The sequence below is a fragment of the Leopardus geoffroyi genome, chromosome E2 (assembly GCF_018350155.1).
Source record: "Leopardus geoffroyi isolate Oge1 chromosome E2, O.geoffroyi_Oge1_pat1.0, whole genome shotgun sequence".
Taxonomy (NCBI): Eukaryota; Metazoa; Chordata; class Mammalia; order Carnivora; family Felidae; genus Leopardus; species Leopardus geoffroyi.
In genome coordinates, this window is record NC_059335.1 from 3,962,293 (window position 1) to 4,024,069 (window position 61,777).

Genomic DNA, 61,777 nt, shown 5'->3' on the forward strand with positions numbered 1-61,777 from the left:
CGTCTGCCACTCAAAACAGCCCTGGGGCCACCGGGGAGGAGCTGGGCAAGAGGGCCCACCCCCTTCCCCTCGTTGGCCCTGGCCGTTGCCATTCGCCCCCGCGTATCCTGCAACGCCGCGAGGGGGTTGGTACCCGCCCCTGAGGCGTGTGAAACGGGGCGTAGCAGGCAGCGTCGGCTCCTGGACACATCTTCCGCATCCCTTGTGTCCCAGCTGCGTCGTCTTCCTGCAAGTGTCTGTTGGGCATATCTCTGAGTCTCTGTACGGTGAACGGAGGGAAGGAAGCAGTGGCCAGTGCCCCAAGTCACTGGCACCTCGCATACCCATGGCAGGGGCATGGCGTTTCTGTCCTGCCTCGGCCTAGTTGTGCGGTTACTGTGGGGCACTGTCCTCCGCAGCCCGCTTCCTCGGTGTTGTGGGCACGCTGCAGAAGGGACAGAGGGGGCTACCCCGTCCTCTCCCGCTCTCTGCTCTGCGCTCCAGCGGCGAAGACTTGCCGACCTCGTGTGCAGGATCCACTTTTGCACTTCTACCGTCGTTTCCACGATAATTCCAGTTTGCCCTTCCGGGGTTTGCATTCACAGAAGTATAGTGACTTGTGTGCTGAATGAATACGAGGGATGAAGTGTGGTTGACGACTCGGTAGGCAGTGGTACCCGAATCACCCACGAGGTATTTGCTCCGGGTCACATAGTCAATACATAAAAAAGATACACCCAAGGAAGATGCAATTAAGAGCCGCATCTGAATTATCTGACAAGGGGAGATGACTAAAAATGCAGTGTTCTTAGGCCCACACGGACCTGAGGAGCGAAGCCTAGAGATCTGCGTTTTTACACACTTCCCTTGGTGATTCCCATGCTTACTGGGGTTTGAGAGTCATTCATCAAGAGCTTCGCTCTTCAAAGTGTGGCCCTTGGATGGAGCAGGGCCTCTCAGAGGTCTTGGGAACCATTTGAAGACTTGCTAAAATGCAGATTCTGGTTCAGGAGATCCCAGATTCTGGTTTTTGACAAGTTTCCAGGTGATGCTGATGGTCCACACTTGGCACTTTTGAGTAGCAAGGATTCAGGTCAGTGGTTCTCAAACTCGGCTGCAATTAGAATCACCTGGGTGGCTTGGAAAAAAAAAAAAAGCCAGATACTCAGGGCTTAGAGGAATGAAATCTGAATTTTCGAGGATATGAACCAGATAGTAATTTTTAAATCTGCTTAGATGATTCCAACATGCAGCTAGTCTAACAAAATTTTATGGGAGCAGTGGGTTCTCAGTGACGTACCTGGACCAGCAGCATAAACATCACCTGGGAACTTATTAGAAATGCACATTTTTTAGCTCCCCCATAGACCAACTGAATCAGAAACTCTGAGCCCTGAAACCCTGGTTTTAACAAGCCATCCAGGTAATTCTCAAGCATGTTCAGTTTTGAGCATCTCTGTTCTAAGACTATGCAGGACTGCAGCACCAGGTGACTCAGATTCTTTCTTGACTCTGGCCACGGAGGTGGAGGCTCTGAAGAGGGGCGGGCAGAGCGCCCTCCCCCGGGCAGACCCATCAGCAGAGATCAGCAAAGGCTGTCACTTCCAAACAGGGCTCATCTAAAGACTCTAGGATAGGGGCACCGGGGTGGCTCAGTCGGTTAAGCGTCCGACTTCAGCCAGGTCACGATCTCGCGGTCCGTGGGTTCGAGCCCCGCATCGGGCTCTGGGCTGATGGCTCAGAGCCTGAAGCCTGCTTCCGATTCTGTGTCTCCCTCTCTCTCTGCCCCTCCCCTGTTCATGCTCTGTCTCTGTCTCAAAAATAAATAAGAAATGTTAAAAAAAATTTTTTTTTTCTTAAAAATAAAAAAAATTTAAAGACTCCAGGATAAACGTGGGGACACAGCTAAGCGACCTAGGTAATTTGGCCGGCCACTAGAAGGATCCCCCGGGGTGATGTAGACTCTGATGTGAGAGAGGAGACTCAGAGAGCTGCTAAGGTCCACAGAGTGAGCCCTGAAATGAGACACACTTAGAACAAGTGTGATGGGGGGCGGCCCAGAGAGAGGAACAGGAAGGGAGATCTCAGCTAGGACCCAGCCGGTTAGAGCCCCAGGGAGACAGCGAGAGATGGAGGGGGGAAGGCGGGCACAGGTGCAGGGCGGGCTGTGCACCCACCTCCTGGGTAACTAAGAGGGGCACTGCCCTCACGGGTCAGTGACCAGGCTCCGGCACTCTGTGGAGCCTGGCTCCAGAGCACAGCAAACGGGCCCCGTGTGGGGCTCTTCCTGAATTAGCTCTTGCAGGGTAGCTGCTGGGACTGCCTCTGCTGCCAGCGTTGTCCCCACCTGCCTATAGGCCACGTGCCCCTCAGCCAAAGTGAAGGAGACCTTGGCTGAGCCCCGGTTCCAAGACAGCCTGGGGGCTCCACTTGCTGAGCTGGCAGGAACTCTGACAGCACTGAGTCCCTGCCAGCAGGGAGCCTGTGTGCTCGGCCCCACTGGGGCTTGGCTCACCAGTCCACACACAACGGACCCTGACGGGAAGCCCAACACCGAGCAGGTCCTGGGCGTCCTTCACGTCCTCATGAGGGACCTGTGGCATGGAGGCTTGCACACCTGAGACCCCACAGCCACCCCGGCTGGCCTGTTTTCAGGGCTGGGGCTTTGGGCAGCCATATCACTTGGGAGCATCAAAACAATGGACGTTCTCCAAGTGGTCTGGAGACGGAGAGGGCTCTGCTCTTCCTGGAATCCAGGACAGGGAAGCAAAGGGCCAGGGTGGGGTCCAGACACCACCTGGATCGGGAGCCCCAGCTTTGTCCCCCAAGCCCCACAGCGGACTCCTCCAGTCGTGCAGGTGTTTGACAAATGATCACTCCCCAGGAACAGAACCTGATAATGTGCTTTTAATTGCACTTTTTCCAAAAGTATCTCCCTTTCTAGGTAAAAAAGATGAAGCGTGATGAAGACTGGCTCTATCCCCCAAGATGGGGAGGCCGTCTTGGTGCTCAGGGGGCCGGCTCCTCCCATGCCTCCTCGGACAGTCCTGGCACGGGGCTGCTGAGGGACACTCCCAGCCCGATCCTGACCCGGGTCCCTTCAGAAGGGCAGGGCCCGTAGCTTCAGGGGCAGCCACCTGGGTACAGTCCCTCAGGTGGACATGATGCCGCTCTTCTCGCCCTTGACCTTGAGGAACTCGGCCATGCTGGAGAAATACTTCTGGTTGGCCTCAGCCACCTTCTTCTCGGCTGCTTGCGGGTTCACAATCTCCAGGCCCTGGGAAGGCGGGGGAGGTGACGATGGGGTGGGGAGCTGGGCTGGCCGCTGACAGGTTCCCCCCCCCCCCCAGCCCAGTAAGAGGATCATGAAATGTCAGGGAGCCCTTCTCAATGGTCCTGGGGCTCCAGGTGATGAGGACAGTTTGCCAGTCACCAAACTGCCCCCGCCCCAAAGGAGGACCTGGGCATCTGAATATTTAACAGGTCCTCCAGGTGATTTTAAAAACACAGTTTCAGAACAGCCAACCCGGTTTGGTTCCTGAGTAAGGAAACCGAGTCACAGAGTGAAGCGGCTCCCCTGCCGCCGTGGTGCGAATCACACCAACCCCGGTAGTGACAGTGACCCGCGCTGGGGGCCCCACAGTGGCTGGAACCTTTCCCAGTATCCTCCACACGGTAACCCTCACCTTGCGGCTGAGGCCTCCCTGGGGGCCTCCAGCCTGACCCCTCACCCCCTCTTCTCCGTGCACTTTCCACTTTCCGACAGGCTGTGTATCTTACCTACCTGACCTGCCACCCCATAAGGTCCACAAAGGCAAGGCTTACTGCCTGGTGTCTGTGGTTTTGCCCCCGGCCCTTCCAACGGTGCAGGGGACTTAGGTGCTCAGCAGACCCTTGCTGACAGAGGAAGGCTGTTCTGTTCGATGCCGTGGGACACACCAGCCCTGTTTTGTGGGCGCGTAAGCCAAGGAAGGGACGGACGCAGTGGCTCCAGCCTGTGCACTGGCCGGGCTGGGACCTCACCCTCCCAGCCAGCTATGAACCCTCTCACGAGGGCCTGTGGTTGTCCCAACCACCCAGCACCTCAGGGAGGGGCTGAGCCGGCTCGAGGTCACAGGGTCGCCCACAGCCTGAGTCTAAAGCCAGCCTGGGCTTGCTGGCAGGACCGTGTCCCTTCTGTCCCTGCTAACTTGAGCACCGGGGGGCCATGCCCTCCAGGGGCTTCACTGATGCCCCGTCCACACCAGCCCTGTGAGGAGCTCGATCGTGTGCCTGTCTCACAGGAGAAGAGGCTGAAGCCCAGGGCTGCTGGGAAAGCTGGGAGTGGAGCCTCCTGACTCCGGCGTCCAGTACCTGGAGTGGGGTGAAGGCCACACTGGAGGCTGTCCCTGAGGAACGGTCGCGGATGGTGGACTTCCCTCCGTACACCACACTCTGCTTCTGCAGTGTCCGCTGTGGGGAGGTGGGGGCAGGGGACGTCTGGGCTTGCCCCGGGCTTGCCCACCGGTGCCCCCTCACCCCTGGACCCGCCCAGGCCTGGTCTGTACCTGCAGTGTCTTGGAGATTCTGGCTTTGGTGGCCTCGTTCACCTGTGTCTGCCGTACCCGCCCGCTGCCTGATTTGCCCAGATGGCCCAGGCTGAAGCCCAGGTCCTCCTGGTAGGCGTCCTCCTCTATCTGGTGGGAGGAGGAGGCATCCCGGAGTTAGCCACCCTCCATCAGCCAGACACCCGGCCGTTCACCTGATTCAGGTGCCTGTGGGGCCAAGATGACCCCCGAGAGGGGCCGTGTGTGCATGCACACACGCGTGCACGGCGTCAACAACCGAAGCCGGGCTCGAAGACCAAAGGACACTCGAGCTAGTTCTTGCAGGACCAGCAGGGTGATGCTCAGAGAAGAGAGTGGCGGAGGTGCAGCCAGGGGAAGGACATGTACAGAAAGGCGGGGGGCGGGGGGGATAGGGCCGGCACAGAGTGCTGTGTAGGGGTGCATGGATGTGGGGGAGAGACTGGAGGCGGGCGTAGTGCCCCAGCAGAGAGGAGAAGCGTGGCAGGGGACAGAGGGACAGCGCTTGTGACAAAGACGACCCCTGAGGCCCCGCAGTGGGAAAGGGCGAAGTGTCTGGGTCGGGGTTCTGACCTCTCCAAAGCTCATGCGGTTGGCCTGCTTCCGGATCTCGGTCAGCCCCAGCCGCTCCTTCATCTTGCGGTACCTGGGGATGGGCACCGGGGGTCAGCTGGGGGGCGAGTCCCTTCCCTTTCCCTCCCCCTGACCCCGGGCCTCGGGACCCACCTGCGGCCGCCTCGCTTCTTGCGCTGCCCATCCAGGGGCGCAGGCAGCGGCTTTACCTGCTTCACAGGGGGTGGCTCCTGCCACTTGTCAAACTTCCGCTCGATCTCGTCCTTCAGCTCGTAGCCCACCTGGGGAGGGCGCGCGGGTCCCATCAGGGCCTGGGGGACCCGTCCGCTCTCGGGCCCAGACTCCTCACTGCACTGCACACACAACTGTCTCCTCGATGCGGGTGCAGGCAGCCCCTCAAATGCAACACAGCCAACCCCAGGCCCGCGCCTCCTCCCCAGCCTTTGGCCCCAGCCTCTGCAAGTGGGGTCACCCGGGAGCCTCACCTCCGTGCTCTCTCTCCCAGCAAGCTCTTCCTTCAGAGAGACCCCAAATGCCACCCCTCTCCAGCACCTCTGCTGCAGCGAGGTCTCTGCAGGACCCACCCCGCCCCACCGCCAGGCTGGGGCCTGCGCACTGGCCGCTCCCTCCTCCTGGGTCTCTTCCCCCAGGCACTCACGGGAGCTGCTTGCTAACTTGACCCAGGTGTACGTACGTTACACCTTCACCTCTTCAGAGAAGCCCCCCGCCCCCGACAACCTGGTTAAACAGCGCCCACCTCCCCCACCAGCCCGGCACCCTTTGACCCCTACTCAGCAGTGACACGGCGCCACTGGACACAGCACAGATGTCCCTGGCCCCCTCGCCCTGCCCCCAACCAGAACGTGCATGCGCACACAGGGCTTTGGTCTGAGCGGCGCACTGCGGTAGCCCCAGCATCTCGACCAGCGGTTGAGAGGGAGAGAGAAAGGAGGGAGATCACAACCCTGAACACTGTGCCAGGCTGGGTGTCTGGACGCCAGTGCACAAGACACAAAACACATCCCCTTTCACAGAGCGGGTCTGCTGAGGAACACAGAGGCGAACTGAATGACGGTCTGGATGGTGACAGGTCCCGGTGCAGCAGGCAAAACCGCCCCACCAGGGTGTCCACATCCTCGTCTCCGCTCCGGAGTGATCAGGTGAGAGATGTGAAGACGGGAGACGATCTAGATGGCCAGCGTGGGCCCCACGTCATCACCGCGTCCTTAAAGGAGTCAGAGGAGGACCCGTGGAGACAGGCCTCGAGTCAGGGAGAGACAGAAGACGCCACGCTGCCAGCAGTGCGGACGGAGGAGGGCTGCGAGCCCCGGGCAGCAGGCGCCTCCAGAAGCTGGGAAAGGCAGGGGGCGGATCCTCCCCAAGAGCCTCCAGAGGGAACGCTGTGCCAGCACCGGATCTCAGCACGGCGGGACCCTCGGCGGACTTCTGACCCACAGGGCTGGACGACGACACTCATACACGACACACCCCCCTCCACACACTTAGAACACTGCTCGTGTGTGCTGGGTCCCCTGATGGTGCCTCCCCCCAGGACACAAGACACACCACAGACGCACACAGACGCCCGCCCGTGCCTCACCTTCCCCTCTGTGCTCTCGTGGAAACTGTCCACACGGGCTGCCAGCGTGCACTTGGCCGCCACCAGCCGGGCCGCTTTCCGTCGGAGATCCTGGAGCAGCAGGAAGGGGCAGAGTCAGTGAGAGAATTCGTTTGAGAGCCCTGAGCATTTCAGAAACCACAGGCACCAGGGCTCACCCTCTGCCCACCAGCACTTCACCGTCCCTGCCACGCGTTACTGTGAAAACCTGTAATAACGTGTTACCGCAACAAACTATCATCATTGCTGTTTTCTTTCAGCCCACTTTTCAAAAACTTGAGCCCCTTTGCACAGACATCTATATTACTGCAGTGGAAGACTGTCACATACTAAAAAGAAAGTGATTAAAACAGAACACATCCATCTGTGCATCAGAAAATTGTGTCCTGTGCCACGAAAGGCAGGTGGCCCATGATCTGAGATGCACCAAGATGGTACACGTAAACCCACAGCCATGTCTCGATAAATAACGATAATAAAGTTGGCAGTGGCTTCGCGTGGCCAAAAGCAGCCTTGCCCTAAGAGTTCCAGCCTGGCCCTCAGCTCTGGGAGGTAACCTTTGTTGGCCTGGGACCTTGGACAAGGCAGAGACCAACCATGTGAGACACTCAGGGGGGTGTCTGGGTTACAGGATCTCAGTCAACCTGGAACCCAGATCAGCCACCTGGGCTACCCAGTCAGGTCTACACAACCCCAGAGAAGACTCCCAACTTGGAGGCTCAGTGGGGCTTCCCTGATGGCGATTCCCCCGCACGCTGTCACGTGTGGAGGCCGGGAGTGACGTGGGCAACGGGGAGAGGAGGTCTGGAAGTGCCGTGGCTGCTACTTCTGGCTCCGACCCCACCCACTTCCTCCCTTGGCTGCTGGGAGTCTGTCCTTTCGTGACAAACCACAATTCAAGTGCGTCAGCTCAGTGAGTCTGCACCTCCCTCTAGTGGGTTATTGAAGCTGGGGGTGGTTTGGGGACCCCTGCACCTCACAAGCTAATGCTTACGTTGCTTCTTATGTGCAAGCGTGACCTGAAGGTGTTGCATACATAAGAGTCCTAATCACAATCCTGGGAAGCAGGTTCTATCCCCCCCATTTTACAGACAGGGAGACTGAGACACAGAGCTCACATCTCTTGCCCGCTGTTAATCCCAAGCCCAGCACATCTGCTCCAGGGTCCTTGTTCTTATGCTCCATGTGACCCTGTCGTCCGAGCTCCTGACCACTGTTGTCAGCTGTGACCAGTGGGAACCGGGGAGCAGAGGGGCAAGTTGCTGAGGCTCACACTGCCCCCCGGACAAGGCTGCTTCTGCCACAGCAGAAGGTTCCACGGGGACCACGTGTCAGGGCGGCTCACCGGGGGCAGAGACTGCACGATGTCGCTGTGGTAGATGTAGCCAGTGTGGGGCAGCACAGAGGTGGACGAGAAGCCAGACAGCGTCTTGCGCTGGGCCCCAAGCAGCATGATGTTGCAGGCGGGCATCTTGGAGAGGTTGGTCAGGCCCCCAGCCACCCCTGCGGCAGGAGAGAGGGAGGGAGGAGGTCAAAGGAAACACGGCACTTGTTTGGGGGCTCACCGCACACTTCGTGCCTTAACCTGAGCGTCTGGTTGAGTTCCCGAGCTGGCCCTGCTAGGGAGGGCTGATGGGTCCCGCTTCGGAGGGAGGACTCAGAGGAGGCCCAGAGAGGTGAAACCACCCGCCTGAGGGTGCGCAGTGAGGAGGCGGCCCAACAGGAGCCCCCAGAGTCTACAGAGCTGCACAGCCCCTGCTCTGTGTTAGAACGGCGGCCACCAGGCTGGGGACGCTCTGATGACGGGGCCTGGTGTCAGTCACCCCTGGGTTCCTGTGGGCTTGTCTCCAGGCCCAGCGCAGAGAAGCTGCAGATAAAAACGTTTACCTTTCACGGGGGACTGCTGTGTGCCAGGCTCCGCACTAGGCGTCTTTAAGGATTAGGTAAGCGATCAAGGCATGGTAACTTGCAAGTGAGCAGAGCGCCCCCCGCCCAGAAGCTGACATCAGAGTCCCCAGAACCTTCGTGCTGCCTTATAGGACCGAAGGGACTTTGCAGACACAGTTAAGGACTCTGAGAGGGGCGGGAGGGAGGGGAGGGTTCTATGAAGCATAAGGGTCCTTGTAAGCTGAAGGGAGAGGCAGAGAGTCACAGGGATGCGAGACAGGAGACTTTAAGTGGGGAAAACCCGCAGCCAAGGGTGCAGGCAGCCTCTGGAGGCCAGGAAAGGCCTGGAAGCGGACTCCTTCCGCTCCTTCCTCCTAGAACCTCCATAAAGCAATGCAGGAGCCGGCCGACACCTTGATTTCAGCCCGGAAATCACAGGAAAGTAGCACACCGTCAATCACCACTGGGGAAACTGAGGCACGTGAAGATTGGGGGGTCAGTGAGGGGGAGGCAGGATCCACACTTGAGGTGATCTCGCCCCGAAACCACCGCAGCCCCACACACGCCTGCCACTCCAGGCTGCGCTAGGAGCTGAACCGTGTCTCCCCAAATTCCTGTGTCGAAGCCCCACGCCCACAACCTCAGAATGTGGCTGTGTTTGGAGACGAGGCCACGAAAGAGGGGATTCAAGGGGAATGACATCACTGGATGGGCCCTGACCCAACACGACCGGTGTCCCCACAAGAAGAGAGGACAACACAGACGCGCAGAGGAGAGGCCAGTTGGGCAGACGGCCCCCTGCAAGCCGAGAACCCAGCCTGCCGACACGCTGCTCCCGCCTTCTGGCCTCCCAGCCTCCAGGACCCCGTGACAACGAACCTTGGTTTTTAAGGCCCCCACTGCCTGCTGCCCCCGCCTGTGCTACTTTGTTACGGCAGCCGAGCAACCTAGCACACGGCTGCTCCACCCAGGTCCCCAAAGAGCCCCTCAGCTGAAGGGGCTAGGAGCCCGAAGGGGCGCCTGCTCGGAGACCGCAGGGAGTCTGAGGAGGCCCACCCTTCAGTCCCAACCCGTCATCAGGACTGCTGTCCCCATCTCATGGATGAAACCGTGGTCCTGACGGCTCACACCGCCTATGCTGGGCAGCCCAGGGGTCCGTGCGGAGCCAGGAGCTGCCGGGACGTGCTGGCCGAGCAGTGCCAGGGTCCCCAGCAGCCACACCACCTCCTCCGGGCTGGTCAGGCCAGCCCTCCTCAGGGCCACCATTCTTTCTGCGGGTCTGCAGGACAAGCAGGCTGGCCGACCTCTGTGATCTCCAGGAGGGATGACAGGGAGAGAACAGGGCACTGGGGCCCTGGGCCAGATGCCCCGTTTCATACACGAGGGGTGTGGCTTCTCCACGATCACACTGTCCAAGGTCGGCCCTCTGCCCCCACTCTGCCCCAGGACCTCACCCATGATCTTTGCAGCTGTGGATGCCCCGATGATGATGGAGAGGTTGGGCGCGATGAAGGACATCCGAGACTCCACGTACTCGTAGATGCGGTGCTTGGAGGCGTTTAGCTCCAGTGCCATGTCACAGGCCTCCTCCAGCCGCTCCAGCTCCTCCTCCGACAGCTGCTGCCTGCGGTGGTTCGGGACTTAGGGATGTGGCTGGGACAGACCCAGCCCCTCCTGGGTACCCTACCTGACGGGCACGGGAGCCCCGTCCTTCTGGCTGTGTGCTCATGCGCACACGCACGTGTGTGCACACGTGCACATGTACGCATAGCGTACATGCAGGCACGCACGTGTGCACACATACACGTGTAGCCACAGCATATATGCGTGCGTGCACATGTGTGCACATATATACATGCACGCAAGCATATATGGGTGCACGTATACATGCGTAGGTATGACGTGTATGCATGCACGCACGTGCGCGCGCATACACGTGTAGGCACAGCATATACACATGCACGCACATGTGTGCACATGTACACACAGCATATATGCATGCATGCACATTGTGCACATATACACGCGTAGGTGCAGCACATGTATGTGCACGCACGCATGTGTACGTATACGTGTGTGGGTATGGCATATGTGCACACACACACGTGTGCGTGTGTGCACATATACACATGTAGGCACAACATATATGTGTGGATGCACGTGTGCGGCCTCAGGGCTACTGAGTGCTATTAGCCTGGAAGCAAGGGTTGCTGGGAATCACAGGTTTTCAGTCAGCACCGCTTGTCAGCCCGGGCCGGGCCCTTGCCCACGTGCCCCTGCCGGCCCCTCCTCATCCTCCAGGCCTCAGGCTCGCCGAGCACCAAGGTTCCTGCCCTGCTGCTTCCCTCGGGCACCATCACCAGCTGCGATTCACTCAGCCTCCCGTCCACCTCTGGCGCTAGACAGCAGCCCCCCAAGGGGACCCCACCCCAGATTCTCAGCAGCGTGCCCAGCACACCCTGGCACCCGGAAGGTGCTGGGCTAGTACTTGCTGTAGGAAACCACAAAGGTGAGCTGTCATCACTGTCACTTTACAGAGGGGACCCGAGGGCAGGACGGCGAAGGGACCCGGCGGCCACAGAGCTGCAAGCCGGCAACCAAACCCGGCCATACCCCTCCCTCCCTCAGTTGCCCCGTCGCGCTTATGGCACACAGACAAGGGACCGTGGAGCCCGCCCTAGGCCCCTACAACTAAAGCCCAGGGGGCTGAGGCTCAAGGCTGCTCCCCCCAGTGGAAAGCTAAGAGCCCAGTATTCTCCCACTAGAGACCCTGGCCCCTGCATGAGGCTGAGTCGTCACCTCCTCCAGGAAGCCACCTGCCCCAGTCTGGAGAGGTGCCCCTCCTCTTGCGCCCCAGGCCACTCGGCACCTGTCTGCACTCTGACACTCGCCCTCCAGCCTGTGACCTGCGTGTACACCTGCCTCTCCCCAGACAGGGGCTGCTTTGCTGAGTTCTCTATGTCTGTCCTCAGAACAGTGCCTGGCGCTCGGTCAGCATTTATTCAGTCAACAGAAGTGCAGCCCGAGGGAGGTCTCCACGCCACAGGGCTGTTCTGGAGCTAAGGACACGTCCTTCTCTTAGACACGGCACAGATGCCACAGGGGCAGGCGGGCACCAAGGGCCCCAAACCAGGTCCCTGCCTTTACGGACACCTTCATCCCAGCGAGGGGGAACGTGCCCGAGACAAACGCTTGTAACCCAGGCTGGCCCTCTGCCTCACCACTCAGGACCCCCAGGCCCCACACTCACTCCACACGCGTGGGACAGAAATGAGCTGTCCTCCTGAGACAGACACCCGCCCACTGGGACCCTGAGATCCTCCTCTGCCATTAGATGGGCCTGCGGGGGCCCTGGTGACTCCTCGCCCCTGAGCACGCACCCCTGGGTGGTGGAGGCGGTGACGCTGACGACCATGATGGTGGCGTTGGTCAGGATCTGCTGCAGGTTCTCGTTGTTCTTGCACTTGTCCAGGCTGTTGCCCAGCTCCTGGGGGCAAGAGGGCAAGAGAGGGGAGGCCCGGAGACTCAGGGAGGCCCGAGAACCTCTCCTGCTCATGCAGCCACCCGGGTCTCTTCTGGGGACACTGGCAAAGCTGGGCTCTGTACACAGAGGACCTCCCACCAGTTCCAAGAACTTCCCCGCTAAGGGCATCGGCACCACACTGCTGATCCAGAACCGGCCACCCAGGGAGGCCCCGCCACCCACGTCAACTCGGAGCGCAAACACAACCATGCTGCTTCCCTGCACGGACGGCCCCCCACCATCCTCCTCCCCTGGACTCGCGAGGGAGCCTCCTCGCCCGTGTCCCTGCCTCCACCCGGGCCTGACCCTCCCAGGGCTTTCCTGTAAGGCCCAAAGCCTTGGAGGTCAGATGGCATCCGGCCTCACCAACTTTGTCTCCCCACCGCCAACCGCCTCGGGGTCTTGGTGCTCATAAGTTCCCCCAAGTCTCTGCACGGCTTCCCCTGCATCAACCTTCAGATATCCACTCAAATGCCACCTGCTCCAAGCACGGCCAGAGAAGCGCTGGCCGACACGGGGCACCCCCTCATCTCCCTCCCTGCTTCCTCGGCCTCAACCAGCTCCGGGCCCTTGTTGGGAGGCCCACCCAGGGAAGGAGTGGGCATGGAGGTGGGCAGAGCAGCCTTGAGAACATTCCTTCCAGGCTCCACCCCTTTCTTGCTGGGAAGCCTAGAGAGCTCCTGGCCTCAAGAGAACAGGGAGGGCAGATGAGCCCTCGGGAGCTGTGGCTCCAGGCCGCTCACCTGCTCTCTGTTCCCAGTGGCCGAAGGCTGACTGAGAGGAGCCTTTCCCCTTAGACCCGGTGGTCCAAGGGCAGGGCCCTGCCCTCCGTCACTCAGTTCTTCCTGAGTCCCCACTTTGGTGCACTCACCTTGACCGTGCGGATGTAATCCAGTGCGTTGGGGACCAGGGACTCCAGTTCAGGGAATCGCTTTGAGTACTTATCCCGGATGAACTTGTGGATGATGTCTGAAGTGGACAGAGAGGCGAGGTGTCTGATGAGGGGGCAGGCAGACTCTGCTGGCTGTCCCCAACATCCACTGCCCCTCTTCCCTTAGTGACTGAAGCCCTGAATTTAGCGGGGCTCACGGCCACCCAGCAAAAAACGCCGTTTCCCTGCTGCACGCAGCCATGTGAGTTAGTTCTGGTTTACGACACGTGATCTGAAGTGACATGCAATTTCCAGGTCACCCCTTAAAGAACCGTGCCCTCCTCCTCCTTCCTCTTTTGCTGGTGGGATGCGGAGGTGGGCAGTCACCTTGGACCCTGACACAGGTGGCAGATCAACAAGACAGAAAGGGCCTGACACCAGATGCCGCGACTTTAGGCCTGGGGTCCTCACCCAGACTCTCACATCACAGGAAAACACACTTCCTTCTCAAATAAGCCACTCTGCTACAGCAGCCGAACCTGGACTTGAACTAAATGAGGAGTCTGGGGGCAGGACCCTGGGGAGGCCAGTGGGGAAGGCGACCAGGATCCTGCCTCTGCCCTCCTTGGGGACTGGAGGGGGCCGTGAGGGACACCAGGCAGGGCCATCTCTGCTCGCCCTTCAGGGCACTCACTCAGTTCGTTCTCGATCTCCACGGTCAGGTTGTTAGCGTCCACGATGACCCGGTATTCAGGGGCCGCCTCGACTGGTCCCATCACTGTGAGGGGGAAAAACAGCCTAGGGGTGTGTGTGTCTAGGCTCCCGCAGCTGGGGGGAGACGGGGTGTGGCTGGAGGGGCTGGAGGAGTAAGCCTGGAGGTGGGTGTGCATGTCTGCAAACCTCCCATCTCTCCCCCTCCAGTGTGCCCTCCAGGCGTCACGACCCCATCTTGCCCTGGAACTAACCCTCTGGCAGCTCCCCACGCCACGAGGCCACGGGCCTAGCTCCCCAGACTGCCGTCTGAGGCTCCCGAAAGACAGGAAGCCCTGGGAGAACAAGAACTGCAACTGTTTCCCAGGGCTGCCCCCTCCCTGTGCCCAGAACAGCGCCTGGCACACTGGTGCCACTCCGGGGTATCCGCCGGCCTCTGCACCGTCCCAGCCCCACCCTCTCATGACGCCCCAAAGGGCTGACTGCAGTGCCTGAGCACCCAGGGCTGCTTTGCTCTCCTCTGGGCCTCTGCATATGCTGTTCCCTCCCCCTGGTACATCCCTTCCTCACATCGGTTTCCGAAACGTTCCTCTCCAGGTTTCAACAACGATCACAACAACGATGGTGAAGGTATCACCATCAGCAGCAGGAGCAGCGGCTGACACACACAGGGCTGACCGTGTGTCTCCCACCGTCCCAAGCGTCTTGCAGGCATTAACCTCTTACCCACAACCAGCCAGAGGTGTGGGCGTCAAACTAGACCAATGTTGCACAGAAAGAAACGGAGGGACGTGGCCTGACGTCCCAGAGCCAGCAGATGGCAGAGGTGAGATCCGGCCCCAGAATCCACATTCTTAACCCTGATGGCTCGGAAGGCACCCCGGAATCCTCTCTGCTCCCTCGGCACCCCCGCGTATCCATTAGACACAACTGCCACCCAGTGCTGAGACGTCCCGTGCCCGCCTCCCACTCTAGACGCCCAGTGACATCAGGTCTGACTTAACCCTGAGCATGACCTGACTCGTCACTTTCACTGCTCCCCACACCTCGTCAGATGGAGAAGCCCCCTCGCCTGGTGTTCAAAACCCTGCAGGATCTGGCACTTTCTTCTGCCGCCATGAGCACAGCAGATAAGCGAGGCTCTACACACACAGCTCCTTCCCAGGGCACGCGGCCGCTGTTCTCCGTCTGGTGTGTGGATTCACACTTCAAAGTCCATTTCAGGTACTGGCTCTTCCCTGGCCCCAGAGCTGGGGTCAGCCCGCCCCTCCAGCGGCTCCAGAGTCCGGAGCCCCCTCCATCCCAGCAGGTGCTGCCCACCAGCAGCTGCCTGGATCTGCCTGTCAGCTCCGCCAGAGCCTGAGCTCAGAGCGGAGAGCTGGGCGGATTCCCCAGGGCACCCAGTGCCTCCAGGGGCCCGCCACTGAGTGCCTCAGGAAAAGTTTAAAGGAAAGAAGCAAAGAGCGGGGAGCGGGTCTGACCACACCGCTGCTGTGCCTGACAGCGTCCCGTGGCCGCTTCAGCAGTAAGTTCCATCCCAGAGCTCCCCCTTGGCAAGAAGGCCGTGCGGCAACATGAGCAACCTGTCAGAGCTGAGCTGAGCGCTCGAGACACCCCAGCACTCCCGGAAGCTGGTGCTCCGATAACTGCCCGCTGCAGGGTCACTCACTACTTACCGAACGATACCAATTTTCCACACCCAATAGCAGTAATGCTCCTTCTCTTTCTTTTTAAAAAAATTTTTTTTTTACATTTATTTATTTTTGAAAGACAGAGAGAGACAGCACAAGTGGGGGAGGGGCAGAGAGAGAGGGAGACACAGAATCCGAGGCGGGCTCCAGGCTCTGAGCTGTCAGTACAAAGCCTGATGCAGGGCTCAAACTCACAGACCGCAAGATCATGACCTGAGCCAAAGTTGGACGCTTAACCAACTGAGCCACCCAGGCACCCCACCTTCTTAAGTAAACTGAAGGAAAAAAGCACGCTGGTTTAGAGAAAAATGTAAAGTAAATAACGAAACGAGTGGTTTACGGAGGTGGCAAAACCCTTAACCGGACACGTGAATCACTGACACTTGAGAAGCCTTGAGGGGAGTCCTTCTGCAGCAAGTAAGCGCTTGGCAAGAACTTAAGAAGTGTCAGCTTCATGATGCAATGTATTCTCAGGGCAGAAGGGAACCGGGTTGGGATGCAAAAGAAAAAGAAAGGGGCGCCTGGATGGCTTAGTCAGGTAAGCGTCCGGCTCTTGGTTTCGGCTCAGATCACGATCTCCCAGTTTTGTGAGATTCAGCCCCGTGTCAGGCTCTGTGCTGACAGTGTGGAGCCTGCTTGGGATTCTCTCTTTCTCTCTCTCTCTGTCCCTCCCCTGCTTGTGCGCTCTCTCTCAAAAGTAAATGAATAAATATTAAAAAAAAAAAAAAAGAAAAGAAAAGAAAAGAAAAGAAAAGAAAAGAAAAGAAAAGAGGGCTCTCAAAAAGTCTGAGAAGGAGGCAAGCCGAACTTTCAAAGCTACAAGCAGCAGAGGAACCAAGGGGCGGGGCAGGGGAGGGACGTGGGAGGGGGAAGTTACCTTCTGAAGCTTTGGCTTGCTTGCTGATATACTCCTCGATCTTCATCATGATCTCAGCAAACTGCTCAGGGAAGACAGGAGAGTCGGAACTCGGAACTCTTCAGGAAAAAGAGCTACTGCGCACATCACCCCTGCGGGGAGCCCCTATTTACAGCCCGCTCACCATCTTGCTGTCCCACAGCTTGGCGATGCTCTTGACCGAATCCCCGGAAAGATCCAGCTGTGTCTCCTCCTGCACATCCTCGATCGCCGGCTCCTCTTCTTCCTCCCCATAGCTTCCTCCTTCCTCCTCTTCCGCCGCTTCCTCAAGGTCAGCCAGAAGCTCATCTGCCAGAGACATGCCGAGACCTATGGGAAGGGAGAGCGAGGTCCCCCCTTCATTAACGAGAGGGGGCTTCTCCCCAAGAAGGCCCTGGTCCTTACTGGATTGACCCCACGAGCAAGCAAGCTCCATAAGGACAGGTGTTTTCGTCTGCTTTGTTCTTCAGCTTCTAACTGTGCCTGGCATGTAATAGGTGCTCAATAAATACCCAGTGAATCACTCCATGAACAAACCTCCCAGAACCAGGTGGTCTCCGGTCATAGCTCCCACCACCTACCCTTCTCACACTCACGTCACTGGGCAAGACACAGCACGCCCCTCATGCCACCACCTAAGGCTTAAAAAAATTCACATCCTCTCTTTAAGATTGGACGTCTCCTAGGATCCTTTTTTCTCCTATAACAGAGACCCCTCCCCAAAACTGTAGGGCCCCAAAAGAGTGACAGATATCCTAAAATATTGATCTCCCTAGACAACAGGGCAACCACGTGGGGCCTTAGGTGTCTAGAGCCCCCAGGCCGGTCCCCTCTGGCCATGAGCAGCCTCCTCAGGTACTCCAAGCACTGGACAAAATTAGTATTTTCTTTGAGTCCCAGAGGGTGGAAAAGAATGGGAAACACTACTCATCAAGATACAATCCCACTGTTGTTTTTTTTTTTTTTTTCAACGTTTATTTATTTTTGGGACAGAGAGAGACAGAGCATGAACGGGGGAGGGGCAGAGAGAGAGGGAGACACAGAATCGGAAACAAGCTCCAGGCTCTGAGCCATCAGCCCAGAGCCCGACGCGGGGCTCGAACTCACGGACCGCGAGATCGTGACCTGGCTGAAGTCGGACGCCCAACCGACTGCGCCACCCAGGCGCCCCTTTTTCGTTTTTTTTTTTAACGTAAAACACCTCTCCTCCTTCCCGTTCCTCCTTCCTTTCCATAAAACAACCCCCCTTCCTCATTTCCTTCCCTTCTACACTGCCGTCCCTGGAAGGAAGTATAAAAACAGAGGCTGCATGGGTAATGTGTCGAGTGAAGCACGCTGGGGCCTGGGCCCCCGGGAGCAGCGGGACTCGGACACCGGGGGCCTCACGGCCAATGTAAACGCGCAGCCGAGGCGCAGCTGCAGACACGCCTGGCCAAGCGGCCAAACATGTTGTCAGGTGCTCTTTCTTCAACAAAAGAGATTCAGAACTTTGACGCAGAATCTCTGTTTCAAAGTTTCCATGCGATCATTTAAGTGGATAATTTAAAACTATAACCCCCCGAAACCCCCGCAATACAGGCCAAACCCAACGGATCACGGGACAGATTTGGCCCCTGAGGCGGCAGTTGGGGACAAGCCTCAGAAGTCCAGTTGCGCGTATGAGACCCTCCTGCCTCCCTGCGCACGCCGGCCCCTGGCCCCAGGAATCAGGGCTCCCGCCCTCCCCGCGTCCGCAGCGCACACACCTCTTCCCAGCCGGCAAGACGGTTTCTAGGCGAGTCGCTTCCCGACAGCGGTTGACGCTCACCGATGACGTCTCAGCTTCGCGCCGTCGTCGCGGCAAAGCTGCGCTCTGATTGGCTCCCGCCCCGGGCTGCCTTTGGAACAACAACTTTATTAGCTCCTGCCGCTAGGTGGAGAAGCGGTGAGTCCGAGAGGAGACGGATCTGTCCGGTTTACGGCCTGCCGAGGACTGAGGCTGCTAAGCGGAGAATCGCCGTAGCCGGGCGAGAAGGTGCCGAGACAAGAATAAAGACGGGGGTAACTCGGACGACTAGGAGAGGAGTGCGACGAGAAAGCAAGGCCTTTAAGCCGGGACTCGGGGTGGAGGTGGAGGGGGTGGGGAGTGAAGCCGGAAATAGGAAACTACAACCCCCAGAAGGCCTAGCGGCTAAGTCCCGGATGCCGTGGCCGTAAAGCCTGATGGGACAAGTAGTTTTGCGAAAGACTTAACCTGGAGGTTTGCGAGGTTGGAAGTTCTGAGACCCGCGGCGTCCGGAGAGGGAGACAGACATGGAACTGGAACAGAGAGAGGGGTGAGTGGCTTTGCATAAAACTACGACTCCCAAGAGACATTGCGGTTGCAGCACGTGCAGCCGTCTGCGCTTTTAGCTGAGGGTGGATGGGTATTGTAGTTCATGCAACTGCTTTCGCTTAGCGCTCTTAAGGGACCAGGGTCTGTGCTGGGCCATCCGCGGGGAGAAAGCTACGGTCTGGAGTTTTGGATCCTAGGACCAGGGGTCGGGAGCCTGAGCTCCTGGATCCTGGGACGAAGGGCTGGGGGCTTGAACTCCTTCGGATCCTCGGGGAGCAAGAGTCTGGAGGTCTGGATCCTGGGACGAAGGGATGGGGCTCGGACTCCTGTGGGACTCTAGGATCTGAAGGATACGGAGGGGGCTGGGGGCCGGGAGTTCAGGGTCCCTGAGCCCCCTGACCTTGCAGGACCATGGCAGCCGTGGGCTTTGAGGAGTTCTCAGCGCCGCCAGGCTCAGAGTTGGCGCTGCCTCCGCTGTTCGGTGGTCACATCTTGGAGAGCGAGCTGGAGACAGAAGTGGAGTTCGTGTCTGGGGGTCTGGGCGGCTCTGGGCTCCGGGAGCGAGATGAAGAGGAAGAGGCCGCCCGGGGACAGCGGCGGCGCCAGCGAGAACTAAATCGAAGGAAGTACCAGGCGCTAGGTCGGCGCTGCCGGGAGATCGAGCAGGTAGGTGAGTGCGGATTCCCCGGCTTGGGGGCCCCTTGGCCTAAATCACCACCCCTTCCCCGTCTCTGCCCATGTGCCAGCTTTCCTTACCTGGCTGAATGAACCTTTCATTCATTTATTCATCCATGGTTCGTTTGCTCTGCGCCTGTTACCTGTCGGGCACATGGAAAGCACCTGGAGAGTGGTGTGCTCACTGGCGACCCTGACCACCCAGATCAGCTCACTGATGTTTCCTACGTGCCTCTGGTGCTCCCGCTGATCAGGCTTTGCAAGTCCCCCTTACCCCTCACGTCAGGCTCTCACGTCCTGTCCACCCTGCCTCTTCAATCCCACTTGGATCCTTCTCCTGTCCATCCCCATGGCTCCTGCCCCAGACACAGGTTCTATACGCAGCATCACAGCATCAGCTTCCTTGGTGAGAATGAGGAACGCACCTTTGGCAGGGACCAGATCTAGAAAGGCCAGGAACACCAGGGCACGAAGTTTGGGTTTGGTTTTGTTTTGAAGGGAGGAGGAGCTCCTGAAAGTTTTCAAACGGAGGGAGGAACAGGGTCAGATCTGGGTGTTTGAAAGACTGAGCTGGGTTGTGTTAGTGTCACAGGCCTCCTGTCACCAGGTACTAAGTAACGGCAATGCACCCTCCCGTAGTTATGGAGGCTGGAAGGGCAAGGTCAGGGCGGCGGCGGGCTTGCTTGCTGGCAGTCATGATGTTCCCTCACCGGTGGGTCTCTGCCTTCATGTGGTGTTCTCCCTGTGCATGCCTCTCTGTGCCCCAGCTTCCTCCATTTGGAAGGACACGGTCATGTTGGATTAGGGCCCACTTAGTGACCTTTGACTCCAACACCTCTGTGAAGACCCTATGTGCCAAGAAGGTCATGTTCTGCTGTACTGGGAGAGTAAGGACTCCACCCACACCATCCGACCCCTCACAGTGGTGATGGGGAGCGCTGGAAGAGGGGCGGCTGGTGTAGTGGCCCGGGCAGGATGGGACGAGGTCTGAGCTGGAGCGGGGGGGGGGGGGGGGGGGGTCAGGAGGCGGCAGATGGAGACCCCAGGTGGGCGTTCAAGCCATCTTAGGATGAGGAGTGCGTCAGGCTGCCTGGAGCAGGACCTCGGTTCACTCAGCGCTGGCTGGATGTGTGCTCTGACAGGAGGTGTTGGAGGACCACAGGACAAGTGGGAGGGAGCAGTCAGCCCCGTGTACTAAAACATCCCCCCTGAAGCTGCACTAAAGCCGAAGCTGTGTACGCCCAACGGCAGCTAGGATGTGCACAGGACGCAAAGAGCCATTTGGTTTTACGTATGTGTGTGCGCGCAGGCGTGCATTAGATGGTTTGTGGACAGATTGGGTGTAACGTACATGAACCAGACAGCATACATCTCGAACTAGACCGCGGTTGCCTCCACGCCATCCTTCAGCTCACCCCGACCTTCCTCCCTCCTCCACCCCTGCTTTCTTACTCTTCCCCCTGGGGACTCCTCTCGGGGATTCCACAACAGCAGTGACAACATTTCATCCCAGGAATCCTGCGTTCACAGGGCTTTTCGGTACCCGGGTAGTGCCATCAGAGCGACCGCTGTCATAGGGGAGCACCCACCCTGTGCCAGGCTCGCCCAAGGCTTTCCGCACAGGGCATCTCCGGGCTCCCCGCTGTCTCCACCCACTCCACGCCCCACCCACCCCTGCACTGCCCCAGCTGGCAGTGGGGACCCCAGCCCTGTTTAACACGTCATGCTGGGGTCCACAGGGACTCAATCATCTGCTCAAATGGAGCTGGCATTTGAGCTTCTGCTCTTAGCCCCACCTCCCCCGCCCCACTCCCCATTAGGAATAGGTGGTGGTGTTATTCCTGTTTTTACAAATGCAAACACCTGAGGCTCAGGGAGGTTCTAAGGAACTGGCCCAAGGTCACCCAGCAAAGTGGCAGGCTGGGGTCGGAGCCCACGTCTTCTGACCCAGGGGCGGAACCTGCTCATTTGTGTCTCTCTGATGGCACCGAGGTAGCCAGCTCCTGCCTAATCTCCAGCAAGTTGGCCTGTTTGGTGTTGCGCGACACTTGACATGACAGAAAGTCACGCATTTATTAGCAAGTATGCGTGGAGCACCGCCTCTGCCAGGCTCTGCTCAAGGCACGGGGACACAGGCACAAGTCCCTGTCCTTCGGAGCTTATGTCCCGGTGGGGGAGACGGACGGTGAGCAAGAAGAAAAGTGGGTGGGCGAGAAGGCAGTGAGGAGTGTGGGAAGGAAACGAGCGGAGGAGGGGCTGGGCGCCCAGGTTCTGGGGGGCAGGGAGAGGGTGGTGCAGTGTAGTGGGAGGTCTGGGTGGACTCCCTGACTGGGAATGTGTGAGCTCAGACTTGAGGGAGCGGTGCAGGCGTGTGGGGAAGCTCCCAGGACAGAAGGAGGCCCACGGGAGTGGAGGGGATGGAGGGAGAGGGGCAGGAGAGGCTGTGTGGCCGCTCCCGGGGTCACCGCACGGCACGGCACGTGTGGAGTAAGCGACGGGAGTCGGTGACCCGTGCGCTCTGCTGCCTCCTTGCAGGTGAACGAGCGGGTCCTGAACAGGCTCCACCAGGTGCAGAGGATAACCCGGAGGCTTCAGCAGGAGCGGAGGTAACCCCTTGCATGTCAGGCCGGGCCTCCGGCCTCCGCTCCCCGCTGCTGCTTCCGCCACCTCTCGGGCTGCGCCTGCCCCCAGCGATTGCCGCTTGCCACGGCCGGGAGTGGAGTCGGCCTGGCGGGGAGAGGTGGGGCGGGGGGCGAGGAGAGGCGGGGCGAGAACGAAGGGGCGTGGCGCGAAGCCTCGGCCTTGGCTTCGGGCCGTGTTGCTGGGGGACTCTGAGCCTGCTTCCTGTCTCAGTTGAATACCCACAGGTGGCGACTTCACCTGAAACTTCATTAAAGTCGAAATTTAACATCTGTCAGGACACACTTAGTTCGTTGAAATGAAATAGAAAATTCGCAACATCAAAAAGTCCGTTCCTGTGTCAATATCACCACATGCCAGGTGCTCCCCAACAGCGGCAGGTGGGCAGTGGTGACTACAGTGGATGGTGCAGGTGCGGGAAGTTTCTGGGTGCACTTCCGGAACACTTGTAACACCGTGGCAAGGCCACCTAAGCGCTGCCAACCCTCGATCCTGTCGGCAGCTCTGGACAGTGTCCACCCACTGGACAGTGACTTCTGGTCACCTCACAGGCATCCAGAACTAACCCTGATCTCACCCCCCACCCCCAGCCCCTTGTCTGCTCACATCGGAGAATGAACCTTCCCAGCTGCTGCTTTCTGTCCCCCCCTCATCTGCTGCAACCTCAGAACAGACCCAGGATGCCAGCACCCTGGGCCCAGGGACATGGCTCCTTGTCCAATTCCTGCCACCCTCTCCCTGGCCTCTTAACTTCTCCCAGGTCCCCTGTCCCAACACCCTGGGTGAACCACTTTTCCTATCTGCACCAGTAGCCAACATCCTCTTTACAGTAGAACCAAGAGAGCTTACAAAGCCAGCAGTGGCCTGCGTGGCTGAAACATCACAAGGTTGGGAAGGTATCTGTAGCTGGTAAACTCCCCTCAACAATACACATCAGTCAGGACGGTTCACCGTCTGAACCATCTATCTGGAGCTCAGCCCTGTGGTTCTCACAGTGTGGCCCCTGGCCCAGCAGCGTGGGAACTTGCTCTTGGCTCAGGTCATGATCCCAGGGTCAGGGGATCAACCCCCCTGCATCAGGCTCTGTGCTGACAGTGCAGAGCCTGCTTGGGATTCTCTCTCCTCCTCTCTCTCTGCCCCTCCCCTGTGTGCACTCGCTCTCTAAAAAAAAAAAAAAAAAAAGTGCCACTATGTAAAAACGGTAAGGCAGTTCCCCCAAATTTAAGAACAGAATTACCATGAGATCTAGCAATTCCGTTTCTAGACATGTCCCCAGAAGCATCGGAAGCAGGTCACTAGCAGAGGTGTGCACGCCCAGGATCCTGACAGTATCGACAAGAGCCTAAATGTGGAAGGCCCCAAGCATCCGGGTATGGGTGAGCGGAGGAACAAAACGTCTGCACGTGAGAGTATGATTCAGTCTTAAAAAGGAAGGAAATCCCACCACAGGCTACACCGTGCACGAGGACATTGTGCTTAGGGAAGCAAGCCTGTCCCAGAAGGACAAGATACCACGTATACGAGGCATTCAGTCAAGGTCACAGGGGCAGAAAGGAGAATGGTGGTGGTTTAATGGGGCAGGGTTTCTTTCTGGGAAGAGGAAGAGAGCCCCGGAGTCGGATGGTGGGACGGTGGCACAGCAGTGTGAATGTACTTAATGCCGCGACGCTGCACGCTTAAAAACGGTTCCGCTGGCAAACTGTGTGTTATGAATGTCTTAGCATAATTCTTAAAAAACACTTTTTTTAGAAGTTAAAAAAAGATAAAAAGTAAGACGGACCAAGTCACTTCCCTGCTCAAAACCCTGCAGAGGCTCCCAGCTGAGTCCCCAGCACACCCCCTGCTCCCGCCTCAGGGCTGCTGTACTCGCCGTGAGTTCAGCCAGAAAGGCTTTCCTGCCATTCCCTCGCCTCCATGAGGCGGCCCCCACCGTCCATTTGAGGTTCAAGCCCTCTTCCAAGTATCCTGGTATTCTCCTCCCTACTTTTCCAGCTTACTCTTTTTTTTTCTTATTTTAGAGCGAGCACGTGTGCGCTGGCGGGGGGGGGGGGGGGGTGGAGGGGGCAGGGGGAGAGGAGAGGAAGAGTGAGAATCCCAGGAAGGCTCTCTACACTGTCAGCACGGAGCCTGACGCAAGGCTTGATCCCATGACTCTGAGATCATGACCGGAGCCGAAATCAGAGTCGGACGCTTAGCGGCCTGAGCCGCCCAGGAGCCCCACAGCTTACTCTGCTCTGTTGATTGGCTGATGGTCCCCCTGCAAAACTGAGCTCAGTGTGCACAGGGGTTTCGTTTGGTTCCCCAATGTGTCCCTAGCACTGAGAACACGGGTGCAGAGCTGGTGTGGACACACCATGAGACTGCATGATAAACACTTCTCCGGGCGCCGGCCCACAGGTAGCATTCAGAGCTTAAACAAACAGAAGAACCCCAAAGCCCCGGAAGCCGAGACGGAAGCGGAGAAGGCGGCATCAGCAGGAGTGCCCTGCACCTTTCTCTAGCCCTTTGGTTCCTGGTAAAGAACTCAGCCGACGCCGGAATGTCCCCTGAGCCCGCACACTGAGCACTAGGAGATGCCACTGTCTAGCTGCAGGGTCACCCTCACGGCCACCCGCCCACACAGGGTTGTTGCATCCTGTCGACAGTTAACAGGTGAAGAGAGGTCACCCAGTGCGGCCCAGGGTCCCACTGGCTGGGCAGGTATCAGGCACTCAGGTCTCAGATTTGGGAGCTCCGAACCCCTTTCCCGACCCACCGGACGCTGACGCTGTGCCCCTGGGGGCCTCTCTCCGGAGCAGGTTCCTCATGAGAGTGCTGGATGCCTACGGCGATGACTACCGCGCCAGCCAGCTCACCATCGTGCTGGAGGTGAGCGCGGCCTCCTGGCGGGCCGGGCGGGCTGGGCGATGGGATGCAGCCTTCATCTGCTGCCCCTTCCCCCCACCAGGACGAGGGCAGCCAGGGCACAGATGCTCCCACCCCTGGCAACGCGGAGAACGAGCCCCCAGAGAAGGAGGGGCTGTCCCCGCCCCGAAGGACACCCGCACCCCCGGAACCCAGCAGCCCGACCCCTGGTGAGGGGCCCAGCGGGCGCAAGAGGCGGCGAGGGCCCCGGGATGGACGCCGAGCCGGAGCTGTGCTGACTCCAGAACTGGCCCCAGTGCAGGTGGGACCAGGGCTCCTGCTTTGTGACAGTGCTGTGGGAGCCGGGCCCTGCAGCCCATGCAGGCTCAGGGCTGGGGCGGCTGGAGGAAGCAGGTTGGGCTGCAGGGGCTGGGATGGGCAGGGAAGGAGAAAGCTGGAAAAAGCCAGGTGGGGACTTGGGTGGAAAAGGAAGGAGAGAGACCTGGAGAAGGGAGGGGGAGGAGGGGGGCAGGAAGGAGGAGGGAGAAGGTTGGGAGAGACCTGGAGGAGGCTGGGTAGGGGGCAGGTCGGAGGACCGGAGCAGGTGGGGACAGAGGAGGAGGAGGATCAGAGAACAGGGGTGGAAGGGAAGGCAGGGCTGTTGGGGTTCTCCCCGAGGTGCCTGAGGTTGTCTGAGGAGGCAGAATGGTGAGGCCAGCAGCCTTTCTCTAGGTCCCAGGGCTGCTCATGCCTGCCCCTCTCTCCCCCAGATTAAGGTGGAGGAAGACTTCGGCTTCGAAGCAGATGAGGCCCTGGACTCCAGCTGGGTTTCTCGGGGGCCAGACAAACTGCTGCCCTACCCCACTCTAGCCAGCCCCGCCTTTGACTGACCCCCCTGCCTCCAGTAAACTGACCCACAGACTTGCCTTGGCCACCGTCTACTGTTTCCACCTCTGATCACACACAAGCTCAGATTCTGGGGTCACTTTTCACATTTTATTGGCCACAGGGGAGGGGGCCTCCTCCGTGTCACCGGAGGTGCTCAGAGTTTCTTCAGCCACTCCAAGCTTGGACCCTCAGGGTCCTGGGGGTGGCTGGGCACGTCAGGCATGTTCCCATCATCTCGGAGGGGCACTGTGGGGCAGGAAGGTGGCCCACTGAGACCAGCAGATCTCGGGAGGCCCATAGAGAAAGGCTAGACTGGCAGTTTATACCCAGAGAGGGAAACGGGACCCCAAGGGAGAGAGGGGACACAGAGAAGCAGGCGTATAGAGACACAGAGGGATCGGAGAGCAGAGAGGGCAGAGACCCAGAATGACAAAAATCCAGAAAGCAACAGAGAAGGAAACCCAGAGAGGAATACAAATCTGCAATGACAGAAACTCAGAAGTGTAAACACCGACAGGAAGTAAGTTTTACGGCACGTGGTTTGGATCTCAAAAGAAAAAAAGTCCAGCCTGCACTGCAGAATCTGTCCCTGCTGAGGAAAGACCCACCCATTCTTACTCCTCCCCCAGCACAGGGAAGTCTACCCCCACCCCCACCCCTTCTGGGCAGCCCTCCTTCCAGCTCACCTGGATAGTTGTAGGGCGTGGCCTGGTTGATCATGGTGGCATATTTGCTGAAGGGGCTGATGGTGGGCAGAATTACAGCTGTGGAGAGACAGGAGTGAGGCCCAGGGGACAGTGGCTCTGGGGCGGGGGGGTTGGGGGTGGTCAGGGGCAGAAGCTGAATCTTGGCAAAGTAGGAGTCAAATGCATGGGAGGAGGGGAGCAGGGAGGTCCTGGCCCCTCCAGGAGGCCCCTTGGCACTCTGGGATCCCCATTTATCATCAGGAGAGGGGGTGGAGGGAAGAAATAGGGGTGGTCACCACCGAATGAGTGCAGGACCATAGAGGTGGTCATGAAGCAGCAGGGGTGGTAGAGGAGGGGAGCATTTTGGGAGTTTTCCAAAGAAATCATGAACTGTAACAAAATCAGGGAAAGGGGGGTTGTCATTGAGAAAGGATTAGTCTCTGAGAAATTACAGTTCACCTAGGGTAGGAGCCAGGAGTCCCAGAGGGAGTATAAAACAATGTTCTAGGCCAGCACTGTCCAAAACAAATGTAAGAGCCACATCTTTAATTTCCCACCTTCTAACACTCACATTAAAAATAAAGGATACAAATGAATTAAAATTTTTTTTTAACCTGGTACATCCCAAACAACTCAGCATATAGTCAACATGCAAAAAGCTTGAGATATTTTCTATACTCGTCCTGTTCCTTGCAATCTGGTGTGTACTTTCCACGAGCATAAAAGTGCTTCTTCTCAGGTGCTCAGTGGCTAGTGTGGCCGGTGGCGGCCGTATGGGACAGGGGCTCTAGAACCTTACCCAGTGTGTGGCCCACAGGTAAGCCGTGCTGACAAGGCCTGGGACCCTGATATAAACGCTGCATCCCAGACCTATGCAATGACAGCCTGCGAGTGACCCCCAGTGCACGTTGAAGTATGAGTAGCCTTGCTCTAGAACAGAGGTTATCAATCAAGGCAGCACTGAGGGATTTGCAAAGGATACAGATTCCCCTGCTCCACCTCCGCCCCACTCAACTCCACACTGAATCTGGTTGATAGCGAGTGTGGAAAGTGGGTAGGATTCGGACATTTTTACCGCTCCGGTGCTTTCAATGGACACCCAGGGCTGAGAACCTGTCCCTTAGAGGGATCACGGACCTCTTGGGTAGGTGTGTACGGGTGGGAAGGGGTCATAATATTGGCGAGGGGGGTAGGCAAGGGGTCGGCGTGGGGGCGCTGACACACGAGCGGAGCAACAGAACGTTGAGGGCGGCGACGGGGCCTCGGAGCTCCAGGATGGACGCAGGTGGGGAGCGATGGGACCTTTGGCGAGGGCGGGGAATGGGGGTAAAGCTGGGACGCCAGGTGGGGGCGATGCACGCTCACGCACCGAGGCCCGCGATGGTGAAGGACGCGACCAGCACCGGCTCCTTGGCCCAGACCTCCTTGAGGAAGGCGGCGAGTCCTGGAGCGGGGGCGAGGAGGGTCACCCCTTCAGGGGATGCCCCTGATGACCTCTAACCCTCTCGCGCCACCCCCACCCGGAAGGAGCCCTCTCGTGATCTCCGCGTCCCCCGCTAACCCCGACCCCTCCGCCTCTACCGGGACTCGGCCCTGCCCTACCCCCGACACTGCTCGGGGCTCCCGGAACCACCCGGCCCCGCGCGCCTGCGGCGCCAGCACTTACTCCCGGCCATCTTGGTCGCGTCGGCGGCGGCGGCAAGAGCGCGGAGCACTCTGGGAGTTGTGGTCCCTGCGCCGGAGGCTCCGCTGAATCTGCGCGTGCGCATTGGCAAAGAGCAGCTGTCCTGGGCCGCGGCGAGGACGCGGAGTATTCCGGAACTTGTGGTCCCCGCGCGCGTCACCGCAGTCTGAGCCCGCGCGTGCGCACTGCCGCAGAACAGCTGTCCTAAGCGGTGGCAAGAAAGGGGGCGGCGCTGCAGATGTAAGTGCAAACCTGTCTCTTTCGCCTAGGAGTCACTCCGGAGCTGTACTCCCAGTCCTCCAGCTGCGACCCATCTAAGGCGGAATGCAATAGTCCTCAGTGTAGAGTTTGCTCAGGAAAGCCCATTTTATAGATGGAGAAGCGGAGGCTGGGAGAGGACAAATGACTGAACTATCATTTGAGGTCGCAGCTCAACATCAGTTCGTCCTGGAAGCTTTAACTCTCATCCCAGAAGGGTTAAGGGCCTTCTGTGGATTCTCTCAGCGCCATATGTGTCCTCCATAGTCGCTCACCTTTTTCTTTTCTTTTCTTTTCTCTTTTCTTTCCTTCCTCTTTCTTTCTTTCTTTCTTTCTTTCTTTTCTTTCTTTCTTTCTTTCTTTCTTTCTTTCTTTCTTTCTTTCTTTCTTTCTTTCTTTCTTTCTTTCTTTCTTTCTTTCTTTCATTCTTTCTTTTCTTTTCTTTTCTTTTCACTCACATGGTCGGCCTCTCTCTTTACATCAGCCTGGGAGCTGCTCTAGGGCAGTAATAGGGTCTGACTCCTCTCTGTGCCCCCAGAATAGTGCAGCACAGGGTCTGGCACATAATAAGTGCTAGTTGTCTTTTTTTTTTTTTTTTTTTTTTTTTTAATTAGCGAACTGCCCATTCTCCCAGCTTTTTCCACAGCACCATGGGGCTGTGACTCTGTCACCCAGAGGCCCCCACTTCCCTCCTCTCTTCCTTAAACAGAGCTCTGACTTTCTGATATTGCATTTCCTGAGACGTTAGAGGGCACGGCTGAGCCCTGGCTCCTACTTCTGCTCCAGCCGAGATCTGCCCACCATGATCCTGGTGCTGATCCTGCTGCTGCTGGCCCTCTGTGAGCTGCTCCCCCCTTCTCCCTGGGTCCCAGGCTGGCTGGGGTGCAGGGAGATAGGCTGTGTGGAGCAGGTGTGGGGCAAGGAAGAGGGCTACTGAGTCTCCCTGAGGGCAGGTGCAGGATAGTCAGGCAGCACTAGCTGAGGGTCCCGAATTCTAGGCCAGAATAAGGGGACAGGGCAGGGGGCGCAGATCCTTGGGTCCTAAAGCAGGAGGACACATGGACCCTGAATTCCTGTTCCTGGAAGGGAAGAGGAGAGTGGGGACAGGATTCGCTGGGTGTGGAGGCAGGAGGATGCTAGGGTACCTGAACTCCTGGGGATAGCAAGTGTAGAATCCTAGATTCTGACGTGGGAGGGGATGAAGCCAGACCACTTGGGTCTCTGGGGAGAAGAGAGCTGGGGGCCCAGACTCCTGACCCCCAGGGAGGAGACCCTGTGGGCTCAGATTACTGTCTCCTGGAAAAGGGGAAGGGAGTCCAAGGGCCTGAACACTGGGTGTAGAGGCAAGAGGGGGCTGGGGCCAGACTTCGGGCTTCTGAAGTAGGTGAGGACTGAAGTCCACAGTTATGGCTACCGAGAGAGGTAAGATCCTGTTTCCCAGAGGAAGGAGGGCCTGGGAACTTAGGTTCCTGGGTTCACAATGAGATAGGGATGGCAGCAGCCTAGGGCTTTGAAAAGACTCAGCCCCTCCACCTTCCGCAGGGCCTCTGTGTGATGCAGACATCACGCCAACTGGTGAGTAATACCCTCCATCTGTTCACCTGTATGCTGCTGACAGCCCGTTTCCAACTACTCAGATTTTCTCTTGGTGCCCAGCTTCACCCCAGATTTCTGTATTTTCCTCCCTCCCTCCCTTCCCTTCTTTCATCTTGTCTCCCCTCTCCTTCCTTTCTTTCCTTCTAACCTCACTCCCTTTAGTGACCAGGATAGGTGAGTCAGCTAAAGAGATGTAAGCTTCACCATATTATTCATTGACAACTTTGAACAAATTACCGCTTGCTGTTTCCTTCTCTGTGAAATGGGCTTTCCTGTGGATGTAATAAAATCACCCACATGTACGGGTCGCCTGTCTGGCTCAGCGGGAAGAGCATGGGGCTCTTGATGTCGGGGTCATGAGTTTGAGCTCCTTGTTGGGTGTAAAGATTACTTTAAAAATAAAATAAGGGGCCCCTGGGTGGCTCAGTCGGTTAAGCATCTGACTTTGGCTCAGGTCATGATCTCATGGTTCATGAGTTCAAGCCATGCATCAGGCTCTCTGCTGACAGCTCAGAGCCTGGAGCGAGTATTTTAAAAATTAATTTAAAAACCCTTGGCTCAGAGCTTGGCATAATGCAGGGCAAGAAATAGGATCTCTGGGGGCGCCTGGGTGGCTCAGTCGGTGAAGCATCTGACTTCGGCTCAGGTCATGATCTCACGGTTCGTGAGTTCGAGCCCCGCATCGGGCTCTGTGCTGACAGCTCAGAGCCTGGAGCCCGTTTCAGATTCTGTGTCTCCCTCTCTCTCTGACCCTCCCCTGCTCATGCTCAGTCTCTCTCTCTCTCTCTCTCTCTCTCTCTCTCTCTCAAAAATACGTAAAGATTAAAAAAAAAAAAAAAAAAAGAAATAGGATCTCTGGCAATGCCGAGTATTGCCCCATTTGGAACCCTACATCCACGAGAGTAAGATTCTCCACCCTGAGATAGCCTTGGGTTTCTTTACAGGTTTTGTCTTTTCTTTTCTTTTTCATTCCGTTTCTTTTCCTTTTTCTTTCTTTCTTTCTTACCTTTTTTTACTTATTTATTTTCAGAGAGAGAGAGAAAGCACGAGTCAGGAGAGGGGCACAGCGAGAGAGGGAGAGAGGGAGAGGGAGAGAGAGGGAGAGAGAGGGAGAGAGAGAGGGGGAGAGAGAGAGAGAGAGAGAGAGAGAGAGAGAGAGAGAGAATATCCCAAGCAGCTCCACACTGTCAGCTTGAAGCCCAATGCGGGGCTCAAACCCACAAACCGTGAGATCATGACCTGAGCCGAAGTTGGATGTTCAGATGGCTGAGCCACCTAGGCACCCCTCTTTTCAAGTTTTCTGATTGGTGAGATCTCTTCTTTCTCTGAAACCTCCCCCACCACATGACAACTTCAAACAAGAATCACCTGGAAAACAACTGATACCTTAGCTATCAATGTATTTTAAATTATTATTTTTTAATGATAAATCTAACATATATTCATGATTTAAAAATTATTACCAAAGGACTTAGAAACTCCCTCTTTCACTTCCCCATCTTCCTTAAATAAGCTCTGAATCCTTATTTAAAAAAATCCCCATGCATTCAGACACATGTATGTATTTATATACTTCTTTGTTTTCTTGCTGAGGCAAAATTGATATTTCATGACCGACAATGTTCTGCCTCTCACATTTTTCACTTTACAATCTGTGTTGCAGATGTTTCCATATTATTATAACTAACTCTGCTTTTTAATTTTTTTTTTTCAACGTTTATTTATTTTTGGGACAGAGAGAGACAGAACATGAACGGGGGAGGGGCAGTGAGAGAGGGAGACACAGAATCGGAAACAGGCTCCAGGCTCTGAGCCATCAGCCCAGAGCCCGACGCGGGGCTCGAACTCACAGAGCGCAAGATCGTGACCTGGCTGAAGTCGGACGCTTAACCGACTGCGCCACCCAGGCGCCCCTAACTCTGCTTTTTAAAAAAATACCATTTAACATTTGCTGATTTATGGTAGGATTCTATTTTATTGGTCTTATTGATGTATATTTAGGTTATTTCCAGTATCCTCCTCCGGCCCTACCCCAATCAATAATTCAGCGAGTGCTCCAGTATGAGCTTTTTGTGCTCATATAGCTACATTTGTGTAGGGCAGAACAGGAATTATTGGGTTGTTTGTCATTTCCTCTGTGTATTTTGATAGAAATGGACAAATTGCCTTCTCAAAAGGTGCACTTAAGTGGACCTAACTATTCGTTTCACTCTGTCTTCACCCAAACAGGATATAAACCATTGTTTAAATTTTTGACAAGCTGATACACACACACACACACACAAAAATCTTAACTGTTAATTTTTTGTAATGACTCCTACTAACTAACATTAAGCAACTTCCCCTCCCCCCGCCATGTGTTTTAATCAATTGGACTTCCTCTTCTGTGTACTGCCTTATTCATATAATTTGTCCAATTTTCAACTTGGCTGGGTTTGGGATTTCTTTCTCTACTCCTTTTTAAAAAATGTTTATTTTTGAGAGAGAGAAAGAATGGGAATGCAAGCGGGAGAGGGACAGAGAGAAAGACACAAAGGATCTGAAGCGGGCTCTGCACTGATAGCAGTGAGCTTGATGTGGGACTTGAACTCACCAACTGCAAGATCGTGACCTGAGCTGAAGTCAGACACTCAGTCACCGGAGCTACCCAGATCCCCCTCTTTCCATACTCTTAATCTCTGTGATTAATGAATAAGTCATTTCTGTCAGGGCTGCTGCTTGTCTTCTAGCTTATTTCTTCTATTCTCATACACAACTTTAAAAATTTGAAGTCATCAAATTAATTAACCTTGTCTCTCCTGAGTTTTTTGTTTTATGTTTTAAGATAGCTGTCTCTGCCCCCAGGACAAATATATTTTCCTGTATTTTATTCTCATACTTTAACAGTAAAACAAAACAAAATAAAACAATGCAGGTCTTTAATTAACCTGGAGCTGGTTTGGGGGAATGGTCTCAGGTACAGATACAACTTTTTTTTTTTTTTTTTCTACCCAAATAGATAGTGAGTTCTGGCAACTATTGAAATATGTTGACTATGTTAAAAATAGTCAAGAGCAATTTAAAATTGCAGATTTCTGGGACCCAATCCCTTGACATTATGTTTAAAAACCATGGAGTAAGGGGCCCCTGGGTGGCTCAGTCGGTTAAGCATCTGACTTTGGCTCAGGTCATGATCTCATGGTTCATGAGTTCAAGCCCGCATCAGGCTCTCTGCTGACAGCTCAGAGCCTGGAGTATTTTAAAAATTAATTTAAAAACCCTTGGCTCAGAGCTTGGCATAGTGCAGGGCAAGAAATAGGATCTCTGGGGGCGCCTGGGTGGTTCAGTCAGTGAAGCATCTGACTTCAGCTCAGGTCATGATCTCATCACAGATCATGAGTTCGAGCCCCGCATCAGGCTCTGTGCTGACAGCTTGGAGCCTAGAGCCTATTTCTGATTCTGTCTCTCTCTCTCTCTCTCTTTCTCTGAGAAATGAACAGACATTCAAACAGACCATGGAGTAAAGCTTAGGAGTTGCCCTGATGCTCTGACTTGTAGCTAGTGTTGACAATCCTTGATTGGAGTCAGCGCCTCCTATTTTACAAGCAGGAAACCGAGGATGAGAAAGTAGTGATTGCCCCAGGTGATTCTCTTCCCACCCCATCTCCTCGGGCTCTCAGGAAGCCCAGGGACCCAGGCAGCCCTGTTTATTCAGTCCCCCCAGCCTCATACCCCAAGCCGTGGCTAGGGGCTCAGCCTGCCGCAATTGTAACCCCTGGGGTCAACGTGACCTTGAGTTGCCGGGCACCTCAACCTGCCTGGAGGTTTGCACTCTTCAAGTCTGGAAGGATCATCCCTGTGCTGTACCGGGGCGTGTCCATGGAGCTGGCAGAGTTCTTCCTGGAGGAGGTGACCCCAGCCCAGGGGGGCAGTTACCACTGCTGCTACCGGAGGCTAGGCTGGGGTCTGGGTGTCTGGTCCCACCCGAGTGATACGCTGGAACTGCTTGTGACAGGTGAGGTCCTGGGGCGGGGAAGAAGAAGGGACACTGGGGCAGGACGAGGGAGGGAAAAGGAGGGACGGACATACAGGGAGAGAGAACTGAAAGAGACATAAAGACAGGCTTGTACAATGACACAGAGGAAAAGAGCCACATGGGGAGAGAAAGAGAACCAGAGAAGCAGGGGTGATTCTTAACAGGGAGGACTGTGCCCCCCAGGTGATCTTTGGCAATATCCGGAGACATTTTTGGTCGCCGTGACTGGGGAGAGGTGTGCTACTGGCATCCAGTGGGTAGCGCGAGACCAGAGATGCTGCAAAGCACGGGGCAGCCCGCGCCCTCCTCCCGTAAAACAAAGAATTTTCCAGATTTATCCAAAATGTCACTAGTGCTGAGGTTAGGAAACCTTGGGAGAAACCCCGAACCACAAGGAGAAAATACTGGGGAGACACTGCCTCTGAGATTCAGGACAGTAAAACACACGGGACGGGGGGAGAGAAAAACAGAGAATTTTGGTGAGGCAACAAGCGGAGAGAGAAAAGGGGACATCGAGGCAGATGGAGATGGAGACGCGAAGAACACAGAGAAAGGCATACTTGGGGACAAAGACACAGGGGGGGACACAGGGACAAGGACGCAAAGGGCACAGAGATCCACGAGGAGGCAGAGAAACTGAGGGAGACACTGGCAGAGATTGAGAGGGACGGACAGACTGAGGGAGGGGAGGGGGGAGGGGGGATGAGGAGGGGAGGGGGAGGGGAGGGGGAGGGGAGAGGGAGGGACGGAGGGAGGAAGAGGCCGAGGGCGGAGAGGGAAGGGGGAAACGAGGAAGGGGGAAGGGACCAGGGAGAAGAAGAGGGAGCCCAGGAGGGACCGGAGGGAGGGAGGCCGAGGCGGCAGGAGGAGGGGGGAGGACGAAGAGGGGCGAAAGCCGGGGAAGGGGGGTGGGGGGCGCAGGGCCGCGCCAGCGCTCGCCCCCGTCCGTGCCCCTCGCAGACGAGCTGCCGCGCCCGTCGCTGGTGGCGCTGCCCGGCCCGGTGGTGGCGCCCGGGGCCAACGTGAGCCTGCGCTGCGCGGGCCGCCTGGGGGGCATGAAGTTCGCGCTGTACCGCGTGGGCGAGGCGGCGCCGGTGCAGTACCGCCGCTCGGCGCAGCCCTGGGCCGACTTCCCGCTGCGCGGCGCCCGCGCGCCCGGCACCTACAGCTGCTACTACCACACGCCGTCCTCCCCGTACGTGCTCTCGCAGCGCAGCGAGCCGCTGGTCATCAGCGCCGACGGTGAGGGCTGCGCGCGGCCCCAGCCCCTGCTCCCGGACCCCCAGCCCCTCCGTGCTTTCCATGCTGGGGGTCCGGGCCCCCAGCCCCTTCTCATGGGACCCGGGGGTCCGGGCCCCTAGCCCCTCCCTGCTCCCCATCCTGGGGGTCCGGGTCCCCAGCCCCTCCTGTTACCACCTGGGGGTCCGGGCCCCCAGCCCCTTCTCATGGGACCCGGGGGTCCGGGCCCCTAGCCCCTCCCTGTTCCCCATCCTGGGGGTCCGGGCCCCCAGCCCCTTCTCATGGGACCCGGGGGTCCGGGCCCCTAGCCCCTCCCTGCTCCCCATCCTGGGGGTCCGGGTCCCCAGCCCCTCCTGTTACCACCTGGGGGTCCGGGCCCCCAGCCCCTTCTCATGGGACCCGGGGGTCCGGGCCCCTAGCCCCTCCCTGTTCCCCATCCTGGGGGTCCGGGCCCCCAGCCCCTTCTCATGGGACCCGGGGGTCCGGGCCCCTAGCCCCTCCCTGCTCCCCATCCTGGGGGTCCGGGTCCCCAGCCCCTCCTGTTACCACCTGGGGGTCCGGGCCCCCAGCCCCTTCTCATGGGACCCGGGGGTCCGGGCCCCTAGCCCCTCCCTGTTCCCCATCCTGGGGGTCCGGGTCCCCAGCCCCTTCTCATCGGGCCCGGGGGTTCAGGCCCCTAGCCCCTCCCTGCTCCCCATCCTGGTGGTCCGGGTCCCCAGCCCCTCCTGTTACCACCTGGGGGTCCGGGCCCCCAGCCCCTTCTCATGGGACCCGGGGGTCCGGGCCCCTAGCCCCTCCCTGTTCCCCATCCTGGGGGTCCGGGTCCCCAGCCCCTTCTCATCGGGCCCGGGGGTTCAGGCCCCTAGCCCCTCCCTGCTCCCCATCCTGGTGGTCCGGGTCCCCAGCCCCTCCTGTTACCACCTGGGGGTCCGGGCCCCCAGCCCCTTCTCATGGGACCCGGGGGTCCGGGCCCCTAGCCCCTCCCTGTTCCCCATCCTGGGGGTCCGGGTCCCCAGCCCCTTCTCATCGGGCCCGGGGGTTCAGGCCCCTAGCCCCTCCCTGCTCCCCATCCTGGGGGTCCGGGTCCCCAGCCCCTCCTGTTACCACCTGGGGGTCCGGGCCCCCAACCCCTTCTCATCGGACCTGGGGATCTGGGCCCCAGGTTCCTCCCTGCTCCCCAACCCGGGGGTCCGGGCGCCTAGCCCCTCCCTACTCCCCATCCTAGGGGCGCGGGCCCCCAGCCCCTCCTGCTACCACCTGGGGGTCCGGGCCCTCAGCCCCTTCTCATCCGACCAGGGGGTCTGGGCCCCTAGCCCCTCCCTGCTCCCCAACCCAGGGGTCAGGTCTCCCAGCTCCTCCCTGCTCTTCAACCCAAGGGTCCCGCCCCCCAGCCCCTCCCTGCTCCCCGCATCCTGGGAGTCCGGGCCCCCAGCCCCTCCTGCTACTCACCTGGGGGTCTGCGCCCCCAGCCCCTTCTCATCTGACCCCGCGGTCGGGCCCCTGGCTCCTCCCTGCTCCCCATCCTGGGGAGCCCGACCCCGGGTTCTTCCCTGCTCTCCAGCCCAAGGGTCCAGGCCCCTAGCCCATCCCTGCTTCCCAACCAGGGAGTCTGGGCCTCCAGCCCCTCCCTGCTCCCCACCTGGGGGTCTAGGGCCCTGGCTCCTCCCTGCTCCCCAACCTGGGGGTTCAGGCCCTATCCCCTCCTCCCCAAACCCAAGGGTTCAGGACCCCTGCTCGCACTGACCCACCTCAACTTTGAGACTGGGAATTGTGTCTGCAGTCTCACCCTGGAGGTTAGAGACCAGGAGGGCAGGGCAGGCCGAAACTGGGTTCGGAAGCTGAAGACCCCTCTTCCTCGCTGCCCTGCAGGCTCAGGCTCCTTGGACTACACGCAGGGCAACCTCGTCCGCCTGGGGCTAGCTGGCCTGGTGCTCCTCTCCCTGGGCACGCTGGTCTTTTTGGACTGGCGCAGCCGGAGTCGCATCCCATGTAGTGTTCGGCCCTGAGTCCTGGAGGACTGGATATAGACGCCCTGAAGCGTGAGAAGACTTTCCAGAGGTGGCGAGAAGAAGCAGGGATTCCCGGGGTTGGACCGGCCCTTGCAAGAGCCCCACAGTTGGGCTGAGCCCAGCTGCTGAATAATAATCTGCTTCATACCGTGTGTTCTCCCTCCCTTCTGGGCCGGTACCTCCTAGATCCGTGGAAGGCTCTATCCGTGGTTAAGGCTTCCCAGTCACAAGGCCTGGGTTCGATTCCCAGTCCTGCTGCCTCCTCGCTGGGATACTAGGAAGATGACCTTTGCTAAGTCTCAGTTGCTTGGACCGTAAAATGGGCTCACTGATAATACTCACTTCCTAGGATTATTGTAGGATTAAGTGGGCAATACGCACAAAGCCCTTAAAAGCGACTGGCCCATAGCAAACGCTCAATAAATGTTAGCTACCGGATGAGTGTGGTTTCTACTCAAGGCTCAGGGCTGGAATGAAGTCAGTCTTTTTTTCCATGGTGCCAGCTCCAGCTCACCTTGTAAGCAATTCGCTGCCACTTCCTTCGTGACATCATTCCTGGTCACCAAGCAAACCTCTTTCAAACCCCTGCTCAGACCTTCCCCAAAGGTGGGCCAAGGTCAGATCAAGTGGAACTTCTCTAATTACAGCTTCATTTGCATGCACTGCAGACTGGTTTCTTGAGCCCTCATTAGGATTAAGAGGCATCCACTGCCAAGGCAACGGCAAGGGCGGTGTGCACAGTAGACCTTTGACGTGGACATTAACACGTTGCACCTGGCCTGTTTCCCCGCTGGCTCTTGGCTGCCTTCGAGGTTGTCAAAATAACGTAAACCGTTCCTCACACAGCCTGCTTGCTCTCCCCTCTTACCTCTCTGGAAGGCCTGACTACATTCAAGTTTCTTCTGTAAAATGGAATGGAAAATGGTGGAATAGAGGGGTGGCCTGAAGCTCCCCCCTAGTCATACGGGAAGTCAGTGGCGCATCAGGGAGGCTCCCCTTGACTTTGTGCTTCCACTCATTTCTGGTTCCTTTGCTTTTCAACCACCCTCTCATTTCTCGTCATCCATCCACCTGCTCGTTGATTCTCATCCTTCTTTCATTCCATCCCTCCGTCCCCTTTGCACTTGCTTTCATTGGATTTTCTATCCTTTCTTTTGCCCTTACCCATCATTCCTTCATTCTTACACCCATTCCTCCCTTTAGTAATCAGTTAATCAGCTTATTAATCCAGTCACCTATTTACTATACTTATTCAGTATCTATCAAACAACCGATGCATTTAATTCTTTTTTAAAGATTTTGGGGGGCGCCTGGGTGGCTCAGTCGGTTAAGCCTCCGACTTCGGCTGAAGTCATGATATCAGGGTTCGCTGGTTCGAGCCCTGCATCAGGCTCTGTGCTGACAGCTCAGAACCTAGAGCCTGCTTCGGATTCTGTGTCTCCCTCTCTCTCTGCCCCTGCCCAGCTCACACTCTGTTTCTGCCTCTAAAAAATGAATAAAAAAACATTTAAAAAATTAAAAAAAGATTTTGGGGCACCTGGGGGGCGCAGTTGGTTAAGTGTCCGACTTTGGCTCAGGTCATGATCTCATGGTTTGTGGGCTGGCGCCCCGCATAGGGCTCTGCGCTGACAGTTCAGAGCCTGGAGTCCCTCTCTCTCTCTGCCCCTACCCCCTTCGAGCTCTCTCTCTCTCAAAAAGAAATAAACATTAAAAAAATTTAATTCTTGGGGCGCCTGGGTGGCTCAGTCTTGGTTAAGCCTCCGACTTCGGCTCAGGTCATGATCTCATGGTTTACGGGTTCGAGCCCCACGTCGGGCTCTGTGCTGACAGCTCAGAGCCTGGAGCCTGCTTCGGATTCTGTGTCTCCCTCTCTCTCTGCCCCTTCCCCACTCGCACTCTGTCTGTCTCTCCTTCAAAAATAAATAAACATCAAAAAAAAATTTTTTTAATTTAATTCTTCTGGGGCGCCTGGGTGGCTCAGTTGGTTGGGTGTCTGACTCTTGGTTTCAGCTCAGGTTATCATCTTACAGTTCGTGGGTTCAGTCCCTGCATCAGGCTCTGTGCTGGCAATGCAGAGCCTGCTTGGGATTCTCTCTCTCCCTCTCTCTCTCTACCCCTCCCCTGCTCGCCCTCTCTGTCTCTCTCAAAATAAATGAATGAAGTTAAAAAAAATTTTTTTAAATAATTCTTCTTTAAAGATTTTATTTTTTGGGGTGCTTGGGTGGCTCAGTTAAGTGTCCGACTTCGGCTTGGATCATGATCTCACGATCAGTGAATTCAAGCCCCATGTCGGGCTCTGTGCTGACGGCTCGGAGCCTGGAGCTGCTTTGGATTCTGTGTCTCCCTCTCCCTCTCTGCCCCTCTCCCACTCATGCTCTCTCTCTCAAAAATAAACATTAAAAAAAAAAAAGATTTTATTTTTTAAGTAACCTCTACACCCAACGAGCCACCCAAACTCACTCCACCGACTGAGCCAGCCAGGTGCCCCAACTTATGCATTTACTTATCCAACAGGCCTGAAGAGTCCTTCTTCCTAAAGTGGGGAGAGGGGGAGGGGAAGGTGGAAAATGTAGTAACAACAGAGAGGGATGTGTGCCCCACCGAAATCAGGCATAAAGCAGGAAAGGCACATATGAGTGCTGAGTGGCGAGAAGGGCTTGGAGACGGAAAGTGTGCGTGTGAGGACGAGAAAGTCATCAAGGGGAGCCAGGTGAAAATAGAAGATTATTGATGGCTAATGTCATTCATAGAATATTACTGAGTGAGCAGTCGTGAGAGTACTAACTGCATTCTCTACCAGTGACGGTGCCTCTGCACCGGTCGGTCCGCCGGGCAACCCCCATCATCACCAACAGCCCCCTACGGCCTGTGTGTGTGTCTGGTCTGGGACTTCAGAGGGCCCTTGCCGTCAGGCTGTGGGGTTTGTTCCCCGTGGCTGTGCCACAGGACCAGGACAGCAACAGTGACGACAGCCGTCCCTTCCGGTCTGTGGAGTCAAGTCTTCTTTGGTCTCCTCGGTCGCTTCCACTTCTGAATGAGGAAGAGGAAGGGGAACGTGATCACATTTAACAACTGCAAAGCAATTTACCGTCCCTGAGGCGGTGGTTCCTGGTATTCATCACCCACAATTGCTCAGCACTTACAAGGCGTTCCTAAGGAGGCCGTGACAGATCTGCTCCCCTCCCTCCTCCCTAGTTCCTCTGGCCGGGTCCGCCACTCTCAGCCTTGTGGCCTCAGAGTAGATGCCGTTTCAACTGCCAACTTTTGCCCGGCCTACGTGTGTTCCGTAGTGCCTGTCGTCCCCGAATTGAGTACTTGGACCGTGTTCTGATTCTCTCTCTCCCAGACTAGACCCCAAGATCGTCCCAGGAGTGGCCAGGTCGTTTCATCACTATGTCTCCAGGGCCTGGGAGGGGTCTTAGGAAGCACGCACGGTGTGGCTGGGTGAGCTCAGCACGCTGAAGATTAATTATCTAAGCGGGCTCTGTACTTTCGCCCTTGGGCAGCGAGCAGAATGACGGGCCCCCCCAGCACGTGATGTCCCAATTCCTGTAGCCTGTGAAAATGTTACACATGGCGAAAGGGACTTCCTGGGTGTGATTACGTTAAGGGTCACGAGGGGAGGTTATCCTGGACTATTCAGGTGGGTTCCATGCAGTCACGGGGTCCTTATTAAAAGAGGGAGATAGAGGGGTGCCTGGGTGGTTAAGCGGCTGACTTCGGCTCAGGTCATGATCTCACAGCTCGTGGGTTCAAGACCCGCGTCGGGCTCTGTGCTGACAGTTCAGAGCCTGGAATCTGTTTTGGATTCTGGGTCTCCCTCTCTCTCTGCTCCTCCCTCACTCATGCTCTGTCTCTCTCTCTCCTTCAAAAATAAATAAACATTAAAATTTTTTTTTTTTTAATTTAATTATTTGGGGCACCTGGGTGGCTCAGTCGGTTAAGCATCCGACTTTGGCTCAGGTCATGATCTCATGATCCGTGAGTTCGAGCGCCGCGTCAGGCTCTGTGCTAACAGCTCGGAGCCTGGAGCTGCTTCAGATTCTGTGTCTCCCTCTCTCTCTCTCTGCCCCTTCCCTGCTCACGCTCTGTCTCTCTCTCTCAAAAATAAATAAATATCAAAAAAAATTTTTTTTTAATTTAATTCTTCTGGGGCACTTGGGTGGCTCAGTTGGTTAGATGTCCAAATCTTGGTTTCAGCTGAGGTCATCATCTTGCAGTTCATGGGTTCAAGTCCTGCATCAGGCTCTGTGCTGGCAGTACAGAGCCTGCTTGAGATTCTCTCTCTCCCTCTCTCTCTCCCCCTCCCCTGCTTGCTCTGTCTGTCTCAAAATAAATGAGTAGTTAAAAAAATAAAAATAAAGAAAAAGAATTCTTCTTTAAGGATTTTATTTTTGGGGGCGCTTGGGTGGCCCAGTTGGTTAAGCGGCTGACTTCAGCTCAGGTCATGATCTCATGGTTCGTGAGTTCAAGCCCTGTGTCAGGATCTGGGCTGACAGCTCGGAGCCTGGAGCTGCTTTGGATTCTGTGTCTCCCTCTCTGCCTGTCCCCTGCTCGTGCTCTCTCTCTCTCAAAAAATAAACATAAAAAAAATTTTCTTGGGGCGCCTGGGTGGCTCAGTCGGTTAAGTGTCCGACTTCAGCTCAGGTCATGATCTCACGGTCCGTGAGTTCAAGCCCCGCATCGGGCTCTGTGCTGACTGCTCAGAGCCTGGAGCCTGTTTCGGATTCTGTGTCTCCCTCTCTCTCTGACCCTCCCCTGTTCATGCTCTGTCTCTCTCTGTCTCAAAAATAAATAAATGTTAAAAAAAAATTAAAAAAAATTTTTCTTTCAAAAAGAAGAGAGAGGCAGCAAGGTCAGAGTCAGAGAAGGGAACCTAGAGACAGAAGCAGAGGTCAGCATGAGGCAGGGTCACAAGGCCAGGAATGCAGGCTCCTCTAGAAGCTGGAAAAGTCAGGGACCTGGGTCTCCTCTACAGCCTCCAGAAGGAAGGCAGCCTCTCAACCCATTTTGGACCTCTGACTTCCAGAACAGAAAGATAAAAATTTTATGTCATTTCAGGCCACGAGTTGGTGGCAATCTGTTAACAATAGCAAAAGCAAAGCTAATACTATTAGCTTCAGCGGAAACCTGGGCCTGTTCATCCTTAGGATGTGCATTTTCGGCCCCAAACTCTGCTTCCCCCCCCCCCCCAGTTCCCATTCACCCACTTGGGACACATCTGTCCAATGCCCACCTCGCGTGGGGCACTGTGCTGGTGCTTGGGGACACAGCACACACACCCTGCTCTCATGAAGCTCACCCAGGAAAGCACGGGCCAAATTGGTACTCGCCGTACTGATCAGGGAGCACTTTCAGCTGCTGTAACCAAGAGACCCCCCCCCACCCCTCGCCAAAGAAAAAGAAAACCATGTAATTTGATTTCTCTCTCACTTAACAATATATAGAAGAAACAGTCTAGGGCTGTTCATCAACAGCTTTGTTTTTGTCAGTATGTAGCTTTCCTAGGTGGTTCTGAGCCAGCACGAAAGGAGGACCAAAGACAGACAAAGAGAGACAAGAGAGGGAGGGAGGGAGGGAGGTATCGTACACAATCATTTTTTAAAAATGGGAGGGGGTTTCTATTACTTAAAGGAAGAAAGGAAAAGTGGATGCTGGGAAACCATTTGCCTCTCCATCGATACAAACAGCAAAAACCAAGAGGCAGTTTTGAAAGCCTCTAATAGGATTTGATCCAATCAGTGGAGATCTCTGATGGCTTTGCTGAAGAAGTGAGGTGAGATCTGAAAGTTGGGCAGACCTTAACTAGACAAAGAGGGGCTGGAAGGGTGTTCTAAGCAGAGGGAACAGCCTGTGCAAAGGCTCCCTGCGGAGGAAGCCAGGGGGTTGCGGTTGGGAGACCGAAAGTTGTGTGCTGTTGCCACCTTGTGGTCCCATCATGTTCCTTGATGGGTAAGGAAATCCCTGAACTCACCGGCGCGTCACAGGACTATTCTGGCTGGACGAGTGTCACTTCCAAGCTGGAGCATTTAACTGTAAGAACTCCCTCTTCCCCACTCTGAGTTCCCTCTTGTCTCAGACACAGTGACCAGCAGTGTTTGAGATGGTGGCTGGTCCACTGGCCTGGCTGCCTGAGTGCCAAGGATGAGCCGGGCCACCCTGCAGGCTTTTTCTACACCTGTCTCCCTGCCTCAGCTGGCTCCCAGGCACTCCTCCTGGGAGCCCATCAGTGTGACCATCTTCTCACACACCTGTCTTGGTCTACTCAGGCTCTTGTAAAATGCCACACGCTGGGTGGTTTGAACAACAGAAACTTATTTCTAGCAATTCTGGAGGCTGGGAAGTCCGAGATCAGAGTGCCAGCATGGTTCTGGTGAAAGCCTTCTTCCTGGCTTATGGGTGCCCTCTTGTATCCTCACATGGCAGGGGGAGAGGGAGAGAGGTAAGGAGAGAAGGAGAGCAGGGGGGAGGGAGAGAGGGAAGGAGAGAGGGAGAGCAGGGGGAGAGGAGGAGAGGGAGAGCAGGGGGAGAGGGAGAGAGGTAAGGAGAGAGGGAGGGAGAGCAGGGGGAGAGGGAGAGAGGGAAGGAGAGAGGAAGAGCAGGGGGAGAGGGAGAGAGGGAGAGCAGGGGGAGAGGGAGGGAGGGAGAGCAGGGGGAGAGGGAGAGAGGGAAGGAGAGGAGGAGAGCAGGGGGAGAGGGAGAGAGGGAGAGCAGGGGGAGAGGGAGGGAGGGAGAGCAGCGGGAGAGGGAGAGAGGGAAGGAGAGGAGGAGAGCAGGGGGAGAGGAGGAGAGGGAGAGCAGGGGGAGAGGGAGAGAGGGAAGGAGAGGGAGGGAGAGCAGGGGAGAGGGAGGGAGGGAGAGCAGGGGGAGAGGGAGGGAGGGAGAGCAGGGGGAGAGGGAGAGAGGGAAGGAGAGGAGGAGAGCAGGGGGAGAGGGAGGGAGGGAGAGCAGGGGGAGAGGGAGGGAGGGAGAGCAGGGGGAGAGGGAGAGAGGGAAGGAGAGGAGGAGAGCAGGGGGAGAGAGGGAGAGCAGGGGAGAGGGAGGGAGGGAGAGCAGGGGGAGAGGGAGAGAGGGAAGGAGAGGAGGAGAGCAGGGGGAGAGGGAGAGAGGGAAGGAGAGGGAGGGAGAGCAGGGGAGAGGGAGAGAGGGAAGGAGAGAGGGAGAGCAGGGGGAGAGGGAGAGAGGGAGAGCAGGGGGAGAGGGAGGGAGGGAGAGCAGGGGGAGAGGGAGGGAGGGAGAGCAGGGGGAGAGGGAGAGAGGGAAGGAGAGGAGGACAGCAGGGGGAGAGGAGGAGAGGGAGAGCAGGGGGAGAGGGAGAGAGGGAAGGAGAGGGAGGGAGAGCAGGGGAGAGGGAGAGAGGGAAGGAGAGAGGGAGAGCAGGGGGAGAGGGAGAGAGGGAGAGCAGGGGGAGAGGGAGGGAGGGAGAGCAGGGGGAGAGGGAGAGAGGGAAGGAGAGGAGGACAGCAGGGGGAGAGGAGGAGAGGGAGAGCAGGGGGAGAGGGAGAGAGGGAAGGAGAGAGGAAGAGCAGGGGGAGAGGGAGAGAGGGAGAGCAGGGGGAGAGGGAGAGAGGGAAGGAGAGAGGGAGAGCAGGGGGAGGGAGAGAGGGAAGGAGAGAGGAAGAGCAGGGGGAGAGGGAGAGAGGGAAGGAGAGAAGGAGAGCAGGGGGAGACGGAGGGAGGGAAAGAGAGAGGGAGAGCAGGGGGAGAGGGAGAGAGGGAAGGAGAGGAGGAGAGCAGGGGGAGAGGGAGAGAGGGAGAGAGGGAGAGAGGGAGAGAGGGAGAGAGGGAGAGAGGGAGAGCAGGGGAAGAGGGAGAGAGGGAGAGAGGGAGAGCAGGGGGAGAGGGAGGTAGGGAGAGAGGGAGAGCAGGGGAAGAGGGAGAGAGGGAAGGAGAGAGGAAGAGCAGGGGGAGAGGGAGAGAGGGAAGGAGAGGAGGAGAGCAGGGGGAGAGGGAGAGAGGGAGAGAGGGAGAGCAGGGGGAGAGGGAGAGAGGGAGAGAGGGAGAGAGGGAGAGAGGGAGAGCAGGGGAAGAGGGAGAGAGGGAGAGAGGGAGAGCAGGGGGAGAGGGAGGTAGGGAGAGAGGGAGAGCAGGGGAAGAGGGAGAGAGGGAAGGAGAGAGGAAGAGCAGGGGGAGAGGGAGAGAGGGAAGGAGAGGAGGAGAGCAGGGGGAGAGGGAGAGAGGAAGAGAGGGAGAGCAGGGGGAGAGGGAGAGAGGGAGAGAGGGAGAGCAGGGGAAGAGGGAGAGAGGGAGAGAGAGGGAGAGCAGGGGAAGAGGGAGAGAGGGAAGGAGAGAGGAAGAGCAGGGGGAGAGGGAGGGAGGGAGAGCAGGGGGAGAGGGAGAGAAGGAAGGAGAGGAGGAGAGCAGGGGGAGAGGGAAAGAGGGAGAGCAGGGGGAGAGGGAGGGAGGGAAAGAGAGAGGGAGAGCAGGGGGAGAGGGAGAGAGGGAAGGAGAGAAGGAGAGCAGGGAGAGAGGGAGAGAGGGAGAGCAGGGGGAGAGGGAGGGAGGGAAAGAGAGGAGGAGAGCAGGGGGAGAGGGAGGGAGGGAGAGAGGGAGAGAGGGAGAGCAGGGGAAGAGGGAGAGAGGGAAGGAGAGAGGAAGAGCAGGGGGAGAGGGAGGGAGGGAGAGCAGGGGGAGAGGGAGGGAGGGAAGGAGAGAGGGAGAGCAGGGGGAGAGGGAGAGAGGGAAGGAGAGGAGGAGAGCAGGGGGAGAGGGAGAGAGGGAGAGCAGGGGAAGAGGGAGAGAGGGAAGGAGAGAGGAAGAGCAGGGGGAGAGGGAGGGAGGGAGAGCAGGGGGAGAGGGAGGGAGGGAAGGAGAGAGGGAGAGCAGGGGGAGAGGAGGAGAGGGAGAGCAGGGGGAGAGGGAGAGAGGGAAGGAGAGAGGGAGGGAGAGCAGGGGTAGAGGGAGGGAGGGAGAGCAGGGGGAGAGGGAGAGAGGGAAGGAGAGAGGAAGAGCAGGGGGAGAGGGGGGGAGGGAAAGAGAGAGGGAGAGCAGGGGGAGAGGGAGAGGGAGAGAGGGAGAGCAGGGGAAGAGGGAGAGAGGGAAGGAGAGAGGAAGAGCAGGGGGAGAGGGAGGGAGGGAGAGCAGGGGGAGAGGGAGGGAGGGAAGGAGAGGAGGAGAGCAGGGGGAGAAGAGGAGAGGGAGAGCAGGGGGAGAGGGAGAGAGGGAAGGAGAGAGGGAGGGAGAGCAGGGGGAGAGGGAGGGAGGGAGAGCAGGGGGAGAGGGAGAGAGGGAAGAAGAGGAGGAGAGCAGGGGGAGAGGGAGAGAGGGAAGGAGAGAGGGAGGGAGAGCAGGGGGAGAGGGAGGGAGGGAAGGAGGGAGGGAGAGCAGGGGGAGAGGAGGAGAGGGAGAGCAGGGGGAGAGGGAGAGAGGGAAGGAGAGAGGGAGGGAGAGCAGGGGGAGAGGGAGGGAGGGAGAGCAGGGGGAGAGGGAGAGAGGGAAGGAGAGAGGAAGAGCAGGGGGAGAGGGAGGGAGGGAAAGAGAGAGGAAGAGCAGGGGGAGAGGGAGAGAGGGAAGGAGAGGAGGAGAGCAGGGGGAGAGGGAGAGAGGGAGAGAGGGAGAGCAGGGGAAGAGGGAGAGAGGGAAGGAGAGAGGAAGAGCAGGGGGAGAGGGAGAGAGGGAAGGAGAGAGGAAGAGCAGGGGGAGAGGGAGAGAGGGAAGGAGAGAGGGAGGGAGAGCAGGGGGAGAGGGAGGGAGGGAGAGCAGGGGGAGAGGGAGAGAGGGAGAGCAGGGGGAGAGGGAGGGAGGGAAAGAGAGAGGGAGAGCAGGGGGAGAGGGAGAGAGGGAAGGAGAGAGGGAGGGAGAGCAGGGGGAGAGGGAGGGAGGGAGAGCAGGGGGAGAGGGAGAGAGGGAAGGAGAGGAGGAGAGCAGGGGGAGAGGAGGAGAGGGAGAGCAGGGGGAGAGGGAGAGAGGGAGAGCAGGGGGAGAGGGAGAGAGGGAAGGAGAGGAGGAGAGCAGGGGGAGAGGGAGAGAGGGAGAGCAGGGGGAGAGGGAGAGAGGGAAGGAGAGAGGAAGAGCAGGGGGAGAGGGAGGGAGGGAGAGCAGGGGGAGAGGGAGAGAAGGAAGGAGAGGAGGAGAGCAGGGGGAGAGGGAGAGAGGGAGAGCAGGGGGAGAGGGAGGGAGGGAAAGAGAGAGGGAGAGCAGGGGGAGAGGGAGGGAGGGAAAGAGAGAGGGAGGGCAGGGGGAGAGGGAGAGAGGGAGGGCAGGGGGAGAGGGAGGAGAGAAGGAGAGACCTGATGTTTTCTCATGTCTCCTTTTCTTTTAATGGTTTTTAAACAATTTTTTTAATGTTTTTATTTTTATTTTTAAGAGAGAGAGAGAGAGAGAGAGAGAGAGAGAGAGAGACAGAGCCTAAGCGGGGCAGGGGCAGGAGCGAGGGAGACAAAAGCAGGCTCCAGGCTCTGAGCTGTCAGCACAGAACCTGACGCGGGGCTGGAACCCACAAACAGTGAGATCATGACCTGAGCTGAAGTCGATGCTCAACCAACTGAGCCACGTGGGTGCCCCTAATGTCTTTCTTTTTAAGTTTATTTTTGAGAGAGACGGACTGTAGTCTTTGTACAGAGACAGAGTACAAGCGGGGGAGGGGGAGAGAAAGGGGGAGACACAGAATCTGAAGCCGGCTCCAGGTTCCAAGCCGTCAGCACAGAGCCCGACGCGGGGCTCGAACTCACAGACTGTGAGATCATGACCTGAGCCAAAGTCGGACGCTTAACCGACTGAGCCACCCAGGCGCCCCAATTCCAGCCAATTTGGAACATGCATAGAAGCAAAAGGAAAAAAAAAATATTGAGCACAATTCCACCACTTGGAGAATAAACACTTACAAAAATACTAGATTTACCCTTCTAGATTTTTCCATGCACACGTCAGCTCCTGCCCATTGCCTGGGTCCACTGCCTGGGTCGTCTCTCTGTCTGCACCTCAGCCAGGGTCCCCGAGCTCTTCTTAAGAGCCCCTTCCCACGAAAGATCTCATGAGTAGAAGATTTCACAAGAGATTTCACCGAGGAGGGAGTTCAATCATGTCCCTCCAGCAAACAGTTTTCAAACCCACCACAGAACTTTCTCGTCTTCAAATTCCTTGTCCGCCATGCTGCCTGCCACTGAGGGTTCTTTTCTCTTACCTCCTCTCTGTAGGGCCTGTGGTCTCGTTCTCCCAGATCCTCATCCGTCCCTGATGCCTTGTGACTTCTTCCCTCTTTGCCCTCAGCTCCAGCTCTAACCCTGCCCTCAGGGTCCCTGGGACATCACCCAGAAGTTGTGCACATCTCTTCTGCTTACATCCTATGACCAGAAGGACCTACGGTTCCCCAATGGAGAGAAATGGGTCTCTTATTCTGGACTGCTGGGGGCCCAGCTCTTTTCAGCCACTTGGCAAAAGGGGACAAAGGCTAGCAATTTCTCCCATGCTTTGCATATTCATGCACGTGCCTTAGGAGTGGATGATTGCTGTGCTGGGCATGAAGCCTGTGGGAAGTGGCTTGAGAGAGTGTTGCAATAGTCCTTTCCTAACAGAGACCAGAAGACACAAAGTGTGGGTAGGTAGAACAGAGGTTTGGAAAAACTGGGAGCAAAGCTGTTCCTGCCTGTCCTGGAGTCAAGAGAACATTTTGGCTCACCACCAACAGCAAAACTCAAGGAAGATCCTTGAAGGAGGCTTGGGGGGGGGGGCGCCATGATGCCCCAGCTCCCGACCTGGCTCTGCACCGGTAAGCCCTGCGGGGGGCAGATGGGCTGTGGCGGCAGCTGGAGTTGGTGGGACCTTCGGGGGCAGTAGTGGGGTGGGGGTGAATAAGCACAGACTAGAACCTTCCATTCCCTGAATACATGTTAGGTACAAGGATGCTTTACACACATTTTCCTGTTTCCCCAAACTCAGTCATCCCTGAACTGCCCAATGACATTGTGCCCTATGTCTGTGACATGTCCCGGGTTTTCACATTAGTATTTTTATGCTCAACTCTATTTTATTATTTAAAAAAGTTTTAAAAATATTTTATATATTTTTGAGAGAGAGAGAGAGAGAGAGAGAGAGAGAGAGAGACAGAATTTGAGTAGGAGAGGGTCAGAGAGAGAGAGGGAGACACAGGATCTGAAACAGGCTCCAGGCTCTGAGCTGTTAGCACAGAGCCCGACACGGGGCTCGAACCCATGAACTATGAGATCATGACCTGAGCTGAAGTCGGACACTTAACCAACTAAGCCCCCAGGCACCCCTATTTTATTAAAAAAAAATTTAAGTTTATTTATATTTGAGAGAGAGCGAGCAAGTGGGGGAGGGGCAGAGAGAGAGAGAGAGAGAGAGAATCCAAGCAGGCTCTGCACTGTCAGCTCAGAGCCTGGCGTGCAGCTCAAACTCATGAACCCTGAGATCATGACCTGAGCCTGAACCAACAGTTGGACGCTTAACCGACTGAGCCCCCCAGGCTCAACTGTACTCAACTCCATTTTAAAAGATCTGTGAAACTCATGTATTAGTGGGAAAATCCGTGCCCCTCATCAAAAACAGACCCGAACCGGCCCCAGTTTTCCCCGGTCTTGTTTCTGAGAGGCAGCAGCGAAGCCGGAAGCTACATTCAGCCGAGCACCCGGCTGTGGGATCTTCTAGGGGCTTGGTGGAGAACGAGCTGGGAACCGAGAAGAGAGAGACTTTCTCACACAGGCTCAGTGATACCCTCCTGTCATCATACGACCGGGACTCACCTTACATCTCTTAGAGAGCTTCTCCAAAATAGTCCTCTTCCCCATACTGCATTCGAGGGATCTGAAAATCGGCCCTGAAGTCCATGCCAAGGCCACTCAGCTACTAAGCGGAAAAGCTGAGCTCAAATTCTGGTCTGCGCAGGGCCAAAGACCGTAATTCTCCATGGAGCCACACGAGGGAACTGAAAGGGTCCGACGTGGGGGGGTGGGGGGGGGGGGGAGAGCTCTGGGGTGGAAACATCTGGAGGCTGAATAAAGGGAGTCGTGGTTAGCACGACCACAAGAAGGTAAGTGAACAGTGAATCCCTCTTAGGAAATGTCCGGCAACCTTTTCGGAAGGGCTCTGTGGCCACAGGTTGTCGGTTCCGCTCGACCGGTCAGAATGGCCCTCATCTTGTGACAAGTGTTGACGAGGACGCGGTACAAAGGGAGCCCACGTGCTCTGTTGGCAGGAATGCACACTGGCGCGGAAAACAGTTTGGGGGCTGGTTCCTCAGAAAGTTAAAAACAGAACCACCCTGCGATCATTCACCCCACTTCGGGGCTGTGTGTCAGAAGGAAATGAAAACAGGAAATGGAAGGGATATCGGTGCCCCCACGTTCATTGCAGCGTTACTCACAAGGCATGGAAGTGACCTAAGTGTCCATCCACCGACAAACGATGGAAGAAGATGCAGCATGTTATATACAAGGGGATGTTATTCGGCCGTGAGAAAGAAAGAAATCCCACCATCTGAGACAACACGGAGGGACCGAGAGGGCATTGTGGTCAGTGAAACCAGCCAGACGGAGAAAGACACTGGACTGCTTGCATGACCTCACTTGTATGTGGCACCCAAACATGTTAACTTGTTGAAACACGACGGTGGGATGGTGCTTGCCAGGAGCTGGGGATGGTGGGGAGAGGGAGATGTGGATCCAATGGTACATGCTTGCAGTTCAAAGACGAGTGAATTCTGAGGCTCTAACGTACAGCATTGTGACCACAGATGGCAATACGGTATTACGTGCTTAAAAAAAAGTCTCAGGATAGTGCCCAACGTCCCTGGTGTGTGTGTGGGGGGGGGGGGGCAGAACCACTGTTATACGCTAATCAAACTAGGACACCTATAAGAATGTGCAGGAACATATTTCTTGGGGTCAGTTTGGTCTAGATCTGAAAGTAAGGCCCCCAGAGGGGAAAGGTGGGGGAAATACACTTCATCCCTCCAAGTAACACCAATCTTAGATTTCTGAGATTTACTCTGGGGCACCAAGGAGATGACTCATGGCCAACCGTAACGTCCGAGATGCGTTTCGGTCATACCTTGAGGGCAGACAGAAGTATCTCAGCACAAAGGACTGTGTTCTCAGTGTCTAGATGTCCCCTATCATAGGGCAGGGATCTCCCCGCCTCACTCCACGTCCTGACGCCCGGGAGCTGTGGATACCTTCCTTTACATGGCAGAGGAGATGCATACAGGGTGGCAGGTGGAATTAAACTTATCAGTTGACCTTGAAGTAGGGAGCTTCTTCTGGATTACCTGGGTGGTGACACTGTAACCGCAGGGTCCTTAAAATAGCAAAGCAGGCAAAAGAGGGTGCCCGTGCACCAACCACTGATAGTTTTAAAGTCAGAGGGAGAGGCTGCCATGATGAGAGGCAGGCATCTCTAGAAGTTGGAAAAGGCCGGGGAATGGATTCTTGTCTAGAGCCCCAGAGGGAACACAGCCCCAGAGAGACCCTGGGTTTAGCAGTGAGACTGTTTTGGGGCTTTTCTACCCCCACAGAACCACAAGGTAATAAATCTGTGTTGTCCTAAGCCACCAAGTTTCTGACAATTTGTTAACGGCAGCCATAGGAAATTAACACAAGGTGCAAACCAATGCCCACGCCAGATGGGTTCTTGGGCAGGATGCTGGCACCGGCCGTGAGCGGGACCTCCAGCGTCTGGTCTCAGCGGCAGCCCCCCGGGAGGTCCCCTCGGGATGGGGCTCAGGTCTCACGGACAGACGGTTCTCTTGCAGGGCTGTGCGCTGGCCAAGGAAGCAGGGGGACTGACGGTGAGTGTTCCTTCAGTTAAACCCTCCCTCTCCTTCGCTCCAAATTCCCCGCATCCCTTCTCTTTCCTTCAAGGGGTTTCCTGACAGCAGGCGAGGGCACCAAATCCTGTCCCCAATCTGCTTCCTTCCAGAGCCCCTTCCCAAGCCCACCCTCAGGGCCTGGCCCAGCTGGGTGGTGCCGCCCAGAAGCAGTGTAAGGCTGCAGTGCCAGACCCCGACCAAGGATGTCGACTTTGTTCTCAAAAAGGGTAATGTTGTTTTGGACTTTTCACGATCACCGGCTTCCAAGGAGGGCCTGGCTGAATTTCACCTCACTGACCTAAGAACCAGCCACGCTGGAGACTACACCTGTGAGTGCTACAGACCAGGGGCCCGGACATCAGATCACCGCCCAGTGAGGTCATCCTGCTGCTGGTGACAGGTGAGGAGCAGGACGGGCCTGGGGGAGGGACCAGAGGACGGGACAGAGAAGGTGGAGACACACAGCAACAGAGTGACTTGGTCGGCCTCATCCAGGGCTCGTGGGGGCGGGGGGACCTCCTTCCCGCAGAGTCGAAAGAGGGTGACACCAGGGATCTGTGTCCCACCTTCAGCAGGAACACCCCGTGGGAGAACAAGGGTGAGTGGGGGACACCGGGCTTCTCCCCGTGACCTCGGAGCCCCCCTTCTCTTACAGGAGGTCTCCCTAAACCTTCCCTGCAAGCCCACCGAAGGGGTGTGGTGGCCGCAGGAGACGACGTGACCCTGCAGTGCCAGAGGCCAGACAATACTTTCGGGCCCATGAGGTTCGCCCTGCTGAAGGCGGGAGCGGCAGAGCCCATCCGGCTCCGGACCCCAGCCGGCCAGGAGGCGGACTTCCCCCTGCAGACTGTGACGGTCGGTGACGCCGGGAACTACAGCTGTGTCTACTTCCAGACCGGGACTCCTTTCTGGGCCTCACAGCCTAGCGATCGTCTTGAGATCCGGGTGAGAGGTGAGGTTTTTACCATTGGGAGGACCCCAGCTGGATTACCTGCCTGCTCGGGTGCTGCCAGTCTGTCTCCACAAGATTCTGCAGCTTGGAGCAGTCATTTGGGAAGGACCGCGGGAGGGCCAGGATTCTGTGGAATAGAGCAGAGGATCTTCTGCTGAGAGAGAGGGAGCACCAATGGTGGAGATCACATAACTGGAGGGTGGGAGGGGGGCTTCCCACTGTAGGGGACCAGCTGTGTTGTGAGGGGGCCAGGCCTGGAGGAGGAGGGATCTGTAATAATCGACCCCCGCCCTCACCAGGAAAATAAGATGTAGACACAAAGTCATTGCTGTTCTCCTGGGAAGGGCACAATTCATTTAGACTAAAGTGTGGATGACACCTCCTGGGGTTATACAGGAGGAGAGTCTAGCAAGAAGGCAGAGGAGGAGGGAGAGAATAACAAAGGGTCCAGGAACATCTTTCCGAGAAAGATTCAGACTCCAGGAAGATCTGAGTTTCATTTTAACCGGGACTCTAGCACTCTTGCCTTTAGCCCAACTGAATCGAGTTTTTCTCTTCCTGCTGAGACTTTTCCTTCTTTTTGAAAGGAATGATTTTTACAAATTATGGCAAAACTGCATAAGGTAAATTTTGCCATCTTAAGTATTTAAAAAAATGTTTTTAACGTTTATTTTTGAGAGAGAGAGAGAGAGAAAGAGACAGAATCCGAAGCAGGCTCCAGGCTCTGAGCTGTCGGCATAGAATGCGACTCATGAGCTACAAGATCATGACCTGAGCTGAAGTCGGATGCTTAACCAACTGAGCCACCCAGGCGCCCCTTAAATATCTGCCTCCAGAAGGCTCTGCATCTTGCAACACTGAAACTCTGTCCCCATCAAACAGCCTCTCCTCACCCCTCCTCCCCAGCCCCTGGCACCCACCATCCTACACATCGTCTTAGTCAATCTGACGAATCCAACGACCCCACATCATTGGAATCATTGAGTATGTGTCTTCTTATGACTGGCTCATTTTGCTCAGAATAATGTCCTCAAGGCTCAGCCACACTGTAGCACATAACCGGGCTTCTCCCTTATTAAGGCTGATAACGTCCCATTTTATGGATAGACCGCATTTTGTCTCTTCATCAGCTGATGGACGTTTGGGTCGTTTCCACCCATTTGGCTGTCGGCCGGTCACCTACTGGCCATCACTTCTTCTGGATGTATACTCAGAAAGGGGGTTGCCGGATCATATGCTACTTCTGCTTTTAATTTTTTGAGGACCCACCACCCTGCCGTTCTCCCTAGTGGCCACACCATTCTACATTTCCACACCCAGTGCGCACGGATTTCTGTTGGTTTGTTTCCGAAACGGATGTTTTTTGACCCTTGTGTATTAGGGCCAGTTTTGAGGACTGAGTTTGTCCAGGACAAGGGGAGGGAGAGAGGCCAGCAGGAAGCAGGCATCCTCCCGGACGGGGGTACTGAATCCCCCAGGGTTGATATGGGGCCAGTCATCACTGCACAGGGCACTGACCAGTGAGCCCAGATTCTCCCAAACCACACACGGGGCAGGCATTCAGGGCCTCTGAGAAAAACCACACGGGGTACGAGATTCTGAAGTCAGTGGACCCGCAACTCACTTCTCTCGTCTGTCAAGTGGGGTGGGGGGGGACAGTGATGCATACATCTGACCATGAACTTCTGTGAGAAGGAGACATAATAGTAATCAATTATAAAGGAGACTTGGATGATTGTATTAGTCATGACACTTGGTTCCAAGTGAAAAAAACACCCATCTCGAAGTGACCTAGAAAAGGTGAGGTCCTTGGGATTAAAGGGGTCATTCAGGGCTGCCCAACCCGGCACTACTAACATTTGGCGTTGGATAGTTATTCTGGGGGGCAGGTGAGGAAGAAAAGCGCCTCCTGTGTGACACAGGATGTTTGCAGCATTTTGGATGTCCACCTACTCCCCGTTCCCTTTCCCAGCTGTGACAACCATGGTGTCTCCAGACACTCCAGATGTCCCGCAGGGGGCCAGACTGTGCCCGGCCAGACACAGCTGGGATCCGGAGCTAGTGAATCTTGGGAAGCATGAGGATACCACCCGGCTTCACAAACTAGAACGAGGGACTGGAGTCTTGCCCAGATTCTCTTCCTCTCTGACACTTGTTTGTGTCTTTATTGTACCTGTTTCATTCTTTTAAACTTTTAAAAATGTTTTTATTTTTGAGAGACACAGAGCGTGAGCGGGGGAGAGGCACAGAGAGAGAGAGAGAGGGAGACACAGAAGCTGAAGCAGGTGCCAGGCTCTGAGCTGTCAGCGCAGAGCCCGAAGTGGGGCTTGAACTCACGAACCGTGAGATCATGACCCGAGCCAAAGTCAGATGCTTAACTGCTTTACGGACTGAGCCACTCGGGCACCCCTGCTTCATTCTCTTTTAGTGGGGACCAGTTCCCTCTTTGGGGCAGAGTGCTTGGCTTTTAAAGCTGAGTTTCGTAGCTCATAAATTCTACTCCTGGAGAAGCATCCGGCTCTCCTTCCCAGACCAGTTCAAAACAGACAGACAGATAGACAGACTGGGGAGGGCTGTGAATAGTCCTGGTTAGCTCAGCCTCTAGATGGATCCTAGGAAATGCTCATGGAAGGATGCCATTCAAGAAAACCCAGCCCCATCCAGGGAGACTGGAATGTAGGAGGGGAATGAACAGTTCCTAAAAGAATGAGAGTTGCCACCCTTTGATCTGATCCTATGGTCTGAAGGTCTGTGTCAACCCCCCCCCAATTTCATGTTGCAATCCTGACCCCTAACGTGACAGCATTAGGAGGTGGGGGCCTTTGGGAGGAGCTTAGGTCATAAGGGCGGAGCCCTCATGAGATCAGTGCCCTTCTAAAAGAGACCCCAGAAACTCCCTTGTCCCCTTCCTCCACGTGGGGCTCTAGAAGTCTGCCGCCCAGCAGAGGGCCCTCCCTGGACCATGCTGCCCCCTGGTCTCGAACTTCTCGTCTCCAGACCTGTGAGAAAAAGGTATCTGCTGTTCATCGGCCCCCTAGCCTGTGGCATTCTGTTAGAGCAGCCCCAATGGACTAAGCCGACGAGGGAGAGGTACGCCCAGCAAGTGTGTTTGCTTCAGAGTCACAGACCCCCGAACGGAGCAAGAAAATCCCAAGGTCCGGATGTTGATCTGGAGCCCATCGGCCAGGCCACACGGGGTAGAGGAAAATGTTTGTCTCTGCCCCCTGCTGGGGCCATGGAGCCCAGGAGTGAGGCAGGGAATTCTCACATCTAGTATTCACCTGCTTCATGCTGTTTTCTAGGTCAGCGTGAAGGACATTCCGTGTCCCCTCCAGGAAGAAGTAAGGCAACTGGGGGAAAGGGGAGAACAGCCACACAACCAGGGATGGGCACCCGTCACTTGGGTACATGGCCCCACCGTCTGCAAGTGTGTGTACGGACTCTTGAGTTGCAGAGAATTATAACCGCTTGGATTTGGGCTGGGGCCAGTACCTAACAAGCTACCTGCCTACACATTCCTTAGCTTCCCTCTGTCTCAGCTTCCGTATCTGTCAGGGGTTGATAGTAGTACCTACACAAGGGACTCGTGCTTGGGATTTTGAGGAGTTATTTTACCTAAATCCCTCCTAAACTGTGTCCGGTGGACAGCAAAATATTATCTAAAGGATCTGCCATTATTATCATTATGAAACACCCAAAACTTCCTCCTCTGACTACTGAAGCAGCTTTATCAAGAACTCCATTCCTCAGGGGAGACTTTCCAGGAAACAGAGAGCCTGCATATCCCTCGGAAGGTACCAGTAAATATCCTTATCGTTATAATGAATGATAAATATTAGTGGAAAATTCCATGACCTGTTAAGGGCTTCCTGGTTCTAAAAAAGCCCATGGGCGCGTGTCTTTGTCTTTAACTCAGTTCAACTGTACGTGACACGGTTAAGCACCGATGAGATGGTCTTTCCAAAACAGGATGATAAAAGAGAACGGAAAGAAAAATACCACAAGCTAGATTGGCTGTCTGTAGGAGGGGGAAATTTTACATAATTTTGGGTTCTTCCACAGCTGGTGAATCATTTTTTTTTCCCCACTTCTTTATTTATCCTTGGCATATGAGGACACTTCTGAATTTCTCCCTCGATGGTCATAAAGATTGCTGCTTCTGACATGAATGCATCAGTGACAGGACACTTCACCAAGAAGGACCCGGGAAGCTGCTGTCAAGTTCAACGTCGACCTTTCCTGTCTTCCTTCAGCCACGGTTCCAACCCTGGCAACTGTCGCCAAGGGCAAGACTGAGGAAGAGAGGAGGACATCATGGCGGGGAGGGGGTGTTTGGCGGGCAGACGACTGGGTACATGTGCATTGGCAGATTATTGAAAACGGAGCCCGAGGGTTTCCCTTTGGGATCCCCCAGAGCCTTTTACAAACCCTCACAGTTTTACGCGGCTCTTGCAGGGGCCAGAACCGTGAAGCTGCAGCTACACCCCCGTGTTTGACTTGTGGGGACGTGAGCGTCACCTGACTGGCCAAGGGCAGGAGGCGGGGAGAAGGTGGGCGGCAGGAATCCTGACAAAAGACAAGGAAAGAGAAGTCCCTCACTTTTGGGTCACCTCTTATTTTCCTCAGGCCACTGGTTGTCCCCTGGGGGCGATTTTGCCACTCGGCAGGCAGCGTATGGCAATGTCTGAGACGGTTTTGGCGGTCACGGCTGGGGGTGGGGGATGCTTCTGGCATCTAGGAGGTAGAGACCACGGATGCTTCAAAACACCCTACGACGCAAGGACCCCTCCCCGCGAAGAATCATCTAGCCCCAAATATCAGTGGTGCCCAAGAGGAGAAATCCTGCTGTAGACCCACCGTCTAGTTTCCAGTTAGACCACAGAGTTCTTGCAGGGATCTCACAGGTGGAGACCATACTCTCCTCCAATTCCTGAAGCCTCGAATTACTTAAACTACCTGCCCCAGACCAGTAGCTGTTTCAGAAAATACTTACCAGTGATACTGGCATCACCTGTCTTCCTTGAAGGCCGCTTGTGATGTTTGGGTTGTTTTTTTTTTTTTTTTCTCCCTTTATTCCGGTTTGATTTGTCTCCAGGCTCCCAGAGATTTCTTCGGAGCCAGACCCCAGGGTTTCGTGGGGTTTCCTCGTCATTTCCGAAGTTGGAACAAGACGAGTGCAGTCTCCGGTTCGCAGGAGAGCAGAATGCAGCTGGCGGTGGGGGAGGCTGAGTCGGCAGGAGGAGGCTGGGACAAACGGTGTCCCACCTCCTGACGGTGTGGCTGTGCAGGGCAGAGGTGAAGAACCACAGGCGGTACCACAGGGAACAGAGGAGACAGTGGTCGGGAGTCAGCAGGCTTCCCAGGCTTGCCTTCTCTGAAGTGTAAGGCTGAGGGTAGGGGTCGCGGCTTCAGGCTCGAGGAGGCGGGGCCAACACAGCTGTGGATGATAAAGGCAATGAAGAGTCATGTGGTGTCACATCTGTAGAGCTTTGTGAAGCTTGGCTCTGCTACTCACTGGCTGTGTGACCCCGGGCAACTCTGGAGCCAACAGGCTAGAGACCCCGGGAAGAGGTGATGTCGAGTCTGAAGGCAGCCCGAAGCCGAATTCCTTCATCCTCAAAGGAGACCAGTCTTGTCTCCTTGGACCTTTGACCTTTGATTAGAGGAGGCCCACCCACATGATAGAGCTTAATCTGCTCTGCTCAAACTCTACCGCCTTAGATGTTAAACACATCTTCGTTTTAATGAATTGACTTAAGATTGCATTTGCTTTATTTGACTGTAATTCCAGTGTAGTCAACATAGAGCGTTATATTAGTTTCAAGTGCCAGCTTCCTGGCCACCATTCTAGGCTCGTATTAGACCCAAACAACTGGGTACCGCGGCCTAGTCGAGTTGACACATAAAATTAACCATCACACCCGCCCACATAAGAGTCTTGGGGTCCTTGAATGGGGTCTGGACATTTCTGGGAATACACTCACCTTCTCTTTCTGCATTGCATCTTGTTTCCTAGCTAAACCTAAAACTCACAAAAATTTCCCCCCAGAAACCAGCAAGACAACGGATGAGGATTAGCTTTCTTTTGGGGCACCTGGGTGGCCCAGTCAGTTAAGCGTCCGACTCTTGATTTCAACTCAGGTCACAATCTCACAGTTCGTGGGCTCGAGCCCCGCATCGGGCTCTGCACGCTGTCCGTGGCACTGTCCGTGCGGAGCCTGATTGAAATTCTTTCTTTCTCCCTCTCTCTCTGCCCCTCCATCACTCTCTCAGAATTAAAAAAAACAAAACAAAACAAAAAAAAACCTAAAAAGAAAAGAAAGAATTTCCTTTCTTTTGAGAAATCTGAAAAAGTACTATCTAGTAGAAATAAGTCAAATAGGAGATAGTCACGTATCCACCACCCATAATTATACTTGTTCACATTTTGTCGTATTTGCCCCAAAGCTGTTTTCTTTCCACAAGATAAAAAAAAAAAAAAAAAAGTCCTTTTTCTCTCTCACCATTACTTCTGTTATTTTTCCCCTTTCCAGAACTTTCAGCCCTGAAGTTGGTGTTATTTCTGTGCAGGTTTTTACACTTTTACTACATAGACATGCCTTTGTAAACACAGCATAGAGTTTTACATTCTATTTACAATTATTTAAGTTTAAAATTTAACTCTGGGGGGCGCCTGGGTGGCTCAGTCGGTTGGGCAGCCGACTTTGGCTCAGGTCACGATCGGTCTGTGAGTCTGAGCCCCACGTGCTGACAGCGCAGAGCCTGGAGCCCGCTTCAGATTCTGTATCTCCCTCTGTCTCTGCTCCTCCCCCTCTCACACTCTGTCTCTCTCTCTCAAAAATAAATATTTAAAAAAATAAAATAAATAAAATTTAACTCTAGAACTCTCTCTTCTAGATAAAACTGAAAGGAAATCACCCAAGGGAGCAGAAACAGGAACTCGGTAGGAGCACAGATCTTACATACACTCATCCATGCGTGGGATGAGATATCCTTGTGACGCTGTGAACTGTCCACACCTGGGAAAGTTCTCAAGGATGTCTGTCTGTCTTGTGGTGACGCCTGAAGGCTGTGGCTCAGCGCGAGGTCTTTCGAGGTGGGTAGGATTAAGGGCGCAGCCCTGCCTAGTTACCTGGGCCACTTTGGAAAGGGAACTTCAAATCTCTGATGCCCAGCTTCTGCATCTGTGGAATAGACATCACTCTGTCGCTCTCCGGGGATACTTGTGTGAAGAGAATGTCGTGAGAGCTCCAGCAAGTGGTAGGAGTGTGATCGACGGGAGACACGGTGAGGTGCCTCAGTGCACACTCAGGGAACCGCTGACCCTCTCACCTACTATCCTCTTCCCAGGGTCCACGGGGATTCCCCCTCGCTGTGGTCTTTGCCCTTCTCTTCCTGCTTGGAGCCTTCCTCATCTACAAATACACCCGGTGGGGCGAGTTCAGGAAAACAAGGCCTAAGTACCTGGGAGGAAATGGGAGAAACAGAACGGGAAAGTAACATCACAGGGTCAACACCGTCTCTGTATCTTTCATCCCCAGGGGCGGCTCCCGACAACATGACCAAATGGTAGAGCTACTCAGCAAATCCCATCAGCCCATACCGAACCCTTCCCCCACTATTGCCTTGACCACTCAAGACCCCCTTTCTTACCTGAACCTCCCATGTGCCCCCGACCAGCCCCGACGATCATCCCCAAGTGTCTCTCCACGTCCTCTCTTCTCATGACCACCTTCCACTTCTCGCTCAAGGTTCTTCCCTTGGATCCTCTCCCCGTGGACCACACTGTCCCCAACCACTTCTCCTCCTCAGCTCTCGAGACTTTGCTGAGCACCTGAATGACGTGGGGACCCTCGTGTGGGGTGTATGAGCGTGGAGGAGGTGGGGGGGGGGACTTTGGTTTACACATGATCTTGCTGGGCGCCTCCCCTCCGCCTCCCCACAAGGATCCTGACGTCTCACTCCAATTCCCTTTGTCTCCGGTGCCTCACTGTTTCTCTCTTTCGGCTCCTGCTCTTCTGAGGAAAAAGTGGGGACAAGTAATCAGCCCGGGAAAGAGAGCGATGGTGGGTACACGGGTGTGTGTGTGTGTGTGTGTGTGTGTGTGTATTTGGATGCGTGTGGTGTTCTCAAATAAGCATGTATATTTGAGTGTGTGTCTGTGAGTCTGCACGTGTAGGTGTGCAGGGATATATGTACGCGTGTGAACACGCGTATGCACGTAGCGGTACGTGAATGTGTGTGCATGTGTATAGACGTGCATATGTTTGTGTGTTGTGCGTGCACACGGGTGTGGCTTGCACGTCTGTTGCACGTGAATGTGGGGTGTGTGTGTGTCACGTGCATGCCTTATTTGTGTGTGCACACACACGTGCGTGCATGTGTGTGAGAGGATGTATAATGTGAATGTGCATGTGAGTGGGATTGTGTGTCCAGAGTTAACCCCTGGGGCCTGCGGGTGAAGCAACAGCAGGACCTTTTCCCTCCCAGATACAGCCTCAGCCACGAAGAGCTGTCCTCCTGCGTCCGTGAGCATCCCCTGCGGACATTTCCCATCCCCTCCTTGTCCCAGGCTCTCCGTTCCTCCTGCCTGTTTTGTCAATGGTCTGGGCTCCCGCGTCCATCCACCCCCACCCTCACTCTATACTCCAGGAGAATCTGGTCTGAACCCTTCTGTGCCTTCTCTGGCCAGGGGACCTTCATCCCATGTCCTTTCTGAGGACATTTTCCCAGGTGACTTGTGATGAACATCACCTTTTTGTTTTTGTTTTTGTTTTTTTACGTTTCTTTATTTTTGAGAGACAGAGAGCAAGCAGGGGAGGCGCAGAGAGAGGGGGAGACACAATCCCAAGCAGGCTCCAGGCTCCGAGCTGTCAGCACAGAGCCTGACGTGGGGCTCC

The 61,777-nt window shown here is 56.1% G+C and overlaps 5 protein-coding genes across 11 annotated transcripts; 3 read left to right on the forward strand and 2 right to left on the reverse strand.

Annotated features, from left to right (window-relative positions):
* Positions 1–2,864: 2,864 nt before the first annotated feature.
* On the reverse strand, positions 2,865–18,181 carry PRPF31 (pre-mRNA processing factor 31). The gene is made up of 14 exons (XM_045441571.1): positions 18,059–18,181; positions 16,459–16,643; positions 16,296–16,356; positions 13,711–13,794; positions 13,017–13,114; positions 12,003–12,109; positions 10,077–10,246; positions 8,081–8,238; positions 6,718–6,807; positions 5,271–5,398; positions 5,118–5,190; positions 4,527–4,655; positions 4,333–4,431; positions 2,865–3,256 (listed from the first exon to the last, which is right to left on the reverse strand). The coding sequence occupies exons 2-14, from the start codon at positions 16,633–16,635 to the stop codon at positions 3,131–3,133; spliced, it is 1,500 nt and encodes a 499-aa protein (XP_045297527.1). The 5' UTR covers positions 16,636–16,643; positions 18,059–18,181; the 3' UTR covers positions 2,865–3,130.
* A 26-nt stretch (positions 18,182–18,207) lies between these two features.
* Positions 18,208–25,718, forward strand: TFPT (TCF3 fusion partner). 2 transcript variants are annotated; one of them, XM_045441603.1, is made up of 6 exons: positions 18,208–18,628; positions 19,035–19,293; positions 21,838–21,908; positions 24,741–24,810; positions 24,890–25,108; positions 25,557–25,718. In XM_045441603.1, the coding sequence occupies exons 1-6, from the start codon at positions 18,606–18,608 to the stop codon at positions 25,674–25,676; spliced, it is 762 nt and encodes a 253-aa protein (XP_045297559.1). In that variant the 5' UTR covers positions 18,208–18,605; the 3' UTR covers positions 25,677–25,718. The 2 variants fall into 2 exon arrangements, with proteins under 2 accessions (XP_045297559.1, XP_045297560.1); XM_045441604.1 differs by lacking the exon at positions 18,208–18,628 and adding an exon at positions 18,721–18,916.
* Positions 25,719–25,771: 53 nt separating this feature from the next.
* On the reverse strand, positions 25,772–28,144 carry NDUFA3 (NADH:ubiquinone oxidoreductase subunit A3). Of its 2 annotated transcripts, none has more exons than XM_045441608.1 (4): positions 28,027–28,144; positions 27,730–27,804; positions 26,361–26,438; positions 25,772–25,920 (listed from the first exon to the last, which is right to left on the reverse strand). In XM_045441608.1, exons 1-4 carry the CDS (start codon positions 28,127–28,129, stop codon positions 25,829–25,831), a joined length of 348 nt encoding a protein of 115 aa, XP_045297564.1. In that variant the 5' UTR covers positions 28,130–28,144; the 3' UTR covers positions 25,772–25,828. The 2 variants fall into 2 exon arrangements, with proteins under 2 accessions (XP_045297564.1, XP_045297562.1); XM_045441606.1 differs by having other exon boundaries at positions 27,730–27,831.
* A 595-nt stretch (positions 28,145–28,739) lies between these two features.
* OSCAR (osteoclast associated Ig-like receptor) lies at positions 28,740–37,599 on the forward strand. Of its 5 annotated transcripts, none has more exons than XM_045441597.1 (5): positions 28,740–29,141; positions 29,845–29,877; positions 33,487–33,892; positions 34,874–35,155; positions 37,022–37,599. In XM_045441597.1, exons 2-5 carry the CDS (start codon positions 29,857–29,859, stop codon positions 37,156–37,158), a joined length of 846 nt encoding a protein of 281 aa, XP_045297553.1. In that variant the 5' UTR covers positions 28,740–29,141; positions 29,845–29,856; the 3' UTR covers positions 37,159–37,599. The 5 variants fall into 5 exon arrangements, with proteins under 5 accessions (XP_045297553.1, XP_045297557.1, XP_045297555.1 ...); XM_045441601.1 differs by having other exon boundaries at positions 28,745–29,141; positions 33,593–33,892; XM_045441599.1 differs by lacking the exon at positions 28,740–29,141 and adding an exon at positions 29,148–29,255.
* Positions 37,600–47,911: 10,312 nt separating this feature from the next.
* LOC123578463 (T-cell-interacting, activating receptor on myeloid cells protein 1-like) lies at positions 47,912–57,565 on the forward strand. Its single transcript, XM_045441336.1, has 6 exons — positions 47,912–48,868; positions 51,869–51,904; positions 52,036–52,298; positions 52,421–52,523; positions 52,581–52,877; positions 57,504–57,565. Exons 1-6 carry the CDS (start codon positions 48,835–48,837, stop codon positions 57,563–57,565), a joined length of 795 nt encoding a protein of 264 aa, XP_045297292.1. The 5' UTR covers positions 47,912–48,834.
* Positions 57,566–61,777: the final 4,212 nt, after the last annotated feature.

What these genes read in the sequence shown, in the direction of transcription:
- LOC123578463 (XM_045441336.1), top strand. Translation starts at nt 48,835, where the DNA reads ATGATGCCCCAGCTCCCGACCTGGCTCTGCACCG. An exon ending in CCCGACCTGGCTCTGCACCG is followed by an intron (nt 48,869 to 51,868) that starts GTAAGCCCTGCG and finishes GTTCTCTTGCAG; the next exon opens with GGCTGTGCGCTGGCCAAGGA. An exon ending in AGGAAGCAGGGGGACTGACG is followed by an intron (nt 51,905 to 52,035) that starts GTGAGTGTTCCT and finishes GCTTCCTTCCAG; the next exon opens with AGCCCCTTCCCAAGCCCACC.
- TFPT (XM_045441603.1), top strand. Translation starts at nt 18,606, where the DNA reads ATGGAACTGGAACAGAGAGAGGG. An exon ending in GCTGCCGGGAGATCGAGCAG is followed by an intron (nt 19,294 to 21,837) that starts GTAGGTGAGTGC and finishes GCCTCCTTGCAG; the next exon opens with GTGAACGAGCGGGTCCTGAA. An exon ending in AGGCTTCAGCAGGAGCGGAG is followed by an intron (nt 21,909 to 24,740) that starts GTAACCCCTTGC and finishes TCTCCGGAGCAG; the next exon opens with GTTCCTCATGAGAGTGCTGG.
- OSCAR (XM_045441597.1), top strand. Translation starts at nt 29,857, where the DNA reads ATGCAGACATCACGCCAACTG. An exon ending in GCTGGAACTGCTTGTGACAG is followed by an intron (nt 33,893 to 34,873) that starts GTGAGGTCCTGG and finishes TGCCCCTCGCAG; the next exon opens with ACGAGCTGCCGCGCCCGTCG. An exon ending in GCTGGTCATCAGCGCCGACG is followed by an intron (nt 35,156 to 37,021) that starts GTGAGGGCTGCG and finishes GCTGCCCTGCAG; the next exon opens with GCTCAGGCTCCTTGGACTAC.
- PRPF31 (XM_045441571.1), bottom strand. Translation starts at nt 16,635, where the DNA reads ATGTCTCTGGCAGATGAGCTTCTGGCTGACCTTGAGGAAGCGGCGGAA. An exon ending in AGCTGTGGGACAGCAAGATG is followed by an intron (nt 16,357 to 16,458) that starts GTGAGCGGGCTG and finishes TTCCCTGAGCAG; the next exon opens with TTTGCTGAGATCATGATGAA. An exon ending in GAATCTCCAAGACACTGCAG is followed by an intron (nt 4,432 to 4,526) that starts GTACAGACCAGG and finishes ACCTCCCCACAG; the next exon opens with CGGACACTGCAGAAGCAGAG.
- NDUFA3 (XM_045441606.1), bottom strand. Translation starts at nt 28,129, where the DNA reads ATGCGCACGCGCAGATTCAGCGGAGCCTCCGGCGCAGGGACCACAACT. An exon ending in CGCGACCAAGATGGCCGGGA is followed by an intron (nt 27,832 to 28,026) that starts GTAAGTGCTGGC and finishes CATCCCCTGAAG; the next exon opens with GGGTGACCCTCCTCGCCCCC. An exon ending in CTTCACCATCGCGGGCCTCG is followed by an intron (nt 26,439 to 27,729) that starts GTGCGTGAGCGT and finishes GTCTCTCCACAG; the next exon opens with CTGTAATTCTGCCCACCATC.